Below are 70045 nucleotides of genomic sequence, written 5' to 3'. Positions count from 1 at the left end.
GAATGAAAGAGGAAGCTGAGGAGAGGTGTCTGAAGCCTGACCCGGGGCGGGGGGTGGGAGGGTGGGGGGGACACTCAGCCATGCAAAAGAGGCTCAAAGTCCACAAGCTGGTTTTAGTTTCACTCCTGGCTCAGGCTGTGTGAGGTCCTTCATCCGTCCATTCAGCAAACAGCTTAAGGACCTGGGGAACGCAAGGCTGTGGGACTTCATTACAAGTCACTTGTGCTGGCTGGGCCTCAGTTTCCCCATCTGCATTGGAGGAGGTGTTAAACTAGCTCGGGTTTCCCAAAGTTGGGTATGGGGGAGGATTTTTTTTAAGTGATAAAAGGAGGCATTAACAATCATTGACTCACAGCAGGAAAGTTGCGTCTTTTCTTCTTCTCTGTCATTCTTTTTTTATTAAAAAAATTTTTATTTATTTATGACAGAGAGAGACAGGGAGAGAGTAAACACAAGCAGGGGGAGCTGGAGAGGCAGAAGCAGGCTCCCCGCCAAGCAGGGAGCCCGATGTGAGGCCCGATCCCAGGACCCTGGGAGTGTGACCTGAGCCGAAGGCAGACCCTTCACGACTGAGCCACCCAGGCGCCCTCCGTCAAACCTTCTGATGAGATCCAGCAGTGAGTTTCATTCCGGTGCTGAGGAGTCCTCACGCCGCTCAAAGGTCCTCAAAAGTCTGCACACCTCCCCTCCCCTTTGGTAACAAAGAGGTACTAAGAAGGACTTGAGGCATAGCTAGCAAGGTTTGTTCTCGACGTATTAGGAGTGTGGAGATGTTTTTTAAAAGCTGGGCAATATCCATTTCGGATGATGATATTAAGTTTCCTCTTAAAATACTTACATTCAGTCTTAAAAACTGTTTTTATTTAAGGAGAAACTACAAAGTCACTCAACAGGCTGGTGGGTTAAGTAAAGCAGAGCAAATCTCCCTAGACAATAATTTACGAATAACTGATTTTCTTTGCTCCTTGGGTCCAGGGGCTGCTGCCTTGCGAAGGCAGCCGTGTTCATGTTGGGGGACAGGACTCCGACCTGACAGCTGTGGCTCCTGAAACTGGACCAGCAGGGCCAGGGGAGGGATCCCCACCCTGATAAAAAGGTGATGGCAAGTGAACTGGTAGAATCTTGGGTAACATGGATGCTTGGAGCTTCCTGGGGACTAGGGAGTGTGTCCCCATACAAGCCTGAATGCAAATTACTTTTGTGGACAAACAAGATCTTGGTAGTGCATGCAAAGCAGTTGACAGTCCCTGTTGGGAACAGCCCTCTGTCCTCCGAGGCAGCCTCTCTGTTTCCTGAAAGCTGACTCAGGCTCACTGCTCCCAGCTTCCTCCCTTCCCCTCTCACTCTTAGTGCCTGCCCTCCTGCACACCCTTCAGGGGAAACACCTAGGGGTTCTCCAAGGAGTAGCCTCCAGCCCCAGCACAAAGATTTGCAAAATCTTCAGCCATCCAGGAGCAAACTAGCTCAGCACTAGAGAGAGGCAGGCAACTCAGGGGCTAGTGTGTCTAAAACACCTTTTCTTTTCTCAACCTGCAAATCCCAAGCATCCTTAAACAGCCAGGACAAACCTGATTTCTGAAAGCCTTCATGGGTAGCTCCCTTTTACCCTTGTAAAAGTTGCCCTATCCAACCTTCGCATAACCCTCGAAACCTGCTCTCCAGGCCACTATTTATTAATTGCATTGTTTTATCATTGTTCTGATAATTTGAGTTTGTTTTCCCCACTTGGGTGCGTTGCTTGAGGGCATGGACCGTTTATCTCTATATCCCTTGTCCTGTATACGGCCATACCACCCTGAACGCACCCGATCTCGTCTGATCTATATCCCCTGTCCCTGGCCTCCAACAGTGGGGATGCTCTGTCTCTTTCTGTTGAATTCATGGATGGGTGAATAGTTTCGGCTTCAATTTCGGAGCTAGTTTTCAGATTCCTTGTTTTCCTTGAAAGCCTCATTCTTTTAGGTATCCAGTAGTTATTTATTAAGCACCTAGCAGGTGACAGTTATTCTGTTGGGGGGCCAGGAATGCAGAATGAATCAAACTTGATCTCTTCCCTCAGGAAGTTCACCATCAGGCTGGAGAATAAGGCAAACAGCAAATGGATAACAAGAGAAACTTTTGAACGTCATTGTCTCTTAGCTGTAAGCCACTCAGAATTTAACCCACTTTGTAAGAAAATTCAGATAGAGGATCAAAGAGGTGATGCGGAAACATGCAACCCTGAATTTGAATTAGAAGTGTCAATAGATTTCATGATGTGTTTTATCTTTAATAAATGCACACACACACACACACACACACACACACACACACACACTTCTTAGCTTGCTACTGAAGGGATTTAAAAACAACGACCAAGCACTCCTCGCCCCCAGATTATGGTCTCTAAATACCACTTCCCACTAAAAGGACTTGGAGACATGGCTGACTCCAGGTCCAGGACAGAAAATGTACAAGAGGAGTCAGGAACATTGTCTTATATCAGAAAGCAATGAAGTTATCAACGACTACCAAAGTCATATCAAAAAACCTCAGGAGGCATCTTGAAGAGGATGATTTGAGAAACGATAAGGATAACTCCACTTGACTGGAGTCATATGCTTAAATCCACAATTTCATAATCTTGTCTTTAAAAAAGAAAACCCCATATTGGTCAGCTGTTGAAGATACTAACTTACACTTTAAAAATTGCCAAATAAAGCAAATGAACCAAACATTAATCCTGCATTTAAACTATACGTTAAGATAATCCTATGGTTGAGGAGGAGCAGTTTCTCTTTACAGAAGCATTCAGGCAAGTAGACGGAGGAGTGACAGAATTAAAATGTCACCATTTTGTAGCCCTTAGTGAATTCATGAATCTAAATGTTATCATCAGTGACAGCTAATACACAAATGGAGAAACATCAGTATAGCATGTGTTTCCTCATGGATCCATGAAGTATTCTTGAACTCCCAACCCCCCAAAATCAAGCCTTGAGGTCATCAAGCTCCAAGATCTAAAAATTTAGCAATCAGCCAAATTCAGACTGTGAGACGCTCTAAGACCAAATAATTTTCTTTCTTAATAATTGTGTGTGTGTGTGTGTGTGTGTGTGTGAGAGAGAGAGAGAGAGAGAGAGAGAGAGAGAGAGAGAGAAAATAAGACATGAAAGAGGAACCTAAAAGACGTAACAACTACACTTGCCCTGTATGGACCTTATTTGGATCCTAATTCAAATAAACAATTTTTTAAAAAATTATGAGACAATTGCGAAAAGTTGAGTACTGATTAGGTATTGGATGGCACTGGAAATTATTATTCGTTTTTTAGAGGGGGATCATAGTATTGGTTGTATTTTTAAAATAGATCTTAAGATCTTATATAACTTAATAAGATCTTAACTGGAGATACTTAAATATTTACTAATTAAATGTTGAGCTATCTGGGATTTGCTGCGTGATACCCCACTGGCGGTGGTGGCCAGTAGAAATGGGTGGGGTAAGATCAAACAAGATGGGCCCTGAGTTGGTAACTATTGAAGCTTGACTAATGGGCACAGGGAGATTTGCTATACTGTTCTCTCTCTGTTCGGCATGTCTCACAATGAGAAGCTAAACTAATTTAATTCATGTTGTCTCTGTGTGACATAGTTGCCCTTGCATCCCTACAAAATCATTAGAATCACAAACATCTAGGCTGGAAAGGAGCCAAGGATGGCTTATCTAGCCTTCAAGCATCAGTCCATAGATGGGAAGACCAAGTTCTGGAGAGGCCCAGTGATCCTGCTGAGATGATGCAGTGACCTGAGGGCTTTGCTCCTCTGTCACTGGGCATGCGCACCCCAGCCCCAGCCCCTCCCCCACTTTTGCCCTATGAATGGTGGTTTCTTATCAGATCCTGAGTCGTCTGGCTTTCCTCATTAGATCCTTAATTGTGAAATATTCCAAACACGCGGAAAAGGTCAGAAAATAATATGACACTACTGAAAAGTCACTACACAGATTTTTAAAATGTGAACATTTTAACTTTTCTCCATATTTTTTAAAGGTAATAAAATGTGATAGGTATAGCTAGATTCCCAGCTGACCCTCAGTTTCCTCCCTGCCTCCCTTCCTTCCTTCCTTCCTTCTTTTCCCACAGATAACCACTGTCCTGGGGGGCAAGCTGTGTTCTTTTCACTCATGTTTTTATATTTTGATATATATACTTGAAATTTAGAAGTGTTTTATATTTATATTTGACATAAGTAGTATCATATCATCTATTTCCTTTTGCAACTTGCTCTTTTCACACAACATTGTGTTTTTGAGATTTATCCAAGCTGATACATAAAGATCTAGCTCATGTATTTTAATGCCCACATATAATTTCATTATAGGGAAGTGCATAGATTATTTTTCTTTACCCATTCCCCCGATAATGGACAGGGTATTTCTAGTCATTTCTGCTACTTTGAATAGTGAGGCGATGAAAACCTCCATGTACATCTCTTTGTACTTGTGTTTAAGAGCTTCTCCAGGGTATATACCTAGACGTCGAATTACCAGGTCATAGGGTTGTGTTGCTTCTACTTTGACAAGATTGCCCACTGTTCGCAAACTGGGTGACTCGAGTATGCTCCACAAGCTGTAATAGACGGGGCTGCTCATTCCCCGTCCTGGTGGGGGCTTCGTATTAGGAAACTCATCAAAGACATGCTGATCCAATGGGAATGAATTGCTTGTTTCCCTCTCTTTTTGTTTTTTTTTCAAGATTTTATTTATTTGAGAGAGAGAGAGAGTGTGAGCAAACAGGGGGAGTGGCAGAGGGAGAAAGAGAAGTAGGAGCCCGATGTGGGGCTTGATCCCAGGACCCTGAGATCATGACCCGAGTCTAAGGCAGAGGCTTAACCCACTGAGCCACCCAGGCGCCCCTGAGAATTGCTTGTTTCTGTCCTCTACTCATTTCCCTGAGTTGTTTGCTCTCATGTACTGACTTGGGAGAACTTATTATGTATTCCAAATATCACTTGTCAGTTGTGCATCCTGCATGCATATCTTTTCATGTCTTGTTTTTCATCTTTTGCTATGCAGATGTTTAAAATTTTAATGCAATCAAGTCAATCTTTCTTTTTCTTCATTAGAGCTTTCGCTTCTTGTGTCCTGTTCCATCATCCTTTCCTTCTTCACACCACTGAGGCTGTTCTCCAATATTTTATCCTGCAAGTTTAAAGACTTTAATCCCACTAGAGTTTATTTTTGTGTAGTGCGTGAGGTAGGGATCCATCTTCCCTTCATAAAGGTGGCCTACTGTCCTCAAACTATCTGCTGATGACACATAATGCCACATGGGTCATAGTCCGATTCTTATTTACACGGGGGTCTCTTCGTGGACCTCATTCTGTCCCACTGGTCTGTTTGACTATGTAGCTTCACAGTAAGTCTTGGCTTCTGGAGGACAAGGCCTCCTTTCTTACTCCTCTTCAAAATTATACTTGCTATTTTTTGGTCCTTTACTGTTCAGACAAATTTTAGTGTCAGCATATCAAATTATATAGGAAACATCCCAGCTGGATTTTGTTTAACATTCCATTACAGGTTTCTGGAAAAGACAGCATTTGAAATAAAATTGGATTTTCTCATCAATGAATATATATATATTCATATACATATATGTGTGTGTGTGCATAACGTATATATGTATAATGTATGTATACCTATGTAAAATATAGGATCCATGTAGGTCTTTTAAAAATATTTCCTTCAATAAAATTTTGTATTTTTCTTCATAAAGGTCTTGTGTAGCTTTGCTAAGATCTATTTGTGGGTAGGTTTTCTTGCTATGTAAATTCATTTTTTATTTTCTTTATTTAATGCATTTACTTATTATTTTTTCTAATTGGTTATTGTTTATGAATAGGAATGTTGTTGATTGAAAAATGTTGAACTTGGATCCAGCAACTTGACTAAACTCTCCTATTTGTTTTAATTGTTTTTTATATTTTCTATGAATATAGCCATATTATCTGCAACAAATAATTACAACTTTTTTTTTTCATTTCACTCATTGTACCTTGTTTATTCTTTTATTTTGTCTTTTTACATTGGCTAAAGTCCCCAGAACTATGTTGAATAGAAGCGGTAATAATGATCACTCTTGGTTTTTTGCTGACTTTAAACCAATACTCCTGAAACTTAGCCACTATCTATTATCAGGCCACTGGTCTGGTTTAGTTATTCATTATCAGATTAAAGACATTTTCTTTTATTCCTAGTTTGGTACTTTAGGAAGAGTCATGACTGGGGATTGAATTTTGTAAAATGCCTCATCTGCTCCTTTGATTGGTAAAACTAAGTGTTTCGGGTGTTCTGGAAAATAACCTCTGTTCCTCAGTAGTTGGTTGTAGGGTTCGATGGCTCAAGCTTGCAAGTTATGCTACTCAAATCTTCTACATCCTTATACATAACTCTTGGCTTGATCTACCAGTTCCTGTTAGTGGGATGTTAAAGACTCCTGTTCCTCTTTGTAATTTTGTCAATTTTTGCTCTATGTAGTTTGGGGTATTATTCTGAGTTTGGGAGCTCCCTATTCTGCCTTTAAAGTTTTAAAATTTATATTAAAGGATTCCCTTTCCTTCCTTCCTCCTTCCCTCCCTCCCTTTCTTCTTTTTCTTTCTAGGTAAGCTACTAAAATTGTTCTAGCTTAATTTTATCCATCATGTCTCAGTGTCCACATGGTTAAAGGGAAATCTTACTAGCCTGCTGTTTCATTTGCCAGAATTAAAAAATCCAGACCTGCTTTTTTCAAACCATGTAACCTATTGTCAGCAAACGCTTGCACTGGACAGCTACAGTATCAAGGCGAGACAAAGGCCCCAGCCCCATCTGACTTTCATCTGGTTTCCACAGTCCAGGAGGTCCCAAGAGCCTACTTCTGAGCCACCAACCCTGCCCTGTCTGATCTGCCTGGGAGAGAGCTGAGTCAGGGCAAGCACACTGGAGTCTTCTGGGTGCTGACTACTGGTGCCCTGGTGGACACATGGAAGGCCTGAGCGGGGCAGGGTTGGAGTTGGGAAGGGGGCTTCTTTTCTTTCACTTTCCCTCCTACGCTCTTCACTTTGAGATCACTGATCTCCTCTGCCTGGGATCAGCTCTTTCCCACCTCTGGCGGAGAAAGTTCTGTAAGCATAAGCATTATGTCTTATTGATCTTTGCATTCCAGCACCTAGAACCATGCCTATCATATTAATGCTCATTACATAAATGTTGGTTGGATGGATGGGTGGATACAAGGATAGTTCGACAGATGGGTGGATGGATGAGTGGGTGGGTTCTAGGTTCTCAGAGGAGGAGGCTGGTTTCCATGACTTTTCTTGCCTATTTCCATGAGGAATTTTTTCACCTGTACTGTTTGTTGAAGGGGCAGGAGCCCTCATCCTCTGGATTCTAATCCTCCAAACATCAGTCCTGGCCTCCCTGAAAGGGAACTGAGGAAAGGGAGATGTGATTTGGTTGACTCAATGAGTCTCTTGCCCTTTCTGGGCCTAACTGTCCCATTCTTAAAATCAAGGGCTCAGTCGAGCTACCTCTTCAAATACAAAAGGTCCAATTTTAAAGGTTTAAAAATGCTGCCCTGGTACTGACATTGAGTGTGTTTTCTATTGCTATCGTGAAGAAAAATAAAATGGTGCAGAACTGCGCAAATTTTTTAAAGATAAATCGTTTGTTAGCCGTACTTTACATTAAAAATAATGTTCATTTTCAAGCACTGTGTTCTGGGGGGTTAAAGTACACTCTACCATCAAGAAATATTCGATGGCCAGGTTATACCATTTGGCAGTCTTGATAAGGATCTGTCCAGCTACTGTATCCAGAGATGCTTGTCTCTGTACCTTCTCACAGATGCTAAAATTAGGAGTCTCTGCCTGGGCTGGGGTTGGACAGCTGAGGGGTTGGGGAGAGGGGATGGGCAGGCAGTGACTCAGAGAGAGGCCAGCAGGCGTGCGGCCTGGTCGGCTGTGGCTTGGGATGACCCGGACACTTGCACATGACCCAATGTGGACTAAAAGCAGGAAAGCAGCCTTCTCACAGCCATGCCCTCCCCATTTTTAAAAACAGATCTGCTATCCTTGGGCAATGGCAGAGCTGAAAGATTCAGGAAGGCAGGCCACTTCTCTGCTTCATTTCCAAGCATCCACACGCCTGGCTTCCCAGAGAGATAGGATATCTCCAGCTGGGGGAAGTTCATCATTTCTTCACCAGGACCATCCTGAAGTCCTGGATGCTGCCTTCCAGGGAAGCTCGTCTAGCTGGGCAGACAGACAGATGCGATGACAGGTGGCCAATGCTAGGATTGACTGGGCCTGGTTTCGGCAGGGAAACGTTAGGGGTGACTTTGAAAATAGTGTCAAGGTCTTCTGCCCCCATTGGGGAGGAGGCAGGAGTGACCTGGGGGTACTGAGGAAGGGAGGCGTATCGTTCACTGCGAGTAGGCCCCTCACCTTGGACTAGAAGAGCCCCTCACAAATGTACAGGGGCCAAGGGATCACAGAAGGGCTGTTAAAATGCAGTCAGCTGCAGCAGGACCTGGGGTTCCAGGTTTCTAACAAGCTGGGTGGGGAGCGGAGCAGAGCGCTGGATGAGGCGCCGAGGAAGATGCAGGAGATGGGACCATCTTCATGGAGGCTTGGCAAGCCCATGTAAGGGACAGTGGCCGTGACAACAGGTGGGAGGCAAGGCAATTGCAGCTGGGGCCTGGGCGGTGTTGCCAGCAGCATGTACACAGTCAAACCCGGGGCTGTATGAGCTCGCCACCATCGACTGTGAGCGTCCATGGTCGGCTCTACGCCCTGGACAGCGCCCGAGACATCTGGTTACAACAGCCTTCCACGGGTTGCTTCCCCTTCTCAGACAGGTGCGCTGCTTGTCCTCTCCTTGAGGCCTGCAAGCCCAATCCTATCTTAGCACTGGTGGACAATCCCCAGGCCGGTCCTGGGCATACGCAGAATCTTTAGAATCTTCTGGCCAGAGCCCACCATCTGGCCCTCTGCTTCGGTGCGTCAACAGTGTGCCGGTCTACTCAAGTCCATGAGGTCAATACAGAGCTGTTGGCCACACGTGGCCTCAGCATTCCTCCTCCGACCTGCTCTACCTGCTGGAAGCTTCTCTAGAAGCCTCTCCAGCTGGACAAGCTCTCTGTGCATGCAGTCCAGCTGTCCTTTCTAGGCTAATCAAGACTGTGCTTTATCCTAACTTTAACCCCTTTTTAAAAATGTTACATTACTCCCTTTTTGTGTAAAACGACAGTGCGCAACTGTGATTTAAAAGGACTTTGACCAAGTAAGGAGTTGGAAACCACGTTAGTTCCCAGCTTTAGGACAGGTTTCTCTACTGGGTGCAGGAAATCCCAGAGCCTCAGAAGCAGCCTAGACCTGCTTCCCTCCGGGCACTGGCCTGCATTTCCTACCCTGCTCCCCCTTCTGCAAAATACCCCCTCTGAAAGCCTTCACGCGCAGCTTTGTGAACTAGAGACTGAGGTCCCCCGCGTGACATCTAACTTGAAACTTAAGATGGTGAAGGCTTTCAGAGCCCAGGCGTTCACAGACACTTTACACTTGAAGTTCTTTGCGTTTCATTTTTTGCCAAAACGTTTAGCACGGACGGCTGTTTAATTAGACTCTGGTATAAATCTGTGGTCCTCCCTTCCGGGAACTTTATCCTGAGCAGGCACCCAGAGGAAATCCCGGCTCCCACACACCATTCCCTGGCCTGCTGGAAGGGGGCCTGGGGAAGTCAGGGACAGCGCCCACCCCTCACTGTCCTGCGAGATCAGACTTTTAGGGTTTGGGGGCAGTGCGGGGAAGTGCTTTGAGATGAGAAGAGCTTCTGTTTAGGGATGACAAGGGAAATCACCCAGAATCCAGGGCGTGCGGATGACAGTGGCCCCCCTCTCTTTTGGGGGGAGGTCTGACAAACAGGTGGGAGGGACAGGTAGAGGCAATTAAGACACAACAATCAAGCCAACCTTTAAATAGCAACTTTTAAAAATATAAAAACAGCTCATTACAATGACTTTTCATTTTCTTTTTTTTTCTTCAGGAATCAACTTTCTTCTACCCTCACCCTCCCTTGTGGCTGGAGCCTTTAACAAGACATGGCAGAGGCATACCTGGGACCCAGAGAGAGAGAGAGAAATTCTCCAGACGGCCCCTCCCCACCCTCCGAAAGGTACAGGGCACCCAGCCAGTCTCCATGGTCTCTGGGTCACATCATGGGAGCTGCTCGCCTGGAGCAAGATCACTGAAGACCGGCAGTTTCCACTGGGGCCCCTTCCTTCCTTCTCACCAGACAGAATCACACATTATAAAATAATCCATAAAAATGCAGTATCAAAATTATCTTCCATATGCTACATCCATGGAGAGCCCATCACCAGGACTCACATCGGCCTTTAGCTTTTCCTTAAAAGAAAAAAAAAAAGACCAAGAAGAAGGGAGGAAAACAAAAACAAAAACAAAAAAAAACAACCCAAATCCTAATACCTCAGAACATTTTGGTACCAAAGAGTGGCACCTACAGGAGACGATTTTTCCTGTAAACTGTTTGGGCTCCAAGGAAAGACTGAAAGCTACAAGAAATCGCCACAGTGCCAGGACCGGTGTCCCCACCCAACCCCGGGTCCTTCAGCCCTGCTGTGACCCCTGGGGTGGGCCCGGGTTGGGCAGGGGGTGGGGGGGGAAGAGTATCCCTTCGGACTCCCAACTCTTATAGGTTGATTACGCTTTTCCCCTCTAGGGAGAGAGGAGGGGGTCTGAAGCAGGAAAGGGGGAGAAGGCATTTTATAAAGGACATCGATTCTCTTTTTATTCAAAAAAAAAAAAAAAAAAAAAAAAAAAAAAAAGCACCCACATCAGTTTTGCTATTTTTCTCTGGTAGCTCCCTGAGCTGAGTTGCTATGCTTTCCTCTTTCTGTCCTTTGAAGGTTGTATCCGAAGATCACGAAGGGCCAGAGATGGAGTTCCTTTACGCCTCCACCTCTCCTCACCATAACCGAGTGTGCACCAAAGAGAGAGAGAGAGAGAGAGAGAGAGAGAGAGAGAGGAAAAAAGGAAAGAGAAAGAGTCAGACCCCTGAGACAGAGGGAGGCAAGCGCAGGCGGCCACAAGAAGTCCGACCTTCGTCAGCCCAGCTGGCCACCAAGCAAGCCTTGCCAGGGTCCTGACAGGCCTCAGGCTGTTCCCGAGCCCACGGGGAGGTACGCTCATCCCAGGGACCCCACTTCCTAGTCAGTCTGGTCACTGGCTGCGGCTCCCTTCCTCTGCCCCCTCCACGCCCTCTCCATTTGGCTCCCCCTCCCGGCCGCCCCTTCCCAGATGGGGATGTCCCTTTAAAAAAAAAAAAAAAAAAAAAAAGCCACCACCACGAGTGGGTTACAAATACAGCAGGCGAAGTACACGGCTAGCGTTTTCGGTGGGAAGGAGCTTCCTTCCCCACTGACCAGTCCGAGATAGAGGAGTCTGTTATTTACATTTTTCACAAACATTGTGCGCTGCACAATAGGGAAAATGAGATTCCCCCCTCCCCCAGCACAAGCACGTGGTCCACTCTGGCATCCCCGACCCGTGGCAGGGGCACAGAGCAAAAGAGGGGAAGGAAAGATGGAGATTCATGAGGGCGTCTGTTGGGGGGTTGGAGCCTCAACCCTCCAAAGAGATCTACTTGTAGCATCTGCCAGGGTTGCGGACGGGGAGGAGGAGAGACATCCATCGGAGTCCTTGAGACACAGGGGTCCATGCCCAGCGGTCCGGACTGTGGCGGGCGCACCCTCTCGGCCTGCCGGAGCGCAGCCCTGGACAACTCGGCTGCCCGCCGCCAGCCTCTGCCAGCCTCGGGGCCCCTCGCGGGGTCGCCCTGTCACCGCCGAGTCTGTCTCTCCCAGAGTCTGACAGCCCAGTTAGAGTCCTTGTTTAGTAGATGACCTCATAAACCGTGGCCTTCTTGTCACCAGAGCCTGTTACAATATATTTGTCATCTGCCGAAATGTCACAACTCAAGACAGATGAGGATTCCTTGGACTGCAGGAGGAAGGCGAGGACAGGCAGGAGGGTGGGGGGAGAAAAAAAGGCAGAAACTCACTTTCCTGGTACTCAGCATGACTTCTGCGCTGTGTGTGTCACGCCCCACCTGCCAGCCCCAGAGCTCCAACCCTGAGCACACCCAGCACCACCTGGAGAGGCACTTTCAGGAACAGATGCCCTGTCCTCCGGCTTTCCCACCGGGAAAGGCTCACGAGCTTCTCCCCGGAGTTTACAGACAGGAGTTTACAGCACTTCAGATCAGGGTGTGGGCAGCCACTGGGCCAAGCTAGGAAGGAGACCTACGCCCGACCCGAAGCGTCCCGTGTGACTAGGGAGACTCTGAGGGTTACACATGGGACACTCTGGATGCCATACAGTCCCAGCACAGATCCTGAAAACGTCTTGTAGGCTGGGAGCACACTGTGTGTGCACGTATACACGTGCGTGTGTGTGGTCAAGACTGTGTGTGAGTGAGAGCTGTATGTCGGAACCCAGATCTTGAAAAATCACCAAAAGCCTCTCCCCGCTCTCCCATCTCTTTCCAGACCATCCTCTCCTGCCTCACCTCACTCCTTACCCTGAGGTGTCGAAACACAACCTTACTTGAGTATCAGGCAACACTACTCTGGAAAGAGCTGTCCAGTGCACCACCCGTGAGTGCTCAGTACACCAGCCAGAACCAAGAACATGACTTAACTCCCTGCTCTAGAAATCCCGTAGAATTCCCGCTTAAAAGCCCTCGCCCCATGGGTCAGAGGCCATGAGCAGCAGTGTGTGGCCCGCTGATGTGTCCCAGGACTTGGCTCCGGGGGACCCATCCCGGACCCCCAGCACGTAAGGGCTGGAAGGGGCCATCCCCATCCCCAGGGGGAGGCCCAGACCTGGGGCAGGAGCCGGGGACCCCAGGGCGGTACCTGGAATATGCTGGCTCCGTACGGCGTCCTCCAGGCATTGAGGAGATTGTCTTTCCCAGTGCTCACGAACCACTTGCCTGCAGGCGGGTGGCAAAGGGAACGTCAGCTCATGGCTCACTGCCTTGGAAAGCAAGACCCACCCCAGACACGGCTGGCTGCCATGGAGAGGTGGTGTGGGCCACAGCTGGACTCCCGGCTGGTGGGGGGCATTTCATAAGGGAGACCTGTAATGGACTCACAGACCCTCCCAGTACGAACTCTCTGCAGTCCCAGGCAGGGGCGGGGGGGCGGTGGGCACAGCCGGGATAGAGAACAGTAGGATTTGCACTTCATCACAGTCATTGCCCTTCCCCAAAAGATTCTTTTTAAAGCCACCAGCTGAGTGACCCTTCTCAGTTTTACAACTGGAAGGCGGCAGAAAGCGCTAGAAATGGCAGAGCCCTGAGGTCTGGAGACCCAGCCAGCCGCAGGCAGAGATGGGCTGGTGCTTGGGCTCTGCAGGGCTCTGCCTGTGCTAATGCACTCCTGCTCCCCAAAGTCGCATGGGGGCCCTAGGCCGCTTCGGAGAAAGAACCCCCGGCAGGCGGAGACGATGGGGAGAGCTGAGGTTGCGCAGCCAGACCAGGGAGAAGCAGATCCAACCTGGGGCTGTCTGCCACCACAGCCCACAGTCTTAGGCTGCTGCCATGAGTGCTTGGTACCCTGTGGCCGTATCTGCATCCAAGGGACAGGACGGCGGGGTGGGGGGAGGGGGCCGCGGACGCTGAACATGAATGACAGCAGTCGGGATCGGGAGGCTGGATTCCAGGACGTGGCTGGCGCAGAGGCTCTGCCTTGCTCTCAGCTTTGGGCCCCCCTTTGCGCAGAGGGCAGGCCAGGCTGCCCGGGGTTCCCGGCCCCCTGAGGCTCACCGCAGTAGGCAAACTTCAGTGATAGCACGCAGCTCTCGTGCAAGTGCAGCTGGTACTTGTCCGGCTTGGTGTGGTGCAGGACCTCCACGTTGCTGCTCTCCATGCCCACAGCCAGCCACTCCCCAGTGGGGCAGTAGCCCAGTGAGAAGATCTGCAGGGGGCAGCAGACCAGACTCAGCTCCTCTATCCCCCAACCCTCCACCTGGGGCCCCAGGGGCTCCTTGAAGGCCCTGCTCAGGGACCCCCGGGCCCACTGTTCCCCTTCCCATCACATCCCCACCTGCAAGGCAAAGCCCCTCTCCTCTCCCTCAGCCCTGGAATGCCTTTTAGGGGCCAGGACATAGGGGCTCAGAGAGGTCGCTGACTCTAAAAAGTAAGTGGTAGAGCCAGCATTCCAACTCAGAGGTGGCACAAGTGTTTCACTTTCAAAGTTACTTTGTCCCTGCGACTTTAGCCTTTCCTTAATGAAAAAAGTGAATAGAAACGTTAAAATACTAAATACGTATGGTTAAAACATTTAAACGAATAACACAAACAATAACGGAAAATAAGGCTACCCGACATCCACAGAACATCCTCTACGAGCCGGACTATGGCGAAGGCTTTTAGAGGGACCACTTCAGATGCTCACACCACACCTACAACATAGCTACTACCGTGCCCATCCCACAAGGGAAGAAAAAACTGGGGCCAAAGTGCTCAACAACAAAGGAGCTAAGAATCCAATCACAGCAGCTGCGTCAAGTACATCCAAGTCCGGGGCCTTCTTTCTCCATTCTATTCTATTGCTGCCTCCTCCAGGAAGCCCTCCGAGGTGGCTCAAGTTGGTCACAGGTCCATTTGCAATGACCACCTGTGAGGGCTCCCTTGTCCCATGACCCAGCCACTGGGACCCCCGAAGGGAAGGGCACATGCTGTCCTGGGGGAGGGGAGGAGCGCGCACACCTGGGAGGTGAAGTCATGCTGCTGCAGCTGGCGGCCCTCGCGCAGGTCCCAGGAGCGCACGGTGTTGTCCAGGCCTCCGGTCCACAGCTTGGTGCCATCGTGGGAGATGTCTATGCAGCTGGCCCCATCTGTGTGACCCTGGAACTGCCTACGGAGGCCAAGCAGGGAGAAGGAGTGAGCCCTCCGGACCCACTGACCACCAAGGCCAGCTGTGTCTGAGCAGAAGAGGAAACTTAGGCCGAGAAGGGGGTGGACCGTGCACCCACGGCCATCCGGTGAGCTTGCAGTAGAGCTGGGTCTCCTCCCCCGGGACGGGGTCATAATGGAGGCAAGATTTGCATGGGGCCGCCACTCCTGAGGCCCCACGACAACCACCAAGTGACACTGCTCCGACCGCCCGGGTGCCGATGCCCTCCTTCCTCAGTTCCCTCCCTCTGCTTGTCTCCAGTGCTCTGGATTCTATGCTCCCCTCTCCTAGGAGCCTTCTGCAGAGGTGCCCTCTGTCCCCACCCACACCAATCACTTGACACATGGCTGCCCCTCAGCCGGCCCACTCTAATGTGACCACCCCACAGCCAAAGCACCCCGGGCAGGACCCTGTTATGACCAACACGACCTTCCCGAGAACGAAGCTCCCCTGCCCCCTGGTGCAGCCGCACCTGACCAGGGTCTGGTTGTGCAGGTCCCACACGGCGATGTTGCCGTCGCTGCAGCAGGAGAAGCAGACTTTGGCGTCAGGGCTGATGGCCAGGGCGTAGCAGGCAGGGGCTGAGGATGTCAGCTCGGCCTTGATGCGGGGCGTGGGTGAGGCCAGGTCCCAGATGGTGAGCGTGCTGGCCTCGCCACCCACAATGAGCGTGCGCCCGTCGGGGAGCAGCTTGCACGAGCGGATGTAGTTGTCCCTGTTCTGGAGGGAGAAGGGGCAACGTTGAGCTCTGGCCACCCCTCCTCCCAGGGACCAGAAGAATCCCACCCAGCGACACTAAGTGTCCTCCGGAGGCCGTCCCCTCCCCCACCCACAACCCTTCAATCTTTCGTGCATGTCTTTACCAACCCTGGCAAGCTCAGTATTATCTCCACTTAAGGATGGTAAACCCAGGGCTCAGGGGTCCACCAGCCAGCTTGCTGCCCAGCCAGGGTGCCCCTTCACCAGCCAGAGGAAATGTCTGTGGTCCTGGGGCCTCTCACCAGGCAGTCCAGCTGGGAGATCGGGCTCTTGCTGCCTGGCTGGCTGATGTCCCAGATCTTCACACAGCCCTTGCCCCCCGTGTAGACATGCCGCGTGGGGTTGCTGATGGTCACAGCACACACCACCTCCCCGTGGCTCAGCGTGTTGATCTGACGGGCATGGCGGGGGATGCCGGGACCAGCCAAGGCGTCGTGGGGGAAGGGCACGGGCTGCATCTGCCCGTCAGCACTCACGTGGAAAGAGTACGCCCTAAAAGGGAGAACCCGTCCCTTCCGTCATCCCCAATCTTCTCAGTTCCCACGAGTCCAACCCAGGTCAGATGGCACCACCCTGACTGGTGCACCTCTGCACCCCACTCCCCAAATCTTAGGGAACCCAGGCACCCCAACCTCCTTGGCCTGGCTCTACAGGGTAGGGGGCTGCTTAACAACCCAGCCTTGACTTCTGCTCCTGCCCCCAGACCCTTGGCTCTAGACCGCGTCATTGGCCCCACATGGGGCTTTCCTACCATCTCTAAATCCCTTTCCTACCATCTCTAAATCCCTGTGGAAACGGTTCGGCTTGAAGGTCATCTCTTCCTTTGCAAGCCCAGGGGTTAACAGGGAGGGGAAGAGGTGTGCCCCCCAGGATGAATCATGGAGTGCATGTTGGAGCCAGAGGTGAGCCAGCATGGTCTGCCTGCTATTTTAGGCCACTGTGGGTGCTAGCTAGGGGTGCTTCCCTCAACTCAAACCCAGAGGAGCTCCTGAGGCCGGGGTGCTCACATCATTGGGCTAGGGAGGCCCCATCAATGGAGGTGTGCTCCCCAGCCCCCTCTCAGTTCCCCACTCAGCAGGAGCCCCAGGGCCGATCAGGAGTATGGCCAGGCAGCTGTTTCCTGCGGCTCCAACCTGGTATCTGCATACCTCTAGGGGGCAGATACCTTCTCAAGGCCAAGGCCAAGGTCAGGGCCAGGGCCAGGGAGAGGGGTAGGGGTTTGTGTGCCTTCCCCAATGAGCATGCAGTAAGCCAGCCAGAACTTACGGTTTCCCACCAGGAATGGAGGCAAGGCTTGAGGGAAGGCCAGTGGCCCGCATGGGAGGGTGAGGGTCAAAACCAACCTGTAAGGCAAGATAAGGCCAGCCCTTAGTGAGGGAGGCCGCCTCGCAGTCCCTACCCTCAGCCTCTTCCTTCACCATTTCCTACGTCCTGCCCACAGTGCTCCCTCTTCAAAACCCAGAAGACAGAGCACAGCCTATGGTCTCAGAGGAAAAACAGGTCCAGCAGGCCAGGTGTCTTGCCCAGGACAGTGGGAGGGACAGGGTGCCAGTCCAGACACTACCAACTGTGAGCCAGTACCCTTGAGCCCCACATCCCCAGTGCTCCCTGTCCCACCAGGCAGAGCTGACCTGGCCCCACTTCCTTCTCTCCCCTGGTGTCCAGTGGGCCCGTCACAGGGAGAGGAGGCCACCCAGGAGAGAAACCATCTCCTGAGAAAGAATCCCTCCCTGCCGACCCAAATCCAAACTCATTCTTGGTATGGGAAGCAGCCTCATTTACCAAACCCAGGCTATGTGGAAGTCACGGAACTCCTTTTGGGATTCCCATCCCCATGGAGCCCAGAAAAAGAGAGCAGTCCCACTTTCCAGATGGAAAAAGATGACTTGGGCAGGGGGAGGGGCGGGCCTGAGTTGCATAAGGTCTTTTGACGACTAATAAGCCAAATGGGGGTAGGTCTGCTGACCCCAAAGCTTTGTTCCTTTCTTTTTCTAATAAACACTCTGCCCCAGAGGCAGCTGCCTGACAACCCCCACCAACTCCCTACTCCTTTCCCAGTCCCCCCCAACCCCCGCACAAAAGGAGCCAAAAGGTCTACGTACAGCTCCAAAGCTCACCATTGGCGATCGGCCATAGGCAGCGGCGGCGGCAGCAGCAGCTGCGCTCATCTGCGGTGGGATGTTGTGAAGGCTGGCGTAGGCGCTCGGGCTGGTGAGCGAGCCGTTCATCTCGTGGTGGCTCATCATGGCAAAGGGGGCCGCGTAGGAGCTGGTAATGGAGATGGGCGTGCGCAAGGCCGAGGCTGCAAGGAGGAGGGTGTCAGCTGGGGGCTGGGGGGCACCAGGGGGAGCGGGCCCACCCCTCCTTCCAGGACAAAGCTCGGGCCACCAGGATGCCTCCCAGCCCTGCAGCAACCCTTCCTACACTCAAAAAGCTTCCTGCTCCAGGCCGTCCTCTTGGACTGACCCCATTTAACTGGGATCCTGGTCCTCGCAGTCCGGAAGGTTCAAGCCGAGAGACGTGCCCACTTCTTACAGAGCAGGACATGGAGGCCCAGAGAAGGGAGTTGCTGAGAGTGTCACAGAACTAATGACACAGTTGGGGACAGACTACAGGTGTCCTGACCTATCTGAAGTGCCTTGCACACGCCGAGTCCAACAGTGGCCTCAGTGAGCCCTTGACATCAGTGTTGACCCACCAGGTGTCCATGTCCTCTTCAAACCTGACCGTGGAGTCCCCCTGGAGGCAGGTCCCAAGAGAGCCCCAACTCCCACATAGTGCTCAGAGCTCTGGCCTAGCCATGCAGCTCCAGCCCTGGCCCGGGCAGACCCCAACCCTCCAGCGCGGTCGCCCCAGCCCCAGCGTGCCTACCCATTATACCTATCGGGTCCATGCCTGGAGGTTTGCCCGGCATCGACCGGAGCCCTGGGGTCGTGCTGGTGCCTGGAGTCGGGGCATCGTTCCTTGGAGTAGGCGTGTTGGACTTGAGCCCAGGGGTGGAGGACTTGTCGTTCTGAACAGGGAAGACACCAAGATTCCTTTCTCTCAAGAGGCGGGCATCTGGAACTGGCCACACTACCCAGTGCCGGCCCCAGTTCTGAATCTTCTGCCCAACAGCCCCTCAATTCTTGCCCAACCTTATTTGGCTGGGACTGTGGCAATTGTTCCCATTTTACAGATGCAGTAACCAAGGCTCGGGAACATTTCACTGGTAGCACAGGGCCCAGGCAATAAGTGGGAAAGCCAGTGTTTGAACTGGGGCCAAACCCCAATCCATGTTCTTCATACGCCACCCCTCTACCCTCTAATTATGACCACTCCAGCTTGTCCCTTTTCCAGAACCTTCTCCCTCCACCCCAACCTGCCCCAGCCCTCCGCTTCTGTGGCACCAGCGACAGACCCCACATACATGACCAAGGTCTTTGGTCTTGGAGGAAGGTGTGCTGCTGGAGGAGGCTACGGAGGCGGGGCTAGTGGGGGCGTCCTTTTTCAGGCCGCGGGCCTTGTCCAGCCCATTTTCAGGAGGGGAGTGTGCCGGGCTGACCCGGGGCGTCGCGGGGTCCTAAAAGCACAAGGGACGCAGAGATGCACTGACAGCCACAACCAGCCAGGAGTCTTCCCTGTGCCAGGGACGGGGAGGGAGCGCAACGGCTGCCGGGGAGGGGGCTGGGCAGAGAGACGGGAGCCCCTGAAGTGGGGGGTCTGGTCTCACCCCTTTATCCCACAGATGGGGAGACTGGGGCCTGGTGGGGAGGTGGGGGACGGTGACCATCCCAGGACCAGACACAAGTTCAGGACTCAAATCTGGGCAGTGGGACCTCTTGGCCTCGTGCAGCTCTCTCCAGGTCCTCCTTCCCTGCTGAAGCAGGTCCCAAGGGGCTCATGACCCCTACCCTCAAGATGCTGGGGTGGGGGGATGGGAGGGAAGAACAGAGCTAAACCTGGAGGACCATGGGGAACAGGAGCCGGCCCTTGCCTGGGACCTCTGAGGCATGCTTGCGCTCCCTCCCCTGAGCTCCTGTCCTAGGAACCCAGGCCACCATGCAAGCCAAGCCCTGTCCTCCTCCTCCTGAGCAGCCCAAGGCCCCAACACCAGAGGCCTCGCTGCCCTGCTCAGGCTACCAGCACACTGGAGCAGCACCCGAGACACACAGCTCCCAGCCAGGGGACGGGCCGCCTAGAACCACCCCAAGCAGAGCACTCCGCAACCCAGGCCTGTCTGTGCTCACCTCGTTGGAAACATCCACCACCAGATCGTCACTCTTGTCCCCGTCACTGTCCTGCAACCAAGAAAGAAGCCTGTTGGGGGGCCACTCCCACCCACGCTGAGCCTGAAGCACCCCCTGCTTCTAGCACTGGAGTCTGAACCCGGGGCCAAACCCCACCGTCCGCACGTTCTCCCCTCTGGCCCACCGACGTCAACGGTCTGCTTGCCCAGGCCCTGGCCGTCGTCTGGGTCACTGCGCTCCACGCTCACTGGCCTCACCCACACCCGCCCCATTATCCTTGGCTCCTTCCAGCGGCTTTGCGGCCACCATCACAGACGAGGAAGTGTGCTAGCCTCATGTCATCGCTTCCGCCACTCTGTGTGGGAGGGGTGACCTGCCTCGTCTCCCAGAAACGCAGCCGAGGCCCTCAGGTGACACGCCCAGAGCCACAAGCAGCAAAGCATGGCCTTCCCCCTGGTCTCAGTTCTCATCCTAACAGCCCGGCCCACAGCAGACCCTGTGACCGCAGGGTAGGCTCAAAGCACGGGGGCACCGGGGACAGCCCCCTGAGGCAGACCAGGATTGTGGGAGGGCCATCATGGCAGCATGGGGTGCCCTGGCCTGTGTTGGGGGGGCACCCACAGTTCCCCTCAGTTACTCCCCGTCCTGGCCATGGCCCATGTGCTCACAGAGTGTGTGTATGATCCTGACCCCCCGACCAGGCAACCCAGCAACCCACCCCCATGCCTCTGACTCACCCACGAGTCAGGCCTGTAGGTGCTCCCATGCCCCAGACCCCAGCCCCAGCCTCGTGGCGCCCACTAGACGTACGTATCGGCTCAGACTATCCTTCTCCTCGGCTTTCCGCTTCTTGGCTTCCATGCTGTAGTCCGCGGAGCCCCGGTGCTTTTCACTGGCCCGGAGGCTTTCTGAGGGCGACACGGAGTTATTCTGGAAACCAGGAGGAGAGTCAGTGTGAACGTTTCGTGCACCCCGAGACACAGCTAGGCGCAGGGGTCTCGAGGTCAGCGGAGGTGTTGTTTGTGTCCTGTCATCCTCCCCCCACGGGATCTTCGCCAGGGAAGCCTTCCCAGCTCCCCAGACGGGGTCTCTATGTTGCGGGGAGCCCTGGGGGCACCATTCTCTTTTGTAGCCATGACGCAGCTGTTACATAAACAGGCTTGTGCTGAGCTCTCTGCTTCCCAGCCTGTGGGATCTTCCATTCTTTTTTTTGGGGGGGTCTTCCATTCTGAGAACTGGATCACCCCTCCTTCACTCCCCACCTTGGGCCGGCCCTGTGTATTTGCTCAAAGAAGGGACAAGAGAAATTTGCACGGAGTCTTGAAAGATGGGTCTCAGTGGACACACGGGGAACCGCATCCAACACTGCCTAGCTCAACTGGAATGGGGAGACGGACAGGGAGGGAGGATGTCGGGTTGCCAATAAGCCTTCTCTACATATGGGGGGGCAACTTGGCATTTTGTATAAACATTCTACCCCCCCACCCCATGCGAGGCCTTGAGCCACTTCAGAGAAAGTGTTAGAAAGAAACAAGAATTCCAACTTCATGAAGCCTTTCCCTCTGCAAGGCAGGGAAAGGCGAAAGGGCAGATGGAATCGTGTCCTGAGAGGTTGGGAGACGTGCCCAAAGCCCCCATGGGGGGCAACATGAAGGAAACCTGAGCGGGGCCTGGAAGGGCTCAATGAGTTCCCCCTTCAAACTCCAAAGCAGGCAAGCTCAGCAACAGTTTGGAATCCAAGGGCTGGGAAGAGCGGGTCAGGGCCGGCAGACCAAGCTGGACCAGCACAGGCAGGCGGAGAGCATCCCACAGAGGATGGAGTCCAGCTGGCTTGGGGCCCTGACGGGGGCCAGGAACGGCCCACATGGTGGCCGGCAGCACAGGGCTGGGGAGCAGGGAGGGAGGAGCTACCGGCCACAGCACCTGCCAGCCGGCCTGTGCCCTCCAGACCCAGGCCAGGACGGTATCAGAACCGATACCCCTCCAGGGGGCCGCTGAGATCTACTCCTTTCTAAGAAACCAAACTACACTCCTTCATCCCTGAGCACTCATTCCCCGCCTCTCCTAAGCACCCACCCTAGATCAGGCCAGAGGCTGGGTGCCAGGGATGGAGGAAGGAGCCAAACACAGCCCCTGCTCTCCTGGGGCGCACAGCTGGACTGCAGGGCCGGGCAAGGCCGGTCTGGCCACGTCCCCTGGCAGTGTGGACGTGCTGGACATGGCCACGCAGGGAACCCAGAGAGATGCGGGCAGAGGACAGCGAAAGGCCAGGGGCTATGGGGGGGGGCGGGTAGGGAATGAGCCTCTACCTCCCATCTCCCCCACTCTCCTGGAGGCCAGTGCTGGTGTTTGGAGGGGAGGGATGGTGTGGGAACCGCAGAACTTCATTTCCTTTCCTAAGCCGGTTCCTGCGCAGCCCTTCCCTGCCAAGTTTCTGCCTGAAGCAAATTAAAATGGCAGAGTTATCAAGCCTTGAAGAAAAAATGGAGGTCCTAATGGAAGTGCAGCTCAGCTTTCCCCAGCGCTGGGCGGGAGCGGCGGCGAGGCGCGCACAACCGCAATTCAATTAGCTGCTGCGAGCCTGGCCCAGAAACCAGCCGCATTTCATTTCCTCCCACGGCAGCGGCCACCCCGCGCTGGGCAGCGAGGCTCCTGGGCGGGCGGGCAGGCGGGGAGTGGGGCAGAGGAGGCGCTCGGCTGCTCAGCTTTCTCCCTGCGACCCGGTCCGTGGCTCGGGGAACAGCGAGCCCTTTCTTCTCCTGCAGTCAGGCTGAAAACCCTCGCCGCTACTGGAGAGAGTCATGTCAAGCATTTAGCGGCATCGATCCAGCCCGCCTCTGGCTGGCAGGCGGCCAAAAAACTAAGTATTTTTTATTGCTTCGGCGAGGCAAGGAAATATGAATGAAGCTACCTCTAATTGGACTCCAGACTAACCCCTCCGGGACAGCTTCCAGCCCGCCCAGCCGTCCCCCTCCCGCTCGGCCGCAGCCCTGTCCTTCCTGCGGGGGCCTCATCTGTTGACAACCTGCTTTGCAAAGGGCTGCTCGCGGCAGGCTGCAGGGCCGAGGCTGCCACCGCCCCGGGATAGATGGCGGCTTGACTCCTCACCCCCCCAACCCCACTCCCGATAGTCTGGGAGCCCAAGGGGGCCCCCTCTCTTGGAGTCTGCCGAGCACGGGTGTGGACCAGCACTGTGGAGTGAGGAGCTCAGCTCTTGGGGGGTTCCCCAGGGGATTCTTGGAGCAGAAAGCTTTCACAGACGGGGCACAAAGCCAAATGCAAACAGCAATGGGGAGGAGGACGTGAAGACAGAGGGCGTCGGGCGTCAAACCCTCATGTCACTCAGCAGCAGGTTGTGTTAACCAGGTCACCTCCCGGAGGCTGGGCGCTGCTGTGAAGGGGTCTCCTAAGCGGAGAGGCTTGGCTGCACAGGAATATGTCCGTGGCACAGACTAAGAAACTGCAGCTCAGGGAGGCCGAGAGCCACTCAGTGTCCCATGAAGCCGGGACCAGACCCAGGCCTGGAGGGGTCCAGTCCAGCCTATCTAGGCCAGCCCAACTCTCCAAAAATGCCACTTTCTGAGGATCAACGCTCAAGCAATCAAAATGGACTTTCAGCTTCCCTTTCGGATATACCCTAGCCGTTGCTGGGCCCCAACGTGCACCCGGATTTCTGAGCACGTCGGCAAGTCAAGAGGGGACGAGAACGCCGTTGCTAATTGGGAGGTTTAAAAAGTCAGTCTGGTGGAGGGCCGGGAGGAGGGAAGGGGGTCGGGAGGGAGCTGCCCGAGGAAGCTGCCATCTAGATGGTTAGTTAACTGCCTGACCTTCCAAGTCCTACTTAACACGAGGTAATAACCAAAGCCATCCTTGCAGATTAGATGGCCCCAGATACAAGGACAGCGATGAGGAATAAAATAGCTTTGCTAATCGCTGGAGGATTTTTTTTTTATCCAGACTCCACTGTGCTTATTCAGAAGGCTTATTCACTTGAAACAGAGCCTCTGAGCCTCAGTGTGATCAGGAAGATTTACGACAAATCTCAGAGCTGGCAGACGCGCAGAATGCCTGGCCCTGATGCTCGCTCGCTAGCACCTTCTTAAACCGAGTTTAAGCCCAGAACACGGACAAACCTCAGGCATTGGGAGGAAGGGAGGATGATACAGGATCAGACAGGGGCAGCCAACTTGGGAGGAGGAAAGCGACCCCGCCCAGGACACCAGACCCCTAGGCTGCTTGTGGGGGCCTGGGGACTCCACGAACTGGTCAGCTGACCTCTCTGGTAATCACCACTCATAAAAAAGAGGGTTAGAGCTCACTTAAAGCTACTCGTTGGCCAAATGATGGGTGGAAAGGCTGGCAAGACCCTCCCCCACAACCCCAGGATCCCACATGGTCCCTCTTCCTTCTCCCCCCACCAGCACCCCACACTCCACAGGCTCCAGAGGGCTGACACTTACCGCACTGGATTCTCTTTCTTTGGGGATGGAAGGCCCGGACAGGAGGAGGGTCAGGCCCCCCAAGAGAAAAAGACAAAAAAAAAAAAAAAGGTCAGTCTTATGCAGCTGGCTTTTATGCTTTGCTCATTGATGGGTTTTAAAATGGGCAGCAGACCTAGCTCTCTGAGTCACTGTGGGTCAGCCAAGGCAGGGTCATTAGGTGACATTTCCCACTTTGCAAGTTAACCGCCTCCATTCCCCATGCTCTCTCCCTGGCCACCAGTCCCGGGTGGGGCAGGGGCCGTGGCCCTACTCTCCCTGACATGCCAACAAGGGGACCCAGATCCCTGGTCAGCACTTTTTAAAGCTACCCATTTGCAAAGGATCTGGGTACTGAGCATGTTATTGTTTCAAAGAAACAAACAAATAAAGGAACTGTGGGATTGTTTTTTTTTTGTTTTTTTTTTAAACTAACACCACACTGTGTGCCTTTGCAGAGAAGCTTCTATCATTCTGCGTGGCCAAGCATAAGCTCCCGGACTCTCCTCTCTGCTATAAGGACACCCTCTCCCCTGCCTAGTGCACCAGCCCTCTGCAGGGACACACAACTCAGTCTCTGTTTCCCACACTCTGCTGCTGCCTTGGTGCTCTGGCCTGGGCCAGATGTCCTGGGCAATAGCCAAGGGCCAATAAGATTCTGGTGCACACCTTCCACTCGCACAATTTCTGCAGGTCAATTCTATCTCAATAAAACGGGGGAAAAAATGTCTAAGGGCAGACCACACGACATGGCAACTTTTGAAAAAGGGCCTGCCAGGGAGCCATGACTGTTCCTTCCCCAGCAATCACGATCTCTGCTTAAAGACAGTCGACTTGTAAGTCTTTACTTGAGTGCCAACTGTGTACCTTTTCCAAGGCACCTGCGTTGGTGAGACACATACGCTAAGTTAAAACCCGGAATGTGGCCCCTGTTCTTGAAGGACTGATGCTCTTGGGTGAGGACAAAACACTCTCTAGGGGCAGGCTACAAGAGGACAGCAACCAAGGGCTCCTTCTTGGGACCCCAGCTCTTCAACTCTCCTGGAAAAAAGCTGCCAGCGCAGACTGGAAGGCATGTTAAAGGAATGGGCCCTTTAGAGATAGGCAGCATTTAGCTGGGATGATGGAGGCTGCACGAGAGGCATTCCAGGCCAGAGAATTCCAGGTTCACAGCAGGGATGGAGGGGTAGTCATGGAGGGTGGAGCTCTGGCTTCCATGTACCAGAAATCTGACAGACGGCTCCCCATCTTTTGCTGGCCCCAGGGCGACAACCCCTGCTGTGTCCCCTCGCAGTGGGACCTACCTACAGGATCCCCGCCCCCAGCCCAGCCCTGCCCTCTGCCCCAGCTCTGGGCCGCACCTCTGTGGTCCAGCTCATGGTGGTTCTTCTCGTCCTTTACCGTCAGGTGGGCCTGGCTGCCCAGGGCACCAAGCGCCAGCAGCCCCGAGCTGCTCCCCGTCACCGGGGGGATCCCTGGAGGCTGCAGGCCTGACGGGTGGGGAGGCAACTGGACCGGGGGGCCATGCGTGGCGTGGGAGAGGTGCTGGGCCTGGAGCTGCTGTTGCTGCAATGAAGTGGGTGGTGAGCACAGCTGAGCAGGGACGGCGGGGGAGGCTGCTGGGGGGCAGGGGGGATGCCCTCCAAAACTCTTACCGCCCCCAGCTCATTCCACATGCTGTCTGGCTGAAGGAAGCCTGTTAACCGACGGTAGTTTAGGCACCAGACTTTTGTCTCCAAACTCTCCACCCATCCCCCCACCCCAGTTTCCGGACACAATTCCTCAGTGTCCATTTCCAAGCCCCAGATAAATAAAGCATGCATCTCAGGACCAAAGAATCATCGGGGCTCCCTCTCGGTTGAGGGGGCCCGTTTTTAAGCCAGCAGTCACACTTGCTCATGCTTGCATGCCTTCAGACATTCGCAGCCGGTGGTTCCCACCCTGAGCCCATATCCTGGGAAGCCTCCCTAATTCTCAGGAACTCCAGGCTGGCTGGCTGAGCCAGGGCCAGGCCACCTAAGAAAATTCCCGAGATCAAGAGGACCTTGGGGCCAGTGGAATGAAGAGCTGACGTCGCTGGACCTCAGAGCGGAGAACACAGCAGAGACCAGAGTAACAGGAGTGGGGTTTGGAACTAGATGGACCAGGATTCCAATCCTGGTTGTGGTGCTTCCTAACTGTGTGTCCTCAGGCAGATGATTCATTAAGTGATCTCACAACAACAGCTAACAAGGAAACCCTACCCAGATTAGCCCCAGAGTGTTATCTTTCCCCCGCCATACCCTACACCCTCTGGACAGCCAGGTCCTCTCCCCAGCAGCCACTACAAATAGCCTTTATCTTACCATTCCTAACTTTGTGCCAAGAACCACAGGAATTGTGGGGCAGGCTATACCCCCGCCAAATACCTCTGAGGAGTGGCCAGGGCCTTGGGTATGCTGACAGCCACCTATGCTGGCATCTTCTCCAGGAACACAAGAGAAGGGGACCGACATTTACGCATGGCACTTTCCAAATATTCTCTCTGACCCTTCCGGCCTGGGTGGCAAAGGAGGGTTTGTGCCCATTTTACAGATGGCAAACTGACACTCAGGGGGCTGGAATGGGTGGCCAGTAATTAGCCAGGTCCAACCACTAGTAGGTGAGACCTGGACTCAAATCTGTCAACCATCGATCTTATCCAACGAGTGTCCCTAAGGAGAGCCCCCCACCCCACCATGACTCCTCAAGTCCGAAGAGCTTGGTGGGGGTGACAAGCTTGCCTGCTGATGTAAACTTGGCTTTTGGGCCAGGCTGGCAGACAACAGAACACAGGGGGAAAGTTTGCAGTCTGGTGGGAGGGGAGGCTCTCAGAGGCAGGAAGTATTTGCAATCGGGGAGAAGGGCTCTGCTCTCCTGACAACCAAGACACAGCAAACTGCAAATCTGGCTCATCTGGAAGTCAATGGGGGAACCCCGGCCACCACCACACTCCTGCGCCCCCCAAAAGGGGGGGTGCTTTTTTATCAGCTCTGGGTCAAAGGCTGGGACCAGTCGCCATTACTCAGAGCTGAAACATCTACTGTTGGATGATTTAGGGAAATTACTGGTGGGCATTGGTCCCTGATACAGAACAAAACCCCGGCAGGGGGCCCCATGCAGAAACCCCACCCAACCCAGCCTGCACTCAGGCTCTTCCTGGGATACAGGAGCTTATTGCAGAGCTCCCCTATTCTTTCTTTTCAAAGAAATTATAATTGTTAGGTCTTATTACAAGAAAAATAATATATGCAGTCAGAAGACACATAAAGTAAGTATGGATTAAAAAGTTGTCCTTAAAAAATTACTCTTCAGGGGCGCCTGGGTGGCTCAGTGGGTTAAAGCCTCTGCTTTCGGCTCAGGTCATGATCCCAGGGTCCTGGGATCGAGCCCCACATTGGGCTTTCTGCTCAGCAGGAAGCCTGCTTCTTCCTCTCTCTCTCTGCCTGCCTCTCTGCCTACTTGTGATCTCTGTCAAATAAATAAATAAAAATCTTAAAAAAAAAAATTACTCTTCAATCCCACTCTCTAGAAGATTCCACTGTTCCTCTCTCTAGAATTTTCCTTTATGAAAATCTACATATTATAAATGTATTCCTAAATCAATAGGCTCTTGCCGACCTCACTACAATTGCTACTACTACACAACTGGGTTTTAGTTGAAGACTGTTCTGAACCAATCAACACGTCCTTTCCAACGGCTACCTGTCACTCCTCGGTGTGGGCCAACCATCCAACTGCACCTACACGTGCGGTCTTAAAATGGGTCTCCTCCAGCAGCCCTGTGGTTTTAGACCGGTTGCTGGCAGGCCATTTAATTTTGCCAGTGTTAACTATTTAGTAAAATCCCAGAAAGCAAGGAGCGAGGGATTTAATCTACTTTTTCACAGGGCACAGCCAGCGAGATTGCTGCAGGGAGAGGGGAGGAGAGGCGAGGGGAGGAGAGGAGAAGGGCTTCTGGGGAGCAGCTTGCATGGGCCCAAGGCTGGCTCCCTCCATGAACAATTCCATTGCTAGAGAAAGAGCTGACTGCAGATTCTTGCCCAGGGAGAGACGCGGCTGAGTAAGTCCAAATACCCCAATTCTTACCTCTCCGGGTAAGCTCTGTCCTCTTTACCCAACCTTTTCGGCTCCCTGCCCAGTTCAAATGCCTCCTCCTCCAGGAGCCCTCCCCACCAGCCTGGTCAGCATAGAGGTCTCCCTTCTGACACCGGGGCCAGACAGGCTAAGGCAGACGTGCAGCTCTACCCTTTATCAGCTGTGAGACCTTAGAGGAGTCAGTGGACCTCTCTGGGCCTCTGTTTTCTCCCAGTGCAAGGACCACACACGTGATACTACACATCAAGGCAGAGCAGGTGCTCAGTTCACGTTAGCAAAAGCTATGAATGGATCACAGCTATAACCATTTCCTTCATCTTTATGGGATGCTTGCTGACCTGTGAGTTTCAGGAAGACGGGACCTTGCTCTATCCATCCCAGCACCTCTAATGGTGCCTGGTTTGTTTGCTCAGTGTGCACTTGCTGAGTAAGTAAGTGATAATGTTGCAAAAGGCAGACATGGAGGGGCTGGGAAGTAAGTCCACACAGTGACTCTGTCTGAAAAGGGCCATCCACCTCCCAGATCCACGCCTCCTCTCCGAGGCCCACTGAAATACAGCTAGAACAGTTCATGGGGACAAGGAGCTTCCGTGGAGTGTGTCCTGCTTCCTGGAAATGTGAACCTGTGAGCAAGCATCAGAAATCTGGAACAAAGGCTGTGGTGGCTGTTCGGAGAACACAGGCTTTTCAAAGCTGCTGCGCGTCCAAGCCTGGGAGGGTGATTTCCTGCCATAGCGTGTTGGACATCAGTGTTCTCTTTGCAACAGAGGAAAGGAAATTTCCCTATACTTCTCATCTTCAAGTACAAAAGCACCCCCTGTGCAGCCAGAAAGTCCCCTGAGGTGTCCTTTGCCCAGCTTGAAGGCAGAGTCGGGAGTGGCCCGGCAGGCTTCAGGAAGCAAAGAGGGGAGCCCTGGCCTCCAAGGCTTATCTCTTGGGGCGAGGGCAGATGCTAGCGCTTACTGGGCGTGGGTGGGGTCTGCTCATCACAGTCTTGGTTGCAAAAAAGAGAGTGAAACAAAAGTTTCTCCCCAGCGGGGCAGGGGTTGCTGGCTGGCAACGATTCACCTGCCTTGCTGTTCTGTGTCACCGCCCCAGTCCCTCCGCAGGCAGACAGAGCGCGGCCGGCTGGCCTCAGGCTGCACTTCAATCCCCTGTGGCCCGCCCTGACCTCAGAGGACTTTGTGCTGCAATACAGTGCCATGTGTGTGGGGGGGGGTGACAAGCAGGGAGACATAGAATCAAGTCCGCCATCCAAGAAGAGATGGAGCACACCACTTCGCTGTAGCCTGTTTCCAGTTGCTAGTACTTCCAATACCGGGATGGGAGAGGAAGTCACCAGCACCCCCCCATCCACCGCCAACCCCCCAAGACCGGCTAAGTGCCTGGAACCGAGCCCGCTCTGGAGGACTCATCCCTCCTGTGATATTTCATGCCAGAACACAAGCACGTCGAAGCAGGCGGCCCACAGGCCCTAAGTGTGTGCCTGTCTTCGCGCGTGTGTCAAGTGCCAATGCCCTGGGCTCAGAGGATAGGGCCCCTTACAGGAGAGGCTGATGGGGAAGAGCTTCCTCCCTGAGTACGGGTAATTGGATTATGCACATCATGCTTTAATGCCTTTGCTGGCTGATTTAATGCTTCACTTCTCAGGTTCATGATTTGGGTTAAACTTAGTGAAGCTGTCTAAGCATTTCCAAAGCCTAGACCCACTAAGGATACCCACCAGAGGAAACCCAGAGTTCTGTCTGCATAAAATGGACACTTACGGACCCCCCAGGATGGGGGGAGCATCACTGGGCCTTCCCTGTTCCTGCTACCTTGCATGGCTGCCCCCCCGCCCCACAGCTCCGCACTGGACCGCGCTTCCGTGCAGAGAGAGCTTTGAGAGCTCCCAACAATGCCTGCTATCCTATTTCGGAGATGGGGACTGGCTCGGGGAGGCAAGCACAGCCCGCCCGGACTGAGAGCCAGCACGCCCTCTCCCCTCCACGCCGCCGGCCTGAAAAGAAACTGATGCATTCCGAAGCATGCCCTTCTCCTCCTTCTTCCTCCTGGAAAACTCTGTCAAGTGAATCCTGCCCATCTGCATCCCGGAGTGAATGCAAAACCCTCAGGAAGGGCTTCAGAATACCGCGTGTCTGTGACAAGCTACGATCTCCCTCGTCTCCCCCCCCAGCCCCGCCCCATCAAATCAACACTTTAGAACATGTCTTCCGCTAACCAATGTCCAAGGGAGTACAAACCAAACTGTCAGTGGGCGGGTGGGGTAAAGGCCACGCCGCCCGTCAGGTTCAACAACCTTGGGCCAGCACAGAGCGATGGAAAAGGAGGATTCTGGAAATAGTTGCTAGGTCAGCTCACAGGGTCTATAATCGGCCTAGGGATGCCTTCCGCTAGATGCTGCTCCAGGGACAAGCCTCCCCGCGCCCCGCCCCCATGCACAGGGACCTTGACTCTTTGCGGACCCCTGTCATAATAATGTGGATCCAAGAAACAGGGCCCTAGCACAGTACGGGGTCGACAGTAACAGATCTTTGGGCCCACGGGGAATACCTGAGTTCCCCAGAGAGGGGGTATGCTGGGCCAGCAAGCCTGGGCTCCCCCCATCTGCCCTTTTGTCCCCCGCTCCCTTCACACCAGCCTGATGGCGGTTCTGAGTCTTCCGCCCCAGGATACCCTAGAAATACTCTACGTCGTGTGATAAATAAGCCAGGACAGGTGCCCACACCAGATACACTGCACTGTGGCACCAAGACATGACCTCAGAGTCCTTCAACCCCATGCCCAAGACAGTCAGAAACACCCGACTGAAGCAGGCACACTCTAGAAAACTTACCCAGCCCTCCTCCGTCTGGTCACAACCGGAGAAACTGAGGCCTGGAGGAACTCTGGACGGCCTTGCCCAAAGCCATCCTAGTTCCCGGACCAGGAGGCCAGGCTACTTCTCCTTCCGGACGGGAAAATCCAACACCACCATGGGGTGAGGGGAGAAGCCACCAGTTGCTACTGAGAGCCTCCGGGGCCCGTCCCTGCACCGCGCTTTACCGCTGGGGCCAGAACCCCGGCCCTGCGGTGCACCCCCCGCCCCCCACCTCCACCCCACCTTCCCCAGTCAGCTGTCGGCAGCCAGCCCGCTCGCCCCACTCCTCCCAGGGAGCAGAGCCGCCCCTGCTTCCCAGAGTGCAGTCAGGCCCGGCTCCCTGGCGCGCAGGCCTCAGCTGTCCGGAATTCCTGCCTTGTGAGGCTCTGTCAGGCGCGGCGAGGAGACAGCCTCCTGCTTAATGACAGGCCGACGGCTGCATTCACTCAGAGCCGGAGAAGCAATTACCTTGGAAATGGGGGTCACAGGCCCCACTCGTTGGCTTTAATTGAATTCCAATATCTGCCTCGAGCTGCCTTGACCTAACTTGTAGCTTCCTAAATACTACTTAAAGGAAGTGGAGCTAATCCAAGCTGCACTTCCTCCCCAATCTCACTCTTTTCTTAGAATTTAGAAAAAAGTTATTTTCATAAGAGGATTTTAATTCCAAAGAGGGAGGCAGGAGTGGTAGAGGGGGCACCTACCGGGGCCACTGCGCGGACGGGAAGGCTTGGCCTAGAAAGGGGACCGGGACGAGAACATGGAAGAGGAGGAATTTTGGAGGACAGAACCCATGGCGCACTTCCCGCCCTGGGGCCGCTTTCCACTGCTGCTGGAGAGCCGCCAGACTGCCATCACGCCAGCCGTGAACTGGTCCCTGAGACCGGGGCCCCCAGGGGCCCCAGGCGGGCTGACCAGTGAGTGGGGCGGGGAGGAGGCCGGAGCTGGGAGTCAGCCCTCAGGCTTCTGGCTGACTTCGTGCCCATCCTCGAATCATGCCCCTCTCTGTGAAATGAGGGCATTGGCAAGATCCGTGAACCATGGAGGCCCCACCCCTCAGGGACATTTGGCTGACATCTGGAGACATTTTTGGGTTCCAGTGGCATCCAGTGGGTAGAAGCCAGCATTGCTGCTAGACATCCTATAGTGCACAGAACAGGCCCCACAACAAAGCATCCGGCCCCAAACTTGACAGTGTCAAGGCTGAAAAAGCTCAGGCCGGCTGATCTCAGGGACAATAAACTTTACGAAAGCACAGTTTCCCCATCAGGGTGCCGCCCCCCAGCCCAATGGCTAAAGACACAAACCACTTACTCACAGTCCTCTTTCCGGACTCTGCTCTGCTCCCCCCAAGCATTGCCAGGCTTCAGACCAGACGAATGCTTCCATGCCCTCTTGCGGCAGCGTTCAGCAGCCGCCACGGGGCTGAGACCAGGACAGAAACTGGTCACTGTCACAGGTCCCCACAGCAGGACGATGGAGCAGCAGAAGCCACCAGCATCCCTCTGTCCCTCTGCCCCCAGCCTCCCTGCACATGTGGCCCCAGAAGATGGTCCACTCCCTCCTTTAACAGACGCAGAAACTGAGGCCTCGGAAGAGACAGGACCTGCCGAGGTCACACAGGAAAGAACCGTAACTAGAATGTATGTCTCGGGGTTTCTGCCCCAGACCGAAAACCCACGAGTTATCCTTTATCCCACCAAGCAGAACATTCTGGGACTATCCGTTCCACCTTGAAATCATGACCTCACACGAGAACAAAAGAGAAATGAGGACCAAGCAGGGTCCCAGACGTCAGTCATTTGGGCCACTGCTTCACAAAAATCTGGAAAACTTTAGAAACACACATTCCCAGCCCCACCCCCAGACCTATGGAAAAGAGCTCCACAGTGCGTGTTCTGGAATTTATATCGCTCAGAAGCCCCCTGACCCTCCTTCATTTTAGGGACAAAAGGTGGAGAAAACACCTGAGGCTAAGAGTTTTGCCCAGAGGGACATGCAAAAACTGTTTGTCCTCAGCTGCTTCTCTTAAATATCCCTAGCCTCACACCAAAGCAGGAGAGAGATGCTCTGTGAATCCACGAAATGCATTCAAGATGCGAGCCAGAAAGGGATCTAGGAGAGGAGAGATCCGGCTTCCTTCTTCCACGGAGGGGTCTGACCAGAAGTGGACCTCACAAAGCGGTCCTGGGTATTTTTCCCACTCCCGGAGAGACAGGACTCCCAGAATATCCCGGCTGGAATTCACAAGGGCGCACCAATCACACTCAGTCAGGCAGCTCAGTGCATGGCACAGGAAGGCCCCAACCCAAATTCCACAGCACATCTCAGATCCACAGTACAACAGAGATAATTCTGATCTCAGCTGGCCAAAGAAGGGCAGACCTTTGCCAGGGAGGGGGACACAGGGCAGACAGGGCCCCCCACCAGGGAGGCCTGAGGAGCAGCTGGGTCTGACGGTTATCTCAGAGCCTGCCCCCCCCAACCATGCGGGGGGGGGGGGGGGACACCAAAAGCTGGGGGAGGTTGGGGCTGGAGAGTTTAGAGGTGGATCTGAGGCATGTCAGACAAGCAATCCGCTTGGGGAGCTCATGGGGTGAGAGCCCCAGATGGGTCTAAGCCACGGGAAGCCGGAGCCCTGGGCCTGCCATCCTTTGAGGCCAGCTAAGGTCAGGGTCGATCTCTGGTTATGGTAAATGAGAGGAATAAAAGGGCTATACACACGGTGAGAGGCAGATTGGGGAGTCCACGTACCCCGATGATGGCGTTTAGCTCCGTCATGGTGACCTGCTTGGCACGCTCCACCGCCTGGGCCACCTGCTGCTGGTGCTGGAGGGAACAGGGAAGGGGTGAGCTGCACGGTCTTTCCGACCGAGGGGGGCACAGGGAGGACCGCTGGGGCCAGGGAGGAACGCAGCCCCCACATGAGGCAGAGGAGGCCCGTGAAACAGGTGGGGCCTTTCTACCTTCTGTTTTAAACGCTTTTTAAAAAGCGCGTGTTCAAGCCCCACTTCCTGTACATTGTTTTAAGTTTCAACAGAAATGAGCCCAAACACGGCTGTCAGCCACCCGCCTCCCCTCACCACACGTACAAAAAAAATGTCCTTCCGTGCCTTCGAATGGGAGCCGGGTGGGAGAGGCTAGCCCTCGTTAATGTTCTAAATGCGGGAACAGCGTTTGTCACATAGAAGGGTGTTCCCATTTTTTAGGAGACGCAGCTAGAGTGCGTGCCAAGTCAGGAGACTGGCACTCTACATTCAAGGAGTTCAGAAGTGAGGTCTGTGAATTTACAGATATGCAATCCCTAGCCAAGTAAAGAGGAAAACGAAGATGTGGCTGGAGAGAGAGAGAGAGAAAGTGGCATGATGAATCCTTAAATCAAGAAGGGACGGGGGACGGTTGTCATGATGGGTCCATGCGGGCTCATCAAGTATAATAAATACACCGCTCTGGGGCGGGATGTTGGGAACGGGGACAGCTCTGTACCTTCCACCCGTGGGCTGCTGTGAACCTAAAACCACTCTGAAAAATACATATTTTTTGGTGCATTCATTCCCTTTCGCCTTGGGATAACATCCGCTTCGTGTGCACCTGTCTCCCCTACTGGGCTGTGAGCTCTAGGCCATCACTGTGTCGTGTTTTGGACTCCATCATTTATGGGTTGCTGCTCTGACTCAAGAAACCTAGGAGTCTGGAAGGGAGCTGAGGGGGTGGCCGGGGCCTGCCCCAGCTGGAGTGAGCTATGCTGGACAGACAGCTCACCTGTCTGACCTGGCCCAAGGGGCCTCCTTGGAGACATTTCCCTCGTCTCACCCACTAGCCCCGTCCAGGCCTCAGGTGGCGGTCTCCTAGAAGGCATGCTTAGAAGGTAGTAGGATTGACTGGCCATGCCTCCAGGGAGGACCCTCTGTCCTAGGGGCTGGGGCCCCCTTGGGTACTCATTCCCTTTATAGGGTGTGCCCCTACGCACTATGTGGCCAGGCGTCTTGCTCCTAGATGTTTTCAGGTGTTGGAGATGGGACAGAGAGATGCAGACGCATTTAGGAATGCCCATTTGGATGGGGAATGGGAGGCAAAGAGGGCAACCACTGCCCATTGCTAGTCCCATCAGAAGGCTGGGATCCTCCTCCTTGGTCTCAGGAAGTGGCAGAGAACCAATTCTACCAGAAGAATGAGCAAACACTCCCTCTGATGTGCTGGAGTATTTTCTCTAAAACCCCAGGTTGCTAACTTCAGTCCCTATGAATGAATAGGGGCTGGGGCTCCAGGGGGACCCAGGCGACACCGGGAGGCATTGCACTCGAAAGACGAGAAAGATGCAGGGAAAGAATGTCTTACCTCTTGTGACAGAAAAGGCATGATCTGTGCTAAAATCGTGTTCAATCTCTTCGCAATCTCTGTCTGCAAAAGAAGAGAGATGGTGTGAAGTACAAGCAGATACATCCAGTTGCCGAAATGTCACACAGGGGTCAACGCACACTCCCCTGAAGCCACAGACCCCCTTATCAGGCCCCCTGCCAGGAGGCCTTGCTGAATCCATGGCCCTCCCCCAGCCGGGCTGCCTCGGCTTTGGGGAGCTCCAATTCCCTATCTGAGGGGGGTCTCCATGTTTGGCTTAGACCAGAGAATCTGCCGGCTCTGGATGGAAGCCCTAATTAAAAAAAATTAAAAATAAATAAATAAAACAAGAACCACCCCCAACCCCCGGCGCCCTCTGCCGTACACCCCAGTAAAACCTATTATCTGAGTTAAGCGCACTGTGGTGAGGACTTGGTTGTGCCCAATGGCAACAGCTAGACAGGTTCTCCGGCTCAGACGAAGCAGGTGACCAGAAGTCCCCAGGGCCACAGGTGCCTTTGAGGGTCTCCTTCAGCCCTCTCCACTTCTTTCTTGGCCTCTCCCCCACCAGACAGATCCCTCCCTCACACACCCTGAAATCCCACCATGAGTGCCTCCCCATCTTAGGGTTACAACATGCCTTCTTGTAGCAGCTACTCACGGGTAAGTTGTTGGAACCCCAATCCTTCCTAGAAGTAGATCATGAGCTGAGCCCTTCTCTGCTCCACCCCCAACATGCCAGGCAAGATCATATTTAGGTAAGTACCAACTGCTTCTCCCACTCCTGTCCTATGTGAACCCCCGATCTCGGATCCAGAGCAGTTTGGGGAAAAAAAAAAAAAATAGAGCCCAATGCTTAACTGTGTCCAGACAGGAAGGACTAGACTGACAGACAGGGCTCAGGACCGACCGCCTTCCTCAACTCCTGCTGAATCCCGAGGCCCCCAGGACCGACGTCCCAGCGCGGGCTTCAAAGCTCTCATCAGCACACAGCAATCTTCCAGAAACAAAACCATGACAACAGCCTTTAAAAATCTCTGATCATCTGCATGTCAAATGGCTCTCAATGAGAAATCTGGTGCACTTAAAATAAAAACAACGCTGTCTGAAGGCTTACAGGGTGCAGACCTTGGGAGAATTCCTGGGGTTAGCACCCCCCACCTCCCTCTAACCCCCGGCCACTAAGGAGGACCCATCTGGTTGGGGAAGTGCCAAGACAGAGAATGGGCTAGCGTGGCCCTACATCCTGGGGCTGCCGGCCACAGCAGGCAGGCTCCAACACGGGGACAGTCTGTCTACCCCATGGGGGCGTCCTGGGTGGGGTCCAGGGACTGGTCCTCTCTCCTGGAACACTCTGATCCTCAGGACAGGGCCAGAGTTGCTCCCTGTGGGCATCTGGGGTGGAACAATTCTTTGTTGCAAAGGACCGAATGACCCACTGAATGCCAGTAATGGGTCCCACTTCCAAATTCCAGGGTGGAGAGAGAGCGTTCCCCTAGCTACGACTTCTCGGCCTTACCACCCCATTTGCCATTTGGGTACGCTCCAGTAAGGACACTGGACACCAGGGCTTCTCAGCTTCAGTGCTGTTGACACTGAGGCCAGATACTTCCTTGCTGTACGGAGCTGTTCTTTGCACCATCTCTGGGCTTGACCCACTAAATACCCATCATTTATATTGTAAGGAATCTAAGAAGATGACTAAGTAATTACTGTATAAATTATTAATCTAAGTAAGTGGGAAGAGTTCTTCTCTCCAACAGTATCTTCTCTTCCAAACAGGATCCTTCCTCATTTCTGTTCATCCCTCCCTTGATTGACAGTGGGGAAAGGGAAGGAAATAGGATCAAGGTTGTATCTGGCAGGAGTTCTAGAACAATCCCCTACATCTCAGTCCAAAATTGCATAGGGTAACACGGTCCTTCAACCATCAGATGTCCATGTGCCCCATCAGAACAGAAGGACATATTAAAAACGGGAAACAGACATAAATTAGACCAAACAGGCTCACTGGTCCAAAGGCCTCTTACCACCAACAACCAGCACAGCAGTGCCCGGCACACAGTAGGTACTTGATAAATATTTAGCCAAAAAGAGTATCACTAGCCTCCCTGCATTGATTTTCCAAGGCCCCCATGGCTGAAGATCTGGGCCTGGCCCATGGTGGGTGACATCTGCGGCCAGGGTGGCAATGGACGGAATGCTGACATACAAGTGGGAGGCAGGGCAGGCAGGGCGCCCTTCACCAACAGGGTGAGGCACGGCCATCCCCATGGGTCTCTGCCTCCTGCCCTCCCAACCCTGAGACAGAAAGGCGGGAAGCAGGCAGGATCTGAACCTTCCCAGTTACTCTGGCCTACACAGCAGGTCCAGCTCTCACACAACCTCTGGGGCAGGTGGTTATCAACGGGTTTCCCATCTGTTGCTTACTTCCGCTAGCATATAGGTCAAGTGTCAGGGTCTTGGAAGTTGCAGGAAAAATATGAAAAGGAGCTGGCCTTCCCCTTCCCCATACCCTTTAGCAAACATGTGGCCACAGCTTTTGCCCAGGTGGAATCTTCCTGCAGGGTTTGGTTGGGAGTCCAGCATCTTCCAGTTTTAAGGAAAAGGGACCTGCTGAGATTTCCCGTAGCTGTGCCCAGCTCCAGCCTTGGCCTCCCAGGCCACCAGGTAGTTCTGAGCAAGTTCCCAGTGTCACCCTTCCACCCCCACTAGAAGCAGGTCCTGCCTCCTTTGCCCACCTCCGAAGACCACAAACATCAGAACCACTCCACACAGACAGGGAACCTTCTGGAGCCCTGGGATATAGGCATTTGGGCCCTTTCCTGGGCCCAAACTCCAGGAAGGCCTAGCTGCATGAGACAGAATGAAACAGGGTTGGGAGGTGGGCAGAGAGTGGGTGGGTTGGGGTAGGGGAAGCACACTTGGCCAGTGTTTATAGTAAACCAGGGCTTCCCTATCCCTGGGTCCGGGCCTGGGGTGGGCTTCCCATACCCATTCCGTCCCTCCCAGCTGTCACTGCAGGGTGATCCCCTGCCTTGGAGTGACACTCCCCTGCTGGCCTCCCTAAATGGCAGAAGCAGGGAGTAAACCTTACCCATCTCTCTGTGATTGCCCCACCCCTGGGAATGGGCTCAGCGTACCAGTGCACGAAGAATGGACAGGACCATCCTCCTCAAGGACTTTTCCTTAACACTGATTTTTTGGAGGATGGTGATCCCAGAGGGGAAGCTCCTAGAAATGTAAGCTGGACAGAAAGCCACTCTTCACAACAACAACCATCATGACCGTTACCATGCACCACCCCAGCTGCCCCCACGCATTTCCCACATGTGAGCTCATAACACCCTCCAGGGAAGGCCCTTCCAATGAGAGCTTCACGTTTCAGATGGGGAAACTGAGGCCTGCCCAGCAATGAAGCAACCACACTAAACGACTTCCTACCAAGAAGCCCGATTTGGACATTTTGAGAGAGCTTGGAGAAGTATTTTTGAAAGAAAAACTACCATCAGGGTTAATCATTGACAGCATTTCCGATTAGAACAGCTGTTAAAACAGCATTTGGTCCAACACAAATAAGCCCTAAACATTCAGTTCCAAGAAAGGGGGGAAAAGAAATTAAGACATGTGACTTCCACAATTAGGACAGATCACAAATCACAAACTGGAACCAGACCACACGTTGGAAAACTCCTCCTGGCAACCCAAAGCACTGTGTTATCAATAAGGCAGCCGCACGTGGTCCACATGGGTCGCCCAAAGCCACCGCCTTTGAGTGAGGTCCTCAGATGAGGACCTGGGAGAAGGTAGGTGCCGGCGGCGGGAAGACCGCTGACTTTGGAAAGAGGTGTTTGGGGAGGCGGGCACAGACTTTGAATGTTTCTTTTCAAGTGTGGTTCAAAGAAGGCAGCTTGGCTGGTGGGAAAACACTATTCCTTGGAAGGAGCTAATCTAGCAGACACAGACAGAAGCAGCTCGGAGACACGTGCCCAGAGACCCCGCGAGATTCAGAATCTGTGCTCCCAACTGGGCACGGGGAATAACATCTGCCCAGCGTCTCCGGTGAAATGGTTAGGCTAATAAATGATGGAAAACAAGATGGGGTTGGGGGCAAGTGACTTTCCCAAGGAGCAATCTGCTCAGCGTGCCTGCCTAGCTCCCGTGCGTGCCATGATCATCTCAGGAAAGCAGGACCTGCAACCATCTTGCTGGAAACCGAGGGTCCTTTAGCACCCCCAGGCCCTGCCTCTCCTCCCATCACAGTCCAGCCACAGGCCCCAGACCCAGGGCGCCGAAAGACGCCAGCCTCAATCTGGTCTTGGTTCTCACCTGCCAGTCTCCTGCTCCTGGGCTTTTGCAGCCGGCCAGGCTTTGGCCGCATCCCCCATCTTTCTTTTTCTTGAAAATGTAGCGGACTGCTCAACCCAGTCCGCAGCCACCTCCCCGCAACGGTCTCCCTGCTATTTATTTCAAACTGCCCTGTTGTCTGTCCCCGCAGGCTTTCGGGAATACATACATCGTTGTAACCTCAGCTCCATAAAAACAAGGCGAGGAAGAACCCTGGCACTTTAAAGAGCATGTTATGACCCACAGCCATGATGAACCAAGCTGGCTCCCACCCCCCACCCCCCAGCCCTGCCTCCATCTAGCTGTGTGGCTTTGGGCAAATCGCTACCCTCCTCCGGGGTCCAACTGCGTTGTCTGCAACACAGGGCAGCAGAGAGGTAACTTGGAAGATCCGGGAGTTGTCACTGCGTCTCAGCCTGCTAACGGTTCCTGAAGGGCGCTGTGACATGTCCTTCCTCCAAACAGCTCAGGAATCGAGAGCACGGCAAGAATTTAAAGGGTGATGAGGAAGGAGAGAGAGCCACTTCACGATGTGGCTGGGCGGCCGCTGCCTGGGGTTCAGTCCCCAGGACCAGGCTTCATAGCACAGAGGGTTCGACAGCAGTGACATGCCATCTGTCAGTCCCGAGCAGCCGCGGTAGGAAGGGCTCATCCTGCTCGCCCAGGACCTTCTCCTCCAGAAACATGCGTGTTTGGGGTGGGGGGTGGGACTCCACGGTTCTTGAATTTTAATCAGGTATTACCAGGTTCTCTGACTCGAGCTCTGGGGTATTCCAGAGGAGTCTGCTTCATCTCGAATTAAACTCAGAGGGGCACAAGGGGCGGGAGACGGAGGCCGCAGCAGCCGGGTGCCATAACCACGAAGCAATCAAATGTTGAAAGATTCTGGAACGATGTGCCTGAGTACTTTTAACTTAAAATATCCCATCGCATGTCCCAGGCAATTCTAAATTGATAGGCCCTCAATTATTGGACTAGACCATGAAATTCCTTGCCAGGCAGTTTCTCCTCAGTCGGAGCTTAGACGATTCTGAAAGAAAGCAAGTGGCTGTTTTATCACCAGTGGGAAGGAAGTCCAGGGACAAAGAGGGGTGATACCTCCAGGAAACACTGGGACGGGGTTCCCCAGCCCCGCTCCAGCCCCACCACAGGCTCTACGGGAAAGGAGCATCCAGGGTCTTAAAGGAGGGGGCAAATAAATGAGCCACTCAGCAGCCCAGGGAGATAATGGCCCCTGCTTCTGGAAGGGCCGGGAGGGTTTCCATCACGGATCACTCAGTGATAGGTGAGCCTCCATAAAGGCCCTTTTAGCACTGACATATTGATCAAATTATATATAACTACAATGCCATTAAATATTTATGCCTTCTGAGGAAGCCTGCTGAATTCTTTATGCCAGGAGGGCTGGATATAAGAAAAGGCCCAGCCCCGTGTGACCCTGAGGATCTGCCTCCTGAGGGAGGGAACAGGACAGGACACTGGCTGTGGTCAGCCTGGACCTGGCACTCGGCGATAGCCCCCATGCCCCTCACACAGGTAAGGAGGGCAAGGAACATTCGACACACTTGCCCCCACCCAGCTAAGACAGATGAAAGGCAAGAGACTCCAGGGTGCCCAGCTTGGGACATGGCCCTCCACATGCCACCCTGGACGGAATCCCACCTTCCCTTCCTCTGCCTACCAGGAATCTCTGGCACTTTCTTCCAAGAGTCTAGGGAGTAAGGGAACTGGGAATGGTGAAGTCAAGCAAGGAAGGGGAAAGAGCTTGTGGGGAGAGGGGCAAGAGAAGAGGCATCTAGAACACTGACCCCAGAAGAATTGGCAAGGCGAAGTCCCAGGTCTGTCCTATACTCAGGCCTCAGTTCCTACTGCATGAAAGAGGCAGATCGGGGTGCAGTATAGTCATCAGAGCTCTCAAAAATGAATTAGGTGTGTGTGAGAGCGAGCATCCTGTCCTTAGGAGCATTCAATGGCCACCTAACTGGGACAAGGGTTAGATACCACTCCACGGGAGGGACCTGGGCCTAGGTGACAGCCGAGTCCCTCCCTGGCTCTCAGACTCCACGACTTTCATTTCTCAGACTCTCAATTTCCATCCACCGGGTTTCCTGTTAACAAGATCCAATAATCTTTAAATATTTGTTCACTTTAATTTCTTGGTTCCCAAACACATTAAACTCTGCTTGCTTCCCACCCCCACTCCAGGGGATGGCCCTCAAAGAGCTTGCTTGTGTAGACAGAACAGGGAAAGCCTTTGCCGATTAGACCTTCCCCCAATACCGCCCATTCATTCCAGGCGCCACCAACCGCCACCCCCATCCCTAGAGCCCTCGGTCCCCTCCCTCCCCTCAGATAACCCTCTGCCTCCCTCCCCCACCTTCCCAGACTCCATTGGCCAACTCCTGCCAGGAGGAAAAATTCTCAATTCATCCCTGTGGGGTTGCCATGGCAACCCCCCGCCACCTAATCCCCCTTGGAACATTATGCAAATCTCCCTTTGCCCCTCAACAGGCTGTAAAAGTCACATTACCCTTGCAGAGGCAGCTCGTTAAATTTTGGGGGTCTCCCTGTAAGGTCAGCACTACAAATGGAACATTGGCTAGGACTCTGTAAGGACAGAGGCTCGCTGGGAAATCCGGGTGGCAGGAAAAGAAAATGAGGTGTCGGGGGAGGGGACAGGCGGACTGTGGGCAGACACAGAGCCCCATTCTAGCCACCCACCACCGAGTTCACAGCTAATAAGCAAGACCATCCCTCTTAGACTGAAAGGGTCTCTCCCCCCAGACAAGGATGGCAGGATCATAGGCCGAAAAGATCAAAACGGTTACTCAGAAATTTGTTCATGGGTCAGATGGGACCGCCTCCGAAACCACCACCACATTCAACATCTCAGTTTACAGACAAGGAAAGCTGGGCCCAGAGAAGGCAAGGAGCTGCCCTAGGTCACAAAGCCAGACAGTGGCAACCAACTCTCCCAGCTCTCCAGCCAGAATTCTTCCCCTGACACCAAGGGTTCACACCTGGGGAGCGATTTTGCCCAAGGGACCCTTGGTGATGTCTAGAGAACAGTTAAGGGTGTCACAACGAGAGCAGTGCTCCTGAGAACTAGTGGGCAGAGGCCAGAGGTGCTGCTAACCTTGGGGAACACAGGACAGCCTCACCCCAAAGAATTATCCAGCTTCACATATCAATAATGCCCAGACTGAGACAGCCCGATCTGTGCACGGCGGCCCTACAACCTACCCAATTCTTCAAGGCCTTGTCCGGGGTCTTCCCAGGCCCAGAATCTAAGTCCTGAAGCATATTCAGGTGCGTGTCCTGAAGGCAGCCATGTGGGGAGACCAGGCCTTGATATGGCCTGGGGGACAAGCGGTCTGGCCAGGAGTGAAACAGACTGAGTTTCTGGTTCTGAACCTGCTCCCGGTCTACCGGGGACCACGAGCCAGTGCCTGACCCTCTGCAGACATCTGTGCTCACGGCTGGCATGTGGGGCCAGCCAGCCGCACGTGGGAGGGCTCTAGGAAGTCCTACAACACCCACAGCCCCAAGGATCTCGGCCTCACTCTTGGAGGCCTTCGCAACTTGTGGCACTACATCCTGCTGGGAGAGGACACTGCTGAGGCCTTCCTACACGCTGGGGACTGTGCGAAACAGTCACTGTATATCCATCACCCTACACACACTCCTCCTAGTGCTGCCTGTGACTGCGGGGTCAGACAGAGGAGGCCATGAGCCATGTGGGGCTAGTGGACGTTCGTTACAACTCAATGTCAAACTCAGTTCCTCAGGCATGGCAGCCATGTCTCAGACGGCCCTGTTCTGGCAGGCAGGGGTTCCCATTCTCCCCCCAATACAAACTGAAGTTCACAGAGGTCCCACAGTCAGCCCCAGGTCACACGGCCAGGGGGTCTTGATGGGGGACTCAAACCCAAGGCTGACTCCTAAGCCTGTCGCTTTGCCACCAGGACTGACCACCTCCTGGCAGCTGGTGCTCAGCACGGGACTGCCAGGACACCCCTCTGAAAACCAGTGGCTTCTGATGGAGAAACTCGGAATCCAGAACCGGCACAAAGATGTCAGGAGAAAGTCTTAACAGGGATAGGCCCCAGTCCCCAATGGGGAGCCTGGGCAGGGGGAAAGTGAGGGAAGGTCAGGTAGAGGAGGTCCCCGCGGAAATGTGGTCTGACACAGGTGAGAGAACAGAGAAACTCAAACAGTGTCAGAGAGAATGGTATCTAGAAAGCACTGTACCCACTCCCTTTAAGTAGTCCCTGCAGGCTGTGTACTGCGCACAAGAGGCTAGCATCAAGCCAACAGTGAGAGGACTCCAGCAGGGGCAGACCTGCTCTCCGAGGGCCTCAGGGTTGAGGAGGGTGGGACACAGGGTACCGGACAACACCAACCACCAACCTCAACCACTCCGTTAGGATTTCTGCCCTGAGGCAAAGCCAGGTAAGTACTGGACTGCTGCTCTTTCCAGGAGTGAGGGGGCTCAGAGGAAGGCACTGCTTCCAGGAAAAGCAACGGGGAAGGGTTTAAGGAGAAGCTAAAGCTCCTTTGGGCCCATCAGTCCTGGCCCACTCATGGCCTCCACCTGCTGGGTCTCGTGCTCACTCTGTTCCCATCGGCCACCGAGCTCCTCGATCCAGACCTCTTGGGACCACCTGTGCTCTGGGGCTCGCCAAGTCTGCCTACCTCTTCCTGCACAGGAAGTTGGAGACTTCCTGGCCCCCACCCTAGACCAAGGACTCCCATCCTTCACCCACTGGTCTCCCCGACTGCCCGGCTCTTCCCAGCAGAAATCGCCACAGGTTCACCAAGCATGCCCTTGACCCGACAATCAGTTTGACACTCAGGGTCCGGAGCGACCTGTTGAGGGCTCTCCTTAGGCAAGTATTTGGGTACCGGGTAGAAGGCCTCCTCCCTCCTCCTCCAACCTTCCGGTCGGAGACTGCTGGGTGGTGTAGCAGTCCAGAACCAAAGCCTTCACAACCGACCAGGAGGAGACCCCTTCCCCACCCCTCTCCCCTGTCCCCAAGGCGCTCCTGGCACCCCCAGTGCTGCAGGACTGTGGGAAGGACTCTTGCTCGTTTGAGTCTCCTTGCGAGGGAAGATGTCACTTTTGGGGGCAAACAAAAAAGGAACTTCTGCCACTGGGCTAGACTAGATGTTCCGTTTTTTAAAAGAATGACAACAACAACAACAAACAGTTGAAGAGTGTGAACAGTGCTCAGCAAGGATTTAAAGGGCAGTAGGATAAGGCCGTGGCACGTGGAACTCCCCGGCCAAAGAGAGGTCCAAGGCATGCCAGGCACAGTTTACCAATTTACCTCCGAGCCACTGACTCTCGCCTTCCTGCCACTCGGTTCCTTCTCGGAATCCCAATTCAGCATGTTTTTCTCTTCCTCATTCCTTCCTCCCCCATCTCTGCTTTATCATCTTCTTCCCCACTATCTCTTTCCTCACCACCTCCTATCTTCCCTTCGTACAACTGAACTGCCCACAGAGCAAGACGAAACACAAAAACAAGACAAAACCCTTAAACTGTATTAAAGACGCGTTAACACAAAAGCTCAACAGGACACTTTCATGCTTCTTTTCTCCAATCACAACTTTGCGGCCAACAGATCTCTCTTAGAAGCCGGAGAAAACCTATATCCTTCCCAGAATGCTCTACAGAGTCAGGGGAGAACCCCTAACTAGAACGTTGCCCTCCATTGAGTCCCCCACAAAACCTACGTTGCGCGCCCAGTATGGGCCCAGAATCACGCAGGGCTCAGGAGCCCCAGTGAATACAAAATGGTCCTACCCCTCAGGGAACTCACAAAGACGGCATTCCGCACACACCCCCCAGCCCCTGCTGCCCCATCCAGTTTAAGAACACAGTCCTCTAGTGCCCTGGATATACCCAGGTCATCCTCACACCCTACACTCTGATGCTCTCCTCCCAGCGTGTGTTTGTCCTGCTCCCGAATGCCTCTTATTTGGGGGCTCTAAGATGAAAAAGGTCTACTCTGCTTTGCAAACGACCAAGTGCAACAGAAATACCAAGAGTCAATAGTATTACAGTATTTGGAAGATCACAACTTTCAAACTCTCTGTCCTCCACAAAGGCCCTCGGCTGGAATTACTTGGTGGTGGTGGTGGCAAGCTGCCGCGGGACCCCAGGCCCCTGGTGGTGTCACTCACATGGTGGGTGGAAGGACGCCGCCCCTTTGGACATACAAGCCAAGCCCATCCACAAACAGTCCTGGCCTTTGCCACAGCCAGACTCTAGGCCCCACCCCTGGGAACCTGGCTCTTTCTTCACCCGTCAAGGATGCCACTGGTGAAGGGGAGCTTTGGGGTGAGGGGGATTTCTGCCCAAAGGGCTGAGTGGCATCTTCACAGTTATGAAGTTGGCTGGGGTGGAGGGGAGGGAGGTTTTGTTCTCAGGCAAAATCCCTAGGGCTGAGAAGATGGGACCCCTGGTTAAGCCCCCAAGCCCTGCATGAACTTCCACTTAAGAGTCCCTGCCCTACAGACCTTCGAGCTTTCTAGAGGGGCCTCTGCACAATGAACAGCCTCCCTGAATCTGATTTGAAAGGGGCCAAGGCCTCCATGGTCCCTGATGTGCTTCTCCAATGAGTGGAGCCTGCCCCCACAGAGGTCCCCCCCATCCTGGGGACACAAAGGGCCCCCTGGAAGCCTACCCCCACTTCCTCAGGCTGTGACATCCTTAGCCAACAAAAGAACTCCATATCCATACACAGGGGAGAACAGCCCTTCCGAAAAAAACCCCTTCCCCAAGTTCCTCCTCAGCCCCCAACCTGAGGGGGAACATGTTGTGTGAAAGGCGAGAGAGAGGAAAGAAAAAGCCAGGGGACAGGAGAGGCGTGCGAAGAGGAGCCAGCATCTTGGCCGGGAGTTTGCGAGAGCATTTGTTGAAAACAAGATATTGTCCCTTTAAGCATATAAAAACAAGGCCCTCGAGCACGCAGTTCTCACTCTGGTACACAATTATGGGTGCTTTCAGCTGTCTAGCACTACTTCAAGTGCTCTCTTAAACCAGACTGTCAATGGCATGTTGAAAGCTATTTCGCTGGCTGCTATCATTAATAGCAAAGTGGAGAGAGCTGGCTGATGAGAATTAAATATGGGGGAGGGGCGGGTCAGAACCAGTCATTACAGAATTACCCACACAGGGGAAGGAGGCAATGCCACTTTGGGGAAGAAAGGTCAAAGCGGCACGAGGGGGTGGAGAAGCAGGGCCCTGAGGCCTCCACCAGCCCCAGGCGTCTGCCCCCCACCGCCTCCCCCCTCCCTGAGTGGGCCCCAGGCAGATGGACGTGGGCCAGCCCTGCAGAGCCATATGGGGACAGAGGGAGCTGCTGAGGCGGGAGTGTGAGAGCAGAGAGGCCTGGGAGATCACTTTGCTGCAAAATGTCACCACCTCGCCTCACCCCCCAAGTGGAGCCCCACACCCACCCCCCACCCCCATTCCAACTTATGGACTGTGCTTCCGCTGGCCTTTCCAAGAGCGGCTGTCACCGAGAGAGACAGAGAGAGAGAGAGAAGCCGAGAAGCCTCCTCCTAACCCCCGCCCCCCCTTTAAGGCTCAGGTAACAGCCCTTCAGTGTAGTCTTCCCGGACCCAACTTGACTCCCCTTTCCGGGGATGAATAAGCCTTCTGTCCTGGGTGCTCCGTTCGGTTCTGGATGCTCCTGTGCTGGGTGCTCCTCGGGGACACTGGGCCATATTAGTAGTAGCACTTCCCTCACCGCGCTGCATGACTTCCTGAGATGCCAACTCCCCAGGCGAGGGGATGGTGTCGTATTCGGCTGTGTATTCGGCTGTGGCTGTGTAACGGGCCCCAGCCCACACCCGGCACATCCCAGCCCCTAATAACCGCTCTGGCAGGCATCCAACCCCCTCATTTTCCTGATGAAGAAACTGGATGCTGAGCTATAGGAGGAAGCCTGCCGAGCTGGGGGGCCAACCCACAATTAAAACCCTCACTTCCTCCCGCCAGGGCTCAGGGAATCTGGAATCCCACCCTCTGACAAGCCGAGGAATTCGGAGTAAAGGAAAACCAATGTGTTTCCTGAGCACCTATTTCGTGCTAAGTGCGCGTAACACACCCCAGCCCAGGGGCTTCCTCCGTGGCTACAGAAACAAGATGATGAAGTGTGAGAAAGGACAGCCTGAGTGTGCCACAGCAGAGGGGGAAACCCCAATGAGATTTGGCCTCGACTACCTTTTCGCCCCACGTGTCCCAGTATATTGTACGAACACATTAGGATTAAAAACACTTCCCCATGCAGGAGGGAAAAGGGAACTCATTCCTTGACCGGCACACTCCTAGGATAAAATGGCAATGAAGAGCCTTCCACACAGATCAGACCCTTCCTATACTAAGTGGAGGAGGAAGAATCCAGAGAGAAAGAAGAGCTCTGTGCCCCTCCGGGGGCCAACTGGCCCGGGAGAGTTCACTGAAGGGAGTCTTGTTCAGAAGCCAGGTTTCTAACCCAGGCCCAGTGTCCTTGAGTAAGAGGGGGAGCCATCCGTGTGCCTATCTCCTGGATCAAAAGAATGAGAAGTTGGAAAGAGCCAGAGAACCACACCAACCCTGCTCAGAGAGCTCATTCAGCAGTGAAGACCAGGCGTCCAGAGAAGACTGGGGTTGAAGGCAGTCTGGGGCCTGGAGCTCAGCAGACCCCAAAGCCGACCAAGGCAGGCCCCCGGGGCAGTGAGAGGACCTGTGAAACTGAGAAGACTGTCCTGGGCGACAGTGACCAGCCAGGAAAGGTTAGGTGGAAACCAGGGCTAGGAGAGGTGCCTGGATGCCAAAAGAAAACACTAGTCCAGATCTCTTCTTAGCTCAATCCCGATGCCACAGAGACTGGCACTCCTGGGCGAGGACTCTGTAACCTCGCCACCTGCTGGTTCCCTCTGGCCACCCGCACCTGCTAAAGTGAGGGTCACAGAACTTCAACTTGTAACTGGAGACCTTCCAGCCAAGGCCCTAATTACTGGGTGGATGGAGAGAGGAGGGGACGGAGATTTGCCATCTCCTTCTTCAGCCCGGTGTTCGTGGTTTTCTGTATCCTCCGGTAAAAAGTTCACAGGTTGTACCACTCTTCCTCGCCAGCGAACCTTCCCTCTGGGGCTGCTAGTTATGCGCTGGGTTTACTATTACGCACATCAAGTCATTGGTTGTGCAAACAGCGGGCAATTCGGAAGAGGACTGTGGGAAAAAGTGTTCAGCTGATAAGGTTATACAACCCAAAATGGGGTACTTTGTACTTTCGTACACCCAGCTTTGAGCCTTAGCCTCTTGAGTTTATAAGGCAGAGAAAAGCAGGAATACTCAGCCACAGAGGGCAATGGCTTAGTAAACAAATATGCTTCACTTCTCGAGTCCTGCTGAACAGAGACCCGGGGGACAGGACAGAAGGCTGCAGAAGCAGCCCCAGCACTAACTCGGGACTGGGTGACTGGGTCAAGCTCAGCTCCCCTCCTGTGCCTCAGTTTCCTCATCTATAACATGGAAGGTTCGGATGAGAAGCCAAAGGGCTCTCCCAGTTCTGGGATGCCAAAAGAAACTCAAAGGAAGGGTTCCTCCTCTGGGCTTACAGAAAAAAGGGGACTGTTAGGTGTCGGCATGGAGCTGCCCCAGAGTTCCAAATGCCTCAAGTCCTCTTTTGAAACCTCAGTGCTGAGTGGGGGAGTTAAAGACAGCCTGACCCAGCTTCTCCGGCCTCAAACCCAGCGCCCTACAGGTGCTCTGGGGCGCTGCTTTCTAAGCCGGCTTTGGGAATGGTGGCCGGCACTGAGAGCCTCAGCAGGAACAGGATGGGAGCCAACGAGCTCGACAGCCACCATCGCCTCCCTGGCCTCGCTGTATCACCCTTGACATTCTGCCTGGAAGCAGGAGCTTGGAGGAGGTGGGTGACCCCCTCGAAGCCTGAGGCCTGGCCCGTGGTTCTGTAATCTTTGCTCTGCCATACTCAGGGAAGTAGGCAGAGGAGTAGGAGGAAAACCCATTTATTACTTCTCTGGGATCTGACAGCTTGGAGCAACATCGAGAAGGAGACAGAGAAACAGCTAGGAAAGGAGCCAGTCCCAGTGAGTTTTACCTCTCAGTAGAATAAAAATGGGCTGGACACACCTTGTCAGCTGCCCTCCGTCAATAATTGCGGCCCAGCTGGAGGAACCTGAGTTCCCAACTAATAGGCATTTCTTTTTTTGTTTTTAAGATTTTATCTAGTTATGTGAGAGGGGAGAAGGTCAGAGGGAGAAGCAGACTCCCCGTGGAGCTAGGAGCCCGATGCAGGACTCAATCCTGGGACTCCGGCATCATGACCTGAGCCAAAGGCAGTCGCTTAACCAACTGAGCCACCCAGGCGCCCCAATAGGCATTTCTCATAGAGACAGCAAAGGAGAGCTTTAAAAAAATAAAGTGTGTGTGTGTGTGTGTGTGTGTGTGTGTGGTGGCGGTTGGTGGAAAGAGGGGGTGCGGCGCTGCGAGCCAGCAGGCTGAGGACCCCCCCACTTCCCAAGATGCTGGCTCTAGACCTCACCTATTACATAAAGGTACACCCAGTCCCCGCCCCCACCGCTGAGCTTAAAGATGAAAAATCCGGCGTGTTTGTTCCAGGCAGATGTAATCACACGAACAGTCAAGTCTAGAGGGCAGGACACTGCATGAATAATTCAGGCACTCCAGTCACTCGATTGTGTGTGCAGATAAAACACCAGTCAACCGCTAAACAGGTCAGCTGATAAACTTGTTTGCTCAGGCCTAACCACCATCCGCCAAATGCACCCAAGACCCACACTACAATTAGTGGCTGGGCTTTCTTCTGCAGAACCCTCACAAGCCTAGGGAGTGGCCAGCCTCATTAGGTCAGGGCTGCCTTTCTCAGCCCCGGTTTCTTCACCTCCTTGCCTCTTTGCTCCTCCACAGCCACAGGGCGATTTCACCCAACACGAGACTGTGCCCTAAACCCTGCGAAGGCCCTGGCGCTCAGAGCACACTCGTCCGTGCTCGGAAGCCAAGGGGAACGGGCTGGAAGGCAAAGGGGAGTAGGGAGTGGGGTCAAAGTGCTCAGTGGGGCAATCCAGAGATGTGGCCTGGAGTCCGAGCTCTGCCCCACTGACCTCCCTGAAGCCTCAGTTTCCTGGCCTCTACAAAGGGCGCAAGGAATCCCATCTGTCTGCCTCAAGCAGCTGGGAGGACTGTGAGACTGTGTTGCCAAACCTCAGGCATTCTCCCCCTAAGAGCCCAGTCTGGGGAATGGCCAGAGGTCCCGGACGCACACAGCTGCTCTTGGGGCGAACCCCACCACCAAAGGCGTTCTGACGGTTAACTCTTCCGGAGTTCAGAGTCTCCCCAGGACTCCGGGAACACCTTTGCTCCACCGGCCAAGGTGGATTCTTTGTGCCAAAGAACCATCCACTCACAGACTTGGGGAACACCACCCATGCAGACCTCAACATGCAACAACGCATTACACCTTAATTACGAAGCTCTTAGAATAACTGCTGCTATAAATTTTAAACTTGGGTGCAATTACCCTCTTTAAACACACCCAGGATACTAAGCACTGAGGGGGAAAAAAGAAGGGGGGTGGAGAAAGGAAGGAGGTGGCACCTTGCCTGATACCCCAAGATCCTTGAACTCCTGAGAACCCAGGGCTGCTGCAGGCATTCGGACTGGACGAGTCAGATCCCGCTGGTCCCACCTAAAATTTGGACACAACCTGTCTCCAGCTCATTCTTCTGAAGAGAAATATCCTTACGTACCAAGCCGTGTCTGCTTATCATTTCCGTGGCTCAAGAAGTAAGACCCTGGTAGCCTTCCTGCGCCTTCCTAAGGAGCTCATAATCCCTCAGGAAGCCACAGAGTGGCTTCCCACCTTGCTCCAGAAACTCGGGCCCCTTTCTGGCTGCCCTCTACCCAACATTGGGGCTCCTCCAGTACCGAAAGGAAACCACAGATTCAAAAAGCTCTACAGGAAGCCGCTAGAGCAGGTGGCAATCTACAAGCATTCCTGGGTCACCTGCCCGGGTCCCTGTGCGCGCCCCCCGCCCAGAAAGAACAAAATTTAGACCTTGTAAATGACTGTTCGTTTGAAGCAGAAAATCCATTCAAGTCACGGTCACCAAAGGCTAGAATGAGTCAACAGCCTTCTGAGATTTCAAGAACACCAATTGTTAAAAAGAACAACCGGCCTGGGCCATTTATTTGTGCCAAGTCACTTCTAATCTCTGGCCAAGCCAAATTACAGGCAGCCTCTCCTTGGAACACAAATACACAAACAGGCCTCTCCCACAGCCCAGCCTAGCGCGGGGACGAGTTACTGATATGCACGGAGATAAAGGCTGTTTGTATTTGCTAGGTTTGAGGTATACTGTTATTAGATGAGTGACAATTCGAGGTAGTTTACATATCCATCAAACAGCAGCACACTAGCGAAACTGGTTTGACTTCAGGATTTCAAAGCTGAGCTCAACGACCAGCCATCTCAACAGCCCCGGCAAGGCTGCCCCAGGGCAAGTTACTTCACCTCTCTGCTTCAGCTTCCTTCTCTGTAAAATGGGAACCCAGCCGCCTTCCAATGAAGATGGAGAGGAGAAAGTGGCCTTGGAACTGCAAGGCATTTTAGCCATAGTTCATCCTGGATTCCTATTTCTCAGCAGTTAGTGGCTTGTGCCCTCAAATTCTGACAGCTCAGCCTGGCTTTTGAGACTCTTGAAGTTTAATCTTATCAAGGGAGAACATCAAATTTTCGCACACAATCACACACAGACATACCCCTCCTGCGTTTCCCCTCGAGAATTTTACATTAAAACATTTCAAAGCAGCCGGCCATCCCCACTCTGGGTTTCAGGAGTTTGTAAAGCAAATCCTGAAGGTACAACTTTCCCTTTGCTCCTTTATCGTCCACCAAGATCCAAGACCGGGACTAATTTCACAAGCTTGATTGCTAAAATCCTCAACATGTCCAAGAAATCAGCGATGCCTTGGACCCTGCATTTTGGAGACTGGATCAGTTCACTCTTCAAGGGGAAGTAGGAGGAACACAAGGACTAGGCTCATTTTCAAACAGGAGGGGCTATCAGAAACCCATGGATTATATGTTTTTAACCATCATCAGATTTTTTAGAAAGAAAAGCACTTACCTGCTTGTGCATTTCGATGTTCAGGCCATAGGACATCTCGTAGTACTAAAAGTGAAAAGAATCGCCGTTAACAGGCAACACACCGATCTGCTCACTTTCCAAACTCAGCTTTTGGGGCAGGTTTCTGGCCAAGTCATACTTTTATGATATGTCAGCTAAAGGGGTTCAGCCCAAACCCGAAGCCAGCTACAGAGAGGGGTTTAAGAGCTGACAGTGGGCGAATGCTGTTCTCTCCTCTACAGGACATTATATATGCAGTAGTTCCAAGAGCAGAGCCCAACCCCTCCCACAAGCATCCCATGTGCCATATATCCTGTTTATACAAGGTTCGGGTTCAACAGGGAATCGTGTGTACACTGGGACCCTCTTGTCCTCTGAGAGTTATTTAGCAATGTGTCGAAGGCCTCTTATGTGGAAAGCAGTGCAGGGAGGCCGCTTAAGTGCCTTCCATGTCCTCTCACAAACGGAAGATTGAAACTCACTGAAACAGACACTGGGAAACGGGTGAGAATCAATCTCCTGCCCCAAGGCTGGCCAGATTCTCCAGTTGGGGTATCCCCGAGGGAGGCGAATGGAGGCAAAGGGCTCTTTCAAAGGCTCCTCCAGGCTCACAAAACCCAGGGGGAGGCAAGGGGGAGATGGAGAGGGCTTCTGTCCCACTCTGGCCAGATCCCAGGGCTGCAAAGCAGCAAAGTTTCCAAACACTCCCAGGAGGTCTCTAAGAGAGATTCCTCCAACCCCGACGAGGGCTGATCCAATGCTATCTCACTAGCCAAGACAGGGCAAGCAGCCCTCTGGGAAACCTTGAAAACACAAATCAAAGGGGCACAGAGGTAGTGTCCAAGCGCCCCGCCTGAAGTGGGGTTTCTCTTTCTGCCCCTCCTCTCACCCACCCTCCTGCAAGTGGCCGGGGCTAAGGGGGGGCGGGTGGAAGGGGGCGGCAGGAGTGGAAGGTCGGGGTACACTGCGGCTGACACCGGCTCCCAGAGCTACCCTGCGGCTGGCTGGTCGCCGCGTGCTGGGGACCCCGCTGCAGGGTCCCCGGACCCCCGCCCCCGGCTCGCCCCCGTCCCGGCCCAGGCCCGCGGCAGCCTCTCACCATCACGTAATGGCGCTGCATCTCCGTCTTCTCGTTCGCCAGCTTGTCGTACTCCACTTTGAGGCTGCGAGGGCAGGAGGAGCCGGCTCAGGCCTGGAGCCCGCGCAGCCTCCTCCGAGGCTCCAGCGCCAGGGCCTCCGCGAGCCACTTTCCTACTTCCTGACGCCCCCGGGGGTACCCCGATCATCCCGAAGCCTCGGGGCGGAGGGGGCTCTGCTCCCCGCCGCCGGGAAGGGAGTGAAACAACTTGAAACTTCCCGCGGCCGAGCGCGTGGACTTCTCCAGGCCGCGGGGGACGGGGGCGGGGGGCCCGGCTCGCGACCCCTGGAACCCGGAATGAGCCCCCCGCGACACCGATCCTCACCCCGCGCGGGCCCCGCGGGCGGCCGGGAAAGCCAGGAGGCTGCGGGCAGCAGAGGGTTAAGGCGCCGCGCTCTCGGAAAGGGGAAACAAAAGGCGGAGGCCCGGGCTGCCCCGCCGCCCCGGGTCGGGAGCCCCCACCGTCCCCGCGGGGGGTGGCAGGAGCCGTGGCGGGGACGACCCTCCCCGCCTGCCCCGGGGAGGCCCCCACCCGCCTTACCTGTGATATTGAGCTTGCAGGAACTGGAATTCGTCTTTGATCCTGTCACAAGACTCAGCCACCGTGAATTTAAATCCCGGCTGCCCGGGTTGATGGGGAGCCTGGAGCCCGCGAGGACAAGACAGGGGAGGGGGCGGGGGAGTCAGACGGGGCTCCGGTCTGCCCCTGCCCCTCGGCGGCTTCTGCCGGTTCCCCCCGCCCAACCCGAGAGGCCACCCTCACAGCCAGAACGTTCCTAGCAAGTTTCTCAGCTGCCCGTCGAGGCGGGGGGGGTGGGGGTCGGCGGTGGACGCCCCAAATCCCTCCCCATTGGAGGCCGGGGCTCGCATCCCCTGCACGAACGGGCTCCCATTCCCAAGTAAGACAGGGACTGGAAGACAGCTGGGTGAGTTGGGAGAGGGGGCGGGGGGCAGCGTGAAAACAAACAGTGCCGCTGGAACACGGGCAGCCCCCCACGCCACTCGGGCGGAATTAACCTCCTCTCTCAACGGCGCCCCCCCATCCCTATCCCCTTTGTGTGAGCGCGCGCGCGCGCGCACACACACACACACACACACACACACCCCATAAAGGTAGCAACAAGCAAAATGGAGGTGCCAGATAAACTGCCTCGTTTACCCTGCTATGATAGATGCTTAAATAAACCGAGTTGCAATTACTCACCGGATGTCTGCCTTGCGGATACATGGCAGGGAGGGGTCGTGATTCCAAGAGCGTGGAAGCGCCGAGAGCTCGGGCCGGGGAGGTGCGGGGGAGGGGGGAGCCAAGCCCCAGCGGGGGGCGGCCGGGAAACCGAGAGCTCGCCCCCGGCCCCCCCAGCCCGCTCTCGCAGCGAAATCCCAGAGTCGGGCGCTCGCCCCAAGTGGAGACAAAGAGCTGCGGAGCAGGCGTCAAAGTCGTCTGCGGGCGCCGAGGCCGGGCGGCGGGCGCGGGCTTTGTGCGCCTAGGGCTCGGCGGGCTGCGGCCGGCCGCCTTCCCCCAGCTGCGTGGAGCGCTTCAGAGCCGAGTGCCGTGCGGACATCGTCGTCTCCCCGGTGGCTCCGGCGCGGGGTCCCGAGGCCGGGGTCCCCTCCTGGGGCGACTGCGGGCCCCCTCCGGATCACTCAGAGCCTTGCGCCGCAAGGGGGGCGCGCCGAGGCTGCCCCAGCATCCGGGGCGTGCGGGTCGGATCCCAGAGGCGGCGCTCGGGGAGAAGAGGAAGGAGGCAAGCACCGATGTGGTGGCTGGGGGCCGCAGGAGCGCCGGAGGGTGAGGGCGGGAGCCCGGCGCGGGCGCTTCGACGCCCCCCCTCGGAGAGGAGAGCCTGCTGTTCCGTCTGCTACTGCCGCCGCCGCCGCCGCCGCCGCCGCCGCCGCCGCCGCCGCTGCAAGCCCTTCCCAGGGCCGAGGAGGAAACTCCAGATCAGTAGGTGCAAATCTGCCGCCCTGGCATCCTAACTCCAGCGGGCACAGGAAGCCTCCACAAAGGGGTCCTCGCTGTTCCCAGCTCCAGCGCCGCGTCCTCGGCGAGGAGCGCTCGGCGCCGCCACCGCGGCCGCCTCGGAGCGCACAGGCAGGAGAGCGCAGCCGGAGACCCGGGAGCTCTGCGGCTTCCTTCCTTCCCCTCGGCCCGGCTCTCCTCTCCGCGCCCTGACAAACCCCCCAAACACACACTCCCAAACACACACACACACACACACACACACCCAAAAAAGTGCCCCGGACCTGCGGATACCACACACAGACAGGCTAGGGGGACGAGCACGAGGTCTGAACTGCCGCGAGAGCAGTTCCAAATAGGGACTGAAAAGTAACAAAATAATGTGGCAGCTTCGCCCGGCGCTGGCCAATGGGAATGCGGGGCCCCCACGTGGGGCTACCGGACTCGGCCTGCGACTGGGCGCCGCCGGGCGCGACGTCACAATGCCCTCTTGTGTCTAAAACTATGCATGAAAAGTAGCAATCAGGCCCTACCCGCTGGTGACTTTCGCATGGGAGTGAAAAACAGCGCTCCTCAGATCAGGAATTAACCGAAAGACATATAATAAATAGATATATATTATAGTCCCGGGCTGCTAGACTCTCCCCCCCCACCGGGCTTCTCTCTTTCCTCCCCTCCCCCCACGATCTACTAGCAAATAATTATTTGGCGGGAGGGGGAAAGAAAGGAAACAGGAATAACAACAAAAGAAAAAAAGACAAGCTGTACGGTCCTCAAAACCTGTGGCTGGTAGTAATGTATCAGTTTATTCTGCAGTGGCGGCGGACGATTCCTCCCTCGAATCCCATTAGGTCTGCAAAGCAGCCCAATTAGAGACTATAAAACAAACAGAATCACTTTGTCACTTTAATGTTTTCACTTCGCAAGATTTAAGACTGATAAAATGGTGGGTCCCAAAGTTGCCTCCCACCTTAAAAAATTTGCTGGGAACTGAGGGTGCCCCTTTCTTTACCCCTTCTCCTGCCCATCCCCTCCCGCCCCCCCCCACAGGCCCCCAGCTTTTCTTCTTTGTTCATTCCTCCTTCTTTTCGGAAAGCCAAATAAACGGCGTCTTTGATGTGCTGCGGCTGCCTGCGAGAAGTCCGAGGAACTCTTCCTCGGCTGGCAGCGCAGATGGAAGGGCCGGCTGCCGGCGGACAACCCGCCCAATAGCGCTTTCCCCACTCGGGGCTCCTTACCGCGCACCCGGGCCCGGGGAGCGGCGGAGGCGATGGGGAGGCGGCCCTGCCCTGCACGGGCCCGGGAGCTCCACGTTCCCACCCGCTTTAGCCGGCCTGCTCGCGGCAGTGTCACCGCGTCGGCGGAAGCCTCCGGAGAGGCGCGCGTGCCGGCCCGTGGGTGTCTCGGCCGCCAGCCTCGACGCCCCGGGAGGAGCAGACATTCGCCCGCCCCCGTGCGCTCCTCTCGCACCCCCATCGCCGCGCCCCCGGGACTCCCCGCGGGGTCGCACAGGCCACTCAGACTGCGGGCACCAGTTTGCCCGCAAACCTGTAGCCTCGATCTGCGGCTCGGGGTTACGTCAGGGAAGACGGGCCAAGGGAGTGGGGGGAAGCGGCCCTGCCCCGGACCCCCTCGGGCACCGCCAGGTGGACCAGCCCCGGTGGGGGGGATCCGGGTCCCACCCCGGCATCTCCATGAGACCGCACGTACCCCGGGGCCGGTGGCGGGCGCGAGCGAGCGGGCCGCGCGCCCCCGGATCTATATTTTCCCCTCATTAGGATCTGGAGTTCGCTCTTGCATCTTAATGAGGAGCTGAGAGCGAGCGGGCTCTCGGAGGCCGGTGCGCAGGGAGTTACACGTGAGCGCCTGCCTCGGAGTTGAACCTCCAGCGCCCGCTCCGGCCGCCGGCCCTGAACCGCGCTCCTCTCTTCATTTATTTATTTTCCTAAATAAAAACATAAATCGTTGCGGCGCGCACGGAAGGGGGTGGGTAGGGAGAAGCCCAGCTCGACAGATGCGAGCATCTGGCCGCAGCATTCATTAGACACAAAATGGCTCCTCTTTGGAGCTTCCTTTTCCCTCCCCCTTCTCTGCCCTCCCCCTTACGTCACGGGTGGGCGCACCCGCTTCCTACCCGCCCCGCCCCTTTCTCGCTCCTGCCCCCCACGTGGGAGCCGTCGACCCCGCCCCCGAGCAAGACCCGGAAGACCAATCAGAGACCTCCGAGGGGGCTCCTTGTTCCTGATTGGCGGAACTGCAGGGAGCTGTCAATCCGCGGCCAGAGCTGTCAGTCAAAACCACGAGGGGTTGGGGAGCGCTGACAAATGCCGAGGCTTCTGAGCCTCCCGCTTGCAAATAGTGCTTGGAATGGCTGCTTAATTAGCTTTGAATGGCTTTTCCTTCCAGCTCAAACAATCTGTCACTACCATGTGGTATAAAGGAGCCATGCATAAAAAAGTAAGCAGAGGCTAAATATCAATTTGATTTTGTGTATCAAAGGAATATTTTATTTTTCTCCCTAGTAATGAAACGTATCAATTTAAATAATAAAAGGTAAAAAACACACACACACACACCAAAAAAAGAAAAAAAAAAGGAAGGAAAAAAAAAAGGAAAAAGAAAGGAAAAAAAAAACCCTAAACTCCACGGTTCTCTGACTCCTGCGCACGCCTGAAACAGGTAATTTCTACAGCCCACGTTTAGGAGGAAACCTGAAGATTTCTCCCTCCCCTCCCTTCCCCGCCCCAAACTTGCGTTGTGTTTTGTTGTTGTCGTCCAGAAGTCTAGAAAGGAGAGATGGGGGAGGGGTGGCCTGTAAAAGGAAAGGTGGGGGCAGGGAGGGGGCAAACTTTAAAGGGAGCCCTTTGAAGCTGCTAATCAAAGTGTAGGGGATTTTAAGACCCCGTAAACCGGGGATCCCACAGCAGGTCTCGATTTGGGAGCCAAGAGGAGGGGGAGTAGCGGGTGTGCGTCTCGCCTGGATTTATTAAACACAATGCCTTCAAGATGCGCCTCGTCCGGCCTCCCTTTCTCGATCTTATTCCGGACTGACTCCGACGGCGCCCGCCCGCAGTCTGCCGACTAGTCCCAGCCCCCAGGTCAGGTCTACTCGGATTGCGGACAGAAGAGCCCAGCAGCTCTGTCCCCGGCGTAGGCACGGCTCTTGCCCCGACCTCCGCGATCTCCGGGAACCCAGGAGCCTGGACACTCCCACAGGGAGGACTCCCGTCCAGTTCACCTGTGAACACCAGCGCCCGCGCGGAACGCAGCACCTTGAAGGAGTGCGCGGCTGCATAGACCGACCTGGTTTTGCAGAGCGCCGCCTCCTGTAGGGCGCAGCTGGAGGGCCCGCCATGCAGTCAAGAATGGTTAGGGCCCTAGAGCGCTTACTGTGCACCAGGCAGGCCGCTGTTACCCAAGCGAGAACTCTCTCCGTCCTCACCTCACGCCCCTGGAAAGCTGCCCGGCTGGTAGCCCCATTTAACAGAGTATAAAAGAGAGGCAGAGAAAGCTCCCAATTTGCCCCAAGCTGGGCATAAGTGTTAAGATTAGAATGGGGGGGGCGGGGGGCAGCTAGCTCAAGAACCAACCTCAGTCTCTCCTTTGCCTGCGGGAGGATCTGTGCAAGCATTTGCTGAAGGAAAGGCATTGATTCTTTCCTATTCATTCACTCTTTCATTCATTAGCAGCCTTTTCCGAGGGTCAAGCTGTAGGGTCACAGGCCCCTCTCGCCCGCCTCCGGAATCCTACTCGATGCACACCCAGCATCACTCCCTACTCTCCCAAGTCCAGAACAGGAAGAGGGGCCGGAGGTAAGTAACCAGGCCAGCAGCCCCTTAGGCTTGCCACCACTCTAACCCGCGCGACACCCTACAAATTAAAAAAGAACAAGGAGAAATATACATTTCTTTTATGCTCGAGAAAGAGAAAAGAAAATAAAAAAACATGTATACAACACCATGTCCAAAGCGCTTGACAATTATTTTTAAAGGAGGGGAGTGGAGAGAAAGAGTTCAAACGTCTCTGTCTCCAGTTCTAATTGGAAACGTTTCAACTGTTTATGTTACAAGAAGTGTCAGGGTCATTTGCTACCGGAGAGCTGACTTTTCATTGGCTGCTTAATTGAGTACCTCGGAGTCCACCCCACGTGGGAGAGGAATTCCTGGCACATTAAAAAAAAAAAAAAAAAAGTCACCCGGGTGAGACAGAAAGCCCGGCCTGGATTTCCCAAACCGAGTCTCCCCAGACCCTCATTTGGGGTGCAGGGTGGTTGATGGGCAGCTGTTTGCCAGCTCCAAGAGCTGCTGCTCTGTTTCTTTCAAAATAATTGCCAAACACTTCAGAGAGAGTTTTAATATATGTTTTCTCCCTTTCTCAGAAATTAAAGGGTCTGGCTCAGGTCAGCCACCAGGCTGTGGCCTCCTGTTTGAGGAACCAATCCCAATGCTTCGGGTGGAGTTTTGAACCTCTCCCTGTCATCCCTTCTTCTGCCTCAACTGACTTTGATTTTTTTTTTTTTTTTTTTAAGACCTCTCCTTTGGACTGCTCCGAAGGAAGAGAAATCTTCATCCCTCTCCCTTTGGTTGATTCTGTAAGGCTCCTCTGATGATTGGCCTTTGGCCCCACTGCTAAGGCAATTCTGCCCCCCCCCCCCCCCCACTAGTCATTCTAGGCCTTCCTCTGCAAGCAAGCACCTGGCCATAGAGCAAGAGGAAAGAGAATTTTTATTTATTTAACAAACTCTTACATAGTGCTTACTCTGCCAGACACCGTTCTAAGCACTTGACAAATATTAACACACTTAATCCTTTCACAGTGAATGGAGTGGGTGCTATCAGGGTCACTCCTGTCTTAGAGGGGACCAATTAACACACTGTGGTAAAGTGACTTGCCTAAGGTCACTCTGAAGGCTGCTAGACTTGAACTCAGGCAATTCGGCTCCAAGGTCTTCACCACTAGGAGAGCTTGGCTTTCCCCGGGAATGCAGATCAGGCTTCAGAACACACCACAGGAAACTGGAGGGCCCCAGGAAGTCCCAAAGGGAGCCCCTAGAGAGCATATCAGGGAGCCACTTCTTATCAGGGAAGGGGACCAAGCTCTGAGAGGTGGGGGGGGTACTTCCCAGGGTCTCCCAACCCCTCTTCTAATTCTCTGGCTGTCCCCAGTTCTGTGATGTTGGGGACTTATTTCATCTTGCTAAGCCTCCATTTCCTCATCTGTAAAGTGGAGATTACAATCCTGTCTACTGCGGAAGATTGTTCTGAGGCTCGAGGATTGTTCTGAGGCTCGATGGAGATCGTGCACGCGATGTACTTAGTCCAGAACCTGGCATGTGAAGCAATCAATCACAGTCAGCTATGGTGGCCATGATGGTGATGCAGAACCAGGAGTGATTCAAGTTCTTGTGCATTTTCTGGGTGTCTGCAGAGACAGGAAGATCTAGTGTCAGGGCTCCTGGGGGGAGTAAACCAGGCAGTAACCGCACTCAAGTGGGAACACCTAGTTCCCTTCCCCTGACATCTGTGAGTGGTCCCCTCCCTCTCTGGAATTCCCATTCTTTATCTAGGCCCTGGGGTGACTTTGGAGACCCCTACTGCCCAAGGACCCCTGAGGGGTAGGTCTGTGAGGGAAGGACAGGGAGAGCAATTCAAAGCCATGCCTTGGGCGGGGCGGGTTGGGGGAGATGTGTGTGGGTTGGGGGGAATCCAGGCAGAGAGATCTTATTGCAACAGCAGTGGAGTCTTTAGCTTTCTGAGAAGACAAGCCCCAGAGAAAAGTACCTGCATATAAATGTGCAGTCTGGTTCTGTGATTCTCAGAGGACTTCCGGGAAGGGTGGACCTTGAACTCAGTCCACAAGGATGGACAGAAGTTCCAGTGAGTGGAAAGGGCCATATGAACCTTCCTTGGATCCTTTCTGTTTTGCCACCTGACAAGGTGTCTTTGCTCTCCAAGGAAGGGAGCTAAGAGCTTGCTTCCCGAAGACCTCCTCCCTAGTCCCTACTTCCATCTCAGGCTCCAGTGGCAACTGAAGGCTCCCACCTGTGTGAGGAGGCCTGAGGATCTGCAAGACCTGAAACTCTCAGGGTCTCAGTTTCCACATCTATAAAATGGGAACAGAATAGTGGTATCTGATTGCTCACCTGGTGAGAATGGACAGAAAACCTACTTTATGCAAGACCCCTTTGGAGGTACCAAAATTTAAGGGGAGTCCTCGCCTTTGGAGTGTAGCAAGGCCAGATAGCTCCTACTTACTTCAAGGCTGGGTACAGGCCCTAACAGCTATAAAGAGTCTATGGAAGGAAAGAGGATAGAAGGTAGAAGGTAGAAGATAGAAAGTAGAAGGATGGAGGAGACAATCAGGGAAGTTACCGGTAGAGTGTGGCCCGTAGCATGGCTAAGTGGAGAAGAAGAGGAGAGTTCCAGATAGGGGCAAAGGTGCTCAGCCAGGACACGTGACAGAATGCAGGGGATGGTTTGGTTGGCTTGGTGGCCCAGCTGGCACAGGAGGCCACCACCTCGCTCCAGAAAGCCAAGGAAGCCAGGCAATGATTTATGATGAGCCCCCCATGCCCACCTGGGGCTTTGTCAGGGGGCAGGTATGCAGAGTAGGCATGGAATGTATTTGCTCACCTGTCGCTGAAAGAGGCATCCTCCAAACCGCCATCCAAAGCCAGGCTGGACCACATCCGGCGGCTCCCAGGGTACACTGTGCTGACCCCTATTGACTAACAGCTCGGAGTTTCCAGCCTCATGCTGGAACCGGGTAAATATTTATCGAAGTGATTGGGCATCCTAATTAAGAGATTTGTGCTGTTTCTTTCTTTCCTTTTTAAGGATTCAAAGCTGAGGCTTAGGAGATTAAGAAATATTTTGCTGGTACTAATGCGTTCGACTTCACAAGGGTGAGGTCCACGCTGCAGGAATTATCTGGGCCCGTGGAGGGGAGTTCTCGGGGTCAGCCAGGATGATGAAGGTAGGACTCTCACCAGAGCACACCGAGCATACAGGGTCTTTGCTGGTGGGGGTGGGAAGAGGAGAGAAGGGTTTTGCCTGACAGCTTTGATGCTCATTTCCAAATCTGCTCTCAGATTTACGTCTTTCGGTGGATGAATTTATAAATGTGTGTTGGTCACATATAGGCGGTATTATGAAGGGTGTCTTTTTTCCAGTGTGTTCAACTTATACCAGTGGTTCTCAGCTGAGAGGAGGTTTGCTTCCAAGGGGACGGGCATTGGACACTGTCTGGAAACACTTTTGGCTGTCCCAACTCAGGGTCAGGGGACTCCTGGCGCCTAGCAGGTACAGTCCAGGGACTCTCTCAAACATCCTAGAGTGTACACAGCAGCTCCCACAGCAGAGAATTCTCTGGTCCCAAATGTCCCCGGTGCTGCGGTTGAGGATGGCAGACAACACTGTCTTTGAATCTGAAGAACTATGGTGGCTCCCTACCTCCCCATTTGCAGACGAGCAAACCTAAGATACAAGAAGGAAAATCTCCCGTGTGCAGGAAGGGAGGGAGGGGCTGTGGAGCTCGGCCCCTCTCTCTCCAAACCTTTTATCAGGGTGGTCAGGTCCTTTTCTTCTTTTTTCTCTGTTCTCAGTGGCCCAGAAATGGCATATGTTTTGGCTTCTTTGGGAGTGCCCTTTCTGGAAAAGGGATTCTACCAGAGGGAGACTGAGGCAACCAAAGAAGTGTGGGTGGTGGCAGGGAAGAAGGGGCTGGGAGAAGGGGAAATCGGAGACTCTAGAGGTCCAGGCTGCGGGTAGACCCTGGAATTCTGGGAACATGGAGAGACGGGGAGGAAGGGGGCTTCCATTGTAAGAAAGGAGGAGATCAAGCAGATAGACCATTTCAGATTTTGAGGTTGGAGTAGAATTACAAGAGAGACTCATCTTGAAAGCCCAGAAGTCTAACTGATTCTGCCACTACTAACCCCCACTGAAAAAAAAAAAAAATGCAGAACAAAGCAAGTTATAAACAAAACCCAACATGCCTTTACTTCTGTGTTTTCAGCTTAAAGTACTTTCCTCTCTATGGACTCAGAGACAAGAGACAGCACAGAGAGCAGGGAAATTATCCCCATTTGATAGATGAAGGAACTGAGGACCAAAGAGAGTTAAGTGGTTTTGTCCAGCCCCACCACCCAAGCCGATAAAGGCGAGTTTGGGAGAGAATTAGGCCTTTTGGCATAGGCGTTCGCTCTTTCCACAGGGCCGCAGGGATCCCCTTCACCACTTTACTCAGACCGGCTCCAATTTCTTAAATCTGTTTTATAGGTTAGATTATATAAAATATTTTGTTTGGGGGAACCAGAGGGGGAGGTTCTTGGGCCAAAAAAGAAGTCTTGGAATTACTAAATGACGTAGCATCCAGCCATCCATTCTCAGCTGTGACTGCAAAATTCTCTCTTGCTCTGAGGGGAGGCCTAGAGAGGCCTGACAATGCCGGAGAGCAGAAGGCCTCATGCCATCATCGCACTCAGGAGGCCCTGCAGCTCTGAGCCAGCGTCTCCTTGGCTCTTGAGAGATGTCGCAGAGGGAAAAGGGGAGCGAGAGACCCAGGGCCACACTCACCTCCCAGAGCAGGTTGGCAGAGGAGGAAGACTTAAAAGTCAGGTCTTGCTGACCTGAGTGAGAAATGGCCCAGCAGCCCAGGAGAGAGCTGCAAGTTATTCTGGGCTACTCCTTTTACAGAGAAGGGGGGAAAACAAGGAGATCCAGAAAAACCCAGTGACCTGCTCAAGTCACCCAGCTCATGCGTGATAGAAGTGGGACTCCTCTCCAGCCCTGTCCAGGTGCAGAATTGGTGCCCAGGGCCGTGGGGCCGCCCTACCCAGCACCAGCCTGCCTCATCAACCCCACCATGCCTTCACGCCTGGAAAGTCGCAGTACAGACTAACGCTCCACTCTCTGCTAAGTGGGAGCCTGGCGCTGTATCATCTAATTTATTACCTTGCCCCCCGCCCCCCGCCGCCTCCCTGGGCATTAATCATCCATTCAACAGTTCCGACCTCCTTACTGGGCCTCTGCTTTCAGTGCAGAGGCTGACAGCCCAACATCACCCTTTTAGATTCCTTGGCTGCTGAACAAAAATATGGCTCTAGGATTAGATGCTTCCAAGCAGGACTGGGAAGCAAATGTATGGTAGAGACCACCCCTGCTACCCCAGTTACTTTTCACTGCTGACGTGTCTGCGGGCATGGTGGGTTTCTCTGCACCCAGGTTCCGGTGTCTAGTCACTGACTTCATAAATGTCAAGGGTAAATTGCAGTGGTCAGGGCGGGAAGGTGCGGTGGTGCCGCTTTCTAAGCTCTGAATCTCGGTGACATCAGGTTTTCTCAATGTTAGTCATTTCCCCATCTTCCTAACTGTGCCAGAATGTCAGCCCTCTCCCCAAGACCCCTAGAAGAAAACGGAGGGGAAAAGCTTCATGACATTGGATCTGGCAATGATTTATTGGACAGGACCCCAAGAGTACAGGCAATAAAAACAAAAATAGACAAATGGGATCATATCGAACTTAAAAACTCCTGCGCTTCAAAGGAAACAATCAACAGAGTGAAAAGGCATCCTGTGGAATGGTGGAAAACATTTGTAAATCCTAAATCTGGAGGGGTACAGGGTGGGGAAGGAGCGCAGTCAGTTAAGGGTTAAGTGTCTGATTGTTGGTTTTGGCTCATGTCATGAGGGATCCTGGGATTGAACCCCACATCAGGCTCTGGGCTCCGGCTCCGGGCTCAGCACAGAGTCTGCTTATCCCTCTTCCTCTGCTTTTCCCCCCCTCTCTCGTTCTCTCTCTCTCTCTTTCCAGTAAGTAAATAAAATCTTTTTTAAAAAATCACACATTTGATAACTGGATAATATCCAAGCTGTATAAAGAACTCCTACCACTCAACAACAAAAAAAGCAAGTAACTGGATTAAAAAGTGGCAAAGGACTTGAATAGATGTTTCTCCAGAGAAGATGCACACATGGCTAACAGGCATATAAAATGATACTCAATATCATTAATCATTAAAGAAATGGAAATCAAAACCACAATAAGATATCACCTCAACCCCATTAGGATGGCCATTATAAAAAAAAAATGAAGGAAATAAGTGTTGGTGGTGATGTGGAAAAAGTTGAACCCTTGTGCACTGTTGGTGAGAGCACAACATGGTGAAGAAAGTCTGGAAAACGGTGTGGAGGTTGCCCAAAAAATTAAAGATAGAAATTAAAAATAGAATTTCTGTATCATCCAGCGATTTCATGTCTGGGCATACACCAAAAAACGTTGAAAGCAGGATCTTGAAGAGATATTTACCCCCTGCCCCATGTTCACTGCAGCATTGTTCACAACAGCCAAGAGATAGAAGCAACCCAAGTATCTATTTGTGGATGAATGGATAAAGAAAATGTGGTCTGGGGCACCTGGGTGGCTCAGTTGGTTAATCATCCAGCTCTTGGTTTTCAGCCCAGGTCATGATCTCCAGATCGTGGGATCGAGCCCCAGGTCAGGGTCCACGCTGGGCGTGGAGTCGGCTTGAGTTTCTTTCTCCCTCTCCCTCTGCTTCTTCCCCAACAACACACATGCGCCCTCTCTCTAAAATAAATAAATAAATCTTTAAAAAAAAAAGAGAAAGAGAAAAAGGGGACTATACATACAATGGAATATTACTCGGGTTTAAGAAAGAAGGAAATCCTGTCATACGCTACAATAGGGAGGAAACTGGAGGAAGTTATACGAAGTGAAGTAAGTCCATCACAAAAAGACAATACTGTAGGATTCCACTTATGGGAGGTATGTAAAGTAGTCAAAATCACAGAAACAGAAAGAATGGTGCCTGCTGGAGGCTGGTTGTGGGGAGGGGAAGGAATGAAGAGTTGTTCAATAGGTATAGAGTTTCAGTTTTGTAAGATAAAAAAGTTCTAGAGGCCCATTGCGCAATAATGTGGATGTAGTTAACACTACTGACTGTACACTTCAATGTGGTTGACAGTAAAGTTCATGTTCTATGATTTTTACCACAGTGGAAATAAAAAAGAGGCAGCCCTTCCAGCAAGTGAGTTCTGGAGACTTGTGGGTATGGTTCTTACTGGTCAGCCCCCAACACCATCCCCTGGCCCTCCCAGTGGCGTCTCCCATGCTCATTCTTTCCACTGAATGTTGTCAGTGTCACAGAGCTTGAGGGACTTCTGTTCCTGAATGCTGCTGGCTAGTATGCTCCTGCTTCTTCCTGCAAACTTCCCCGGCGGTGCCAATCTCAGGCTGGCTTGGGATTTTGGGGTGTTTTGTCTTTCTTTGCTGTTGACCTGTTGCACGAGAATGGTGACTGAAAATCCAGTGACTCGTGGCCATCCAGCCTGACCACAAGCAGGTGACTGTGCAGACTACACTTAAGAACACACTCTACTGCTCAGAGCTCAAGTGCTGTTGGTGGTAGACAGAGCTGGGTTCTTATCCCGAGTCTCCTGGTTTTGTTGTTGTTGTTGTTGTTTGGGGGGTTTTTTGGTTTTCTTTTCTTTTCTTTTTTTTTTTTTTTTTTGTGTGTGTGTGTGTTGTTGTGGAACCTTGGGCCAGACACTTTGCTAAGCTTCCGTTTCCTTATCTGTCAAATGGGGCTGAGTCATGCCTCTCTGTGGGGTGGTTGTGGAAATTAAGTGGGATCACAAGGGTTGGCAGCATGCTTTCCCGGACTGCTTAGTGATTCGCGACGAATGAGGGTACATGTGCCACTGTGTCTCCATGTGTTCAGAAGCCCCAGCCTCTTTACCGACTTCCAAGCTTAGCCGCCTTTCTTCCTAGAGCCAGATTCTCTGCTCCCAGAACTGAAATATGTCTCATGTTAGTGGGAGGCAGGGAAAGAAGGGTGGCTGGAGCCCAGGGGCCAGAATGGCAGAGGTCATTGGTAATCAGACAGCCCTTGGAATCCTTGGAAAGGGAGGTAGGAGGTGAATGCCGTGGGTTGGCATCTGCAGAATTCAGGGCAGGAGCAGATCTGGCCATCGGATCCACGAGGGGGACTGTGAGTGTGCCCCCCACTCCCGCCCAGATGCTAAATCAACAAACTGGATTTGGGAAGACTGTCCTAAAAGGAGGGAGATGGACGCAGCAAGGAATTTGGACAGGAATGGTTGGTTAATGGGCTCCAAGTCCCCGGCTAAGTGACCTGCCCTCAATTCAGAGGATCCCGAAGTCACTACTAAGTGTCAGGTTCAGACTAAGCTGTTTTACACAACCGTCTCCTGGAACTGGTTAACAACCTGGTCACCATTGTGGTGATAGGCTGCTGCCTGGATGCCCCCTCAGGCCTAGAGCTCAGGTACCCCCACCTCTGAGCTGAGTCCTCCTCTGAGCAGATCAGAGCCACCTGGCCGGCCAAGAGTCACACCCCCTCCAGGAAAGCAGGGATCCAGTAACAAGTGGGAAGTGGGAGTATAAAGGCCTGGAGCCCCACCTGGCCTCAGTCTGGAGCTGCTCTGAAAGCCAGGCAAGCTCCAGAGTGGGCGTCCCGCTCCCCCACTCCCCGGGTCAGCTGAGACCTCCATGTGACAGCATCACACTCTGCCTTCTCCCTCTGCCCCATCCTGCTTCCTTGACACTGAGAGAAGTCCTCAGTCCACACACACACACACACCACTCTGGAACATTCTCCACTTTAGAGTCTCAAGTAAAGACGTGGAACACCCATTTAAATTTGAATTTTGGGGGCGCCTGGGTGACTCAGTGGGTTAAAGCCTCTGCCTTCAGCTCAGGTCATGATCCCAGGACCCTGGGATAGAGCCCCACATCAGGCTCTCTGCTCAGCAAGGAGCCTGCTTCCTCCTCTGTCTCTCTGCCTGCTTCTCTGCCTACTTCTGATCTCTGTCTGTCAAATAAATAAATAAAATCTTTAAAAAAATTAAAAAAAATAAATTTGAATTTTGGTTAAACAATAGATTTTTTTTTTAAGGAGAACTATGTCCCATATAATATTTGGGACATACTTCTCCTAAAAAAAAAAAAATCCTTCATTGTTTATCCGAAATTCAAATCGAACTGGGTGTCCTATATCTTATCTTGTAACCGTCCTTCATCTCAGATTCTCTTCTTTGGGGAATGTGACCTATAAGGAGCCCCAGGAAGGGAGCACTACCGTTGTCCTGTTTTAGAAATAAAGCTGGGTCTCGGAGAAGTTAACAGTCGTGTAAGTGGCCCCGTTATTAAGGGAGGATCAAACCAGAGCAGCAGTGGGTTTAGGTGCGGGGATGAGCGGGCCAGGGAAGGGGTGCAGAACCTCCCCAACCATTTCCAAAGCCCCTCCTCTCTCTGGGCCAGCAGTTCCGGCGGTGGAACAGGCTCCTGCCCGGGTTTTCCAGCCAGCCTCCGCAGGGCAGGGCTGAGGCACCCCGGGAAGAACATTTTCATCAGCCACCTTGTCTCGGCCTCTCTTGGCCTTTGCTTTCCTCGTCAGAATCTGTGTCAATAGCTGGAAATCCAGGCAGCAGCACAAGCAGACATTTCGCTCCTTCCCCAGCAGAAATCTCACAAAGGGCAGGGCTCCCCTCTTTACAAGGAAAACAAACAGGTCTCTGGGCTCCCAGGGGAAGGGGGTGGGCTGGGCTGGGACGGAGGGGGAATGGGGGGAGGGGGAGGGGCAGCCAGCTGGCTTAGCCTGGCCCAGGCTCCCGCCC

At 53.7% G+C, this 70045-nt stretch overlaps 1 protein-coding gene across 14 annotated transcripts; it reads right to left on the bottom strand.

Annotated features, from left to right (window-relative positions):
• Positions 1-11621: 11621 nt before the first annotated feature.
• Positions 11622-56766, bottom strand: TLE3 (TLE family member 3, transcriptional corepressor). Of its 14 annotated transcripts, none has more exons than XM_032864930.1 (20): positions 55632-56765; positions 54969-55069; positions 54389-54452; positions 53290-53334; positions 35776-35838; positions 34162-34266; positions 25823-26027; positions 24444-24460; positions 20794-20913; positions 19984-20034; positions 19164-19316; positions 18626-18767; positions 17857-18056; positions 17021-17097; positions 15997-16246; positions 15468-15715; positions 14809-14956; positions 13864-14014; positions 12953-13029; positions 11622-12035 (listed from the first exon to the last, which is right to left on the bottom strand). In XM_032864930.1, the coding sequence occupies exons 1-20, from the start codon at positions 55653-55655 to the stop codon at positions 11928-11930; spliced, it is 2349 nt and encodes a 782-aa protein (XP_032720821.1). In that variant the 5' UTR covers positions 55656-56765; the 3' UTR covers positions 11622-11927. The 14 variants fall into 14 exon arrangements, with proteins under 14 accessions (XP_032720821.1, XP_032720823.1, XP_032720822.1 ...); XM_032864932.1 differs by having other exon boundaries at positions 17872-18056; XM_032864931.1 differs by having other exon boundaries at positions 18635-18767; positions 55632-56764.
• Between the last annotated feature and the right edge of the window lie 13279 nt (positions 56767-70045).

Source organism: Lontra canadensis, unplaced genomic scaffold (assembly GCF_010015895.1).
Source record: "Lontra canadensis isolate GAN:19392208 unplaced genomic scaffold, GSC_riverotter_1.0 scaffold28, whole genome shotgun sequence".
NCBI classification, from domain to species: domain Eukaryota; kingdom Metazoa; phylum Chordata; class Mammalia; order Carnivora; family Mustelidae; genus Lontra; species Lontra canadensis.
Note: the sequence above shows the minus strand (reverse complement) of the source record. Positions and strands in the feature narration are given on the sequence as shown.

Bases quoted from the DNA above. Each gene is read 5' to 3' on its own strand.
- TLE3 (XM_032864930.1), bottom strand. From the start codon at position 55,655: ATGTATCCGCAAGGCAGACATCCG. The intron at 35,839-53,289 runs GTAAGTGCTTTT...CTTCTTTTGCAG, and splicing joins ACATCGAAATGCACAAGCAG to ACAGAGATTGCGAAGAGATT. The intron at 18,768-19,163 runs GTATGTGGGGTC...TTCCCTGTTCAG, and splicing joins AGACCAAAGACCTTGGTCAT to AACGACAAGTCCTCCACCCC.